We start from the raw sequence: 52099 nt of genomic DNA on the forward strand, positions 1-52099 counted from the left end.
TATTTACTCATAAATCACTTTAAAACTGCACATGCAGACCAAAGTGCTGTACAATCAGCAGCATTAAAAAAACACATCAAAACATAAAACACAATACAACTTACTATACAGATACTAGCCCAACCTCTCAAAGGCTAACAAGAACTTTAAAAACATTTAAAGATGTGATCTCTCTTAGCTCTGCAACAGCAAAGGCCTGATCGCCTTTTTGAGATAGAGGGACAGAAAGAAATGACTTATTATTTGAGACCTAGGTGCTTGATGAAGAGCAATAAGCTCAGATACATAAGCAGGAGACATCCCATGTGTAAGAGGGTTAAGAAAATGTTATAAATGTCTTTCACCAAAATTACTGGATCATCTGCCAGTAGACACTGCTTCAGACTTTTCTGATATTCAATTTTCTGAGAGCAAACCTGCACACCTCCAGCTTCTGTCGATATATGAGTGGAAACACAGAGTTGGTCGTCAAACACAAGCCCCAGGATCCTTGCTGTCCTGGTTGGTGTTAGTGTTGTGGACCTCAGTTACACAGTGAGGTTGTGGCCAACTGATGGGTCTGTAGGAGATACAAGGATCTCCACCTTTGCATGGCTGACCTGTAGATGATGCTCCTTCATCCAGGCAGGGCGGTTGTGTCCACTTTTGAAGCCAGACTGGATGTCATCAAATAGGTTTTTCTGTGACAAAAATGCAGAGGGTTGATTGAACACAACTCTTCCAAGAGTTTTTGACACAAAGGGAAGAAAAGAGACTGGTCTGTAGTTGAGGGTCGGCTTAGGGAAGGGACACACTAAACCCTTGCCAAAGAACTAGTGCTGATAAAGGCCGACTGTGTTGTTACAATATTTTTATTCGTACAGTTTTAACTAAATGTTACACTGGTTCAGTTCTATATAGAAGAGAACATGACATTTTTCACATTGGTCTGCAGAAAAACAGCGATGGGCCGAATGGAAATGTAATGGACTCTCTGACAGTAGATGGCGCTTCTGGATCAGCAGAAATAAAGCTGTTTCACTGGTAACCTCTGAACACAATGCAGCGTTGTGCTTATAAAAACAGTCCAGCTCAAAAGATTTCTTTAACTTCACTGTACACTGTAAAAACTAAAGGAGCCTCAAATATCCTGTCGGATACTCAAGGAACTTAAAAATGCAATTTAAGTGCCCCAAAGCTCTTTCTCCTATAGTAGGGTTACTGGAGGAGCATTGACAATATTTGAGGTTCTTGCTGGAACTTATGGGATCCTTTAAGCACTTTGTATTTAGTTCAGAGGTTCTGGAGTCACCTTTTCATTACTATGAGACCTCGAAGTGCTTTGGGGGAAAATAGAGGAACTTGAATGTGATAAAAGGGTTATTGGAAGATCTTTTAACATTTAAGTGGTTCCTGGAGGATCTCTTATGTTAAAGCCAGCATCTGGAGGAACCCAATGGTTCAGTGAGGCCAAAATGATATTATTACTATCCTATTATTACTTAAGTTTGATTCAGTATACCCAGGTGAAAAATACGTTGGCTACTATTAAAAATGTACTTGAGTGTGTTTTTGTCACGGTTGTGAATTCATTGTTTCCTCTGTGTCTCGTGTCATTGTTGTTTACATGTCTGTGAGTTTGCGTGAGTGGGCGTTGTCCCGCTCACGTGTTTGTTCAGTGCTCCAGCTGCTCGCAATCTTCTCATTCTCCACCTCAGCTGATTCACATTACCGTTCCCTATTTATACTCACTCACCTCTCCATTCCAGTGTCCATCCGTTGTTTGCCTGTTCCTGCTTGTATGTTCGTGTCGTCTTCCGGGTTGTCGTGTCTACAGTGGATCCCTGTTGTTTCACCGCACCCCAGCACAGACCACCGAGCACCTGCACTCAGCACCGAGCACTTGACCATCGAAGTCCCTGTGTGTCCGAGTCTGAGCGTCTTCCCCTGTGTGGACCGTCCGGAGCTGCTGTTTACTCGCGAGATCGCGACCACGCCTTGAGAGGAACCTTCTTTCCTGAATTGTCTTATTCTGTGTTGAAGTTCCAATAAATATATTGTTCACCCGCAATTGCTTCCAGTTTTGTATCATGACAGAACGGATGGACCAAACGATGGGAGCAGCGGGTGATTCATCGGCTTCCTTAGAGGATTTCATTCGAGTGTGCATCGGCCGGATGGATGCACAGGAGCGCAGCCAGGGGGAGACAGGACGCGCCATCCAGACTCTGGTCACACAGGTGTCCGAGCTCACCCAGCGATTCCATCAGCTACAACCCCCCACTGCGCCAGCACCTCCAGCAGCACTTGCAGTTCCCCCCACACCACCCGTGCCTCTCTCCCAGTCGGAACCCAGACTGCCCACGCCTGAATTATACTCTGGTGAGCCGAATTTCTGCCGTCCATTTCTGACACGTTGCAGTATGCATTTCTCATTACAGCCCAGAACTTTCGAAAAGGAGGAGGCGAAAGTAGCCTTCGTGCTGACGCTATTGACTGGGAGAGCGGCGCTTTGGGGAACTGCAGTGTGGGAGAATCGAGACCAGTGCTGCTCCTCGTTCCAAGCCCTCTCGGCGGAGATGAGACGGGTCTTCGATCGAGCCGTCGAGGGGAAGGAGGCTGCCAGGGTCTTGACTGACCTACGTCAAGGAGACCGATCGGTGTCAGATTATTCCATCGAGTTTAAGACCCTGGCGGCCGGGTGTCGCTGGAACGAGGAGGCGCAGTGGGACCATTTCCTGCATGGGCTGGCCGAACGTGTCCAGAGAGAAATCTACGCCCTGGACCTTCCTTCAACGCTCAATGGACTCATAGACCTGGCCCTGAGAGTGGACGCCCGTCTGTCCAGGATAGGGCAGAGAACAGCCACCAACCCAGTTCCGAGTAGGAGTGAGAACCAGCGGTCCAGCGGCCTGGACACGTTCGGCTCCCACGATCCCGAGCCCATGCAGGTGGGGCGAGCTCGGCTTTCCCGGGAGGAGAAAGAAAGGCGGAGATCCCAGGGCCTTTGTCTCTATTGTGGTGGCAACGGACATTATGCCTACAGCTGTCCAGTAAAAGGCCCAGCCCGATAGTAAGTTTGAGGCTACTATCGGGTGGGATCTCCGCAGGTAAGACCTCATCCACTTCCACCATCCTCCCGGTAAGACTGAGATGGTCAACTCTGGATCACCACTGCACTGCACTCATTGACTCTGGGGCAGAAGGTAACTTTTTGGATCATCAGTTTGCACTTCAATTACAGATTCCCCTTCATACACTTTCCCAGAAGATCACAGTCAACGCATTGAACGGACAGACTTTACCCCCCATCTCCTTGGTCACCGAGAAACTTACACTCATCACTTCTGGAAATCATGCTGAAACCATATCATTTTACATCACTGACTCTCAACTCACACCCATAGTTTTAGGACACCCTTGGCTCAGTTTACACAACCCCCGCATCGATTGGAAGAGACGTACCATCTCAGCTTGGAGCACTGAGTGTCACAGTTCGTGTCTTGTGTCTGCTTGTTCTGTTGTTTCTGTTCCTGTGTTACAGGAGGAAGCGGTGGATTTTTCAAACGTGCCCGAGGAGTACCGTGACCTGAGTGAAGTGTTCAGTAAGTCTAGAGCTGCTTCTCTCCCTCCGCATCGTCCCTATGACTGTGCTATAGATTTATTGCCAGGTAAGTCTCCGCCTAAGGGCAAGATTTATTCACTTTCAGTTCCTGAGAGAGAGGTTATGGAGAAATATATTTCTGATTCTCTAGCAACCGGGTTCATCCGCCCTTCCTCTTCTCCAGCGGGGGCGGGGTTCTTTTTTGTGGGGAAGAAGGACGGTTCTCTGCGACCTTGCATTGATTACCGAGGGCTGAATAACATCACGGTAAAGAATACTTATCCTTTGCCGTTGATGTCTTCAGCCTTCGAGAGGTTGCAGGGAGCGTCTCTCTTCACTAAATTGGACTTGCGTAATGCTTATCATTTGGTCCGCATCAGGGAGGGGGACGAATGGAAGACTGCTTTTAACACCCCCAGGGGGCATTTTGAATATTTGGTTATGCCTTTTGGGCTTTCCAATAGTCCCGCAGTCTTCCAGGCACTAGTCAATGATGTGTTGCGAGACATGATCGATCAGTTCATATATGTTTACCTGGATGACATATTGATTTTTTCTTCGTCTCTCCAGGAACATGTGCAACACGTACGACTAGTACTTCAGAGGTTGCTAGAGAATGGGCTTTTTGTCAAGGCGGAGAAATGCGTTTTCCATGCACAGTCAGTTCCTTTCCTGGGACACATCGTGTCGTCTGAAGGTATGCTTATGGACCCTGACAAGGTTAAGGCTGTGGTAGAGTGGCCAATCCCAGATTCCCGCAAGGCCCTGCAGCGGTTTCTGGGATTCGCCAACTTCTATCGGCGTTTTATTCGCAATTTCAGCCAACTAGCCGCACCTCTGACCGCCTTGACCTCTCCCAGAACTGCGTTCAGGTGGTCAGACGCAGCTGAGGCTGCGTTTGCCAAACTCAAGAGCCGCTTTGTTTCAGCTCCCATTCTCATAGCCCCTGATGCTTCACGTCAGTTCGTGGTAGAGGTCGATGCGTCGGAGGTGGGGGTAGGTGCAGTGCTTTCACAACGTTCACCTTCAGACGACAGAATGCATCCCTGCGCGTTTTTGTCACATCGATTATCTCCTGCCGAACGAAACTATGACATTGGTAACCGGGAGTTGTTGGCAGTCAAGTTAGCTTTGGAGGAATGGCGTCACTGGTTAGAGGGTTCAGGGGTACCCTTTACAGTCTGGACTGATCACAAGAATTTGGAGTACATTAGAACCGCTAAAAGATTGAACTCCAGGCAGGCTCGGTGGGCACTTTTTTTCGGTCGTTTCGATTTTACACTTTCCTATCGTCCGGGTTCCAAAAACGTCAAACCCGATTCTTTGTCGCGTATTTTTGATCGTCCCGAACACGAAGCTACTCCTGAGCGCATTTTTCCTGAGAACCTGATTATCTCTTCGCTCACATGGGAGGTCGAATCGAAGGTCAAGAGGGCCTTAGAAGGGGTAACGCCTCCGATCCGGTGCCCACCTAACCGCTTATTTGTGCCGGAGGAATTACGATCAGAAGTCGTCCAGTGGGGTCATAGTTCCAGTCTAGCTTGTCATCCAGGGGTGAGTCGTACCATATTTCTAGTTAAGCAGCGATTCTGGTGGCCCCTGATGGCTCGTGATGTTCACAATTTTGTTTTGGCTTGCTCTAGTTGTGCCATTGGTAAGTCGTCCAATCGACCCCCAGCTGGGTTACTTCAACCGCTGTCGGTGCCTTCGAGACCTTGGTCCCACATCGCTCTAGATTTTATCACCGCCCTCCCACCCTCCCAGGGTAACACGGTAGTTTTGACCGTGGTGGACCGATTCTCGAAGGCAGCCCACTTTATTCCCTTGCCCAAATTACCTTCAGCCAAGGAGACAGCGGTGGCAGTCGTTGATCACGTCTTTCGGTTACATGGCCTCCCGACAGACGTGGTTTCTGACAGGGGACCCCAGTTTGTGTCCAGATTTTGGCGAGAGTTTTGTAAGTTACTGGGGGCGACGGTCAGTCTGTCCTCTGGGTTTCATCCCCAGAGCAATGGCCAAACTGAGAGAGCCAACCAAGATTTGGAAAGATCATTACGATGTTTGGTCTCCAAGAATCCCTCCTCCTGGAGTCAACAACTTTCCATGGTGGAGTACGCCCACAATACGTTACCAGTGTCATCCACGGGCCTATCTCCGTTTAAGTGTAGTGTAGGGTACCAACCACCTGTTTTTCCTAGTGCTGAGTCCGAAGTCGCGGTCTCCTCCGCCCACGCCTTCATCCAGAGGTGTCACCGTACTTGGACGAGGGCCCGTGAGACTCTCCTCCAAGTGCGGGAACGCACCAAGGCCAAGGCCGATCGCCACCGGTCAAGGCCTCCCGTATACGTCGTCGGTTCCAAAGTGTGGCTTTCTACTAAGGACATTCCGCTCCGCTCCGTTTCCAATAAGTTGGCACCCAAATTCATTGGCCCGTTTTCTGTCACTAAGATCGTTAGTCCGGTGACAGTCCGCCTCAATCTTCCTCCAGTGTACAGGAGGATTCATCCCGTTTTCCATGTGTCCAAAATTAAGCCCGTCTTTTTTGCACGCATTAATCCGCCAGCCCCGGTTCCCCCCCCGCCGCGTCTCGTAGATGGGGAACCATCCTATTCGGTTCGTCGTATTCTGGATTCCAGGCGGAGGGGACGCGGATTTCAGTACTTGGTGGATTGGGAAGGTTACGGTCCGGAGGAGAGAAGTTGGGTTCCTGCTCGTGACATCCTGGATCACTCCCTTATCGATGATTACAATCGACAGGTAAGGAGTTCTGGGAATGCCGTGAGGCATTCCTAGGAGAGGGGGTACTGTCACGGTTGTGAATTCATTGTTTCCTCTGTGTCTCGTGTCATTGTTGTTTACATGTCTGTGAGTTTGCGTGAGTGGGCGTTGTCCCGCTCACGTGTTTGTTCAGTGCTCCAGCTGCTCGCAATCTTCTCATTCTCCACCTCAGCTGATTCACATTACCGTTCCCTATTTATACTCACTCACCTCTCCATTCCAGTGTCCATCCGTTGTTTGCCTGTTCCTGCTTGTATGTTCGTGTCGTCTTCCGGGTTGTCGTGTCTACAGTGGATCCCTGTTGTTTCACCGCACCCCAGCACAGACCACCGAGCACCTGCACTCAGCACCGAGCACTTGACCATCGAAGTCCCTGTGTGTCCGAGTCTGAGCGTCTTCCCCTGTGTGGACCGTCCGGAGCTGCTGTTTACTCGCGAGATCGCGACCACGCCTTGAGAGGAACCTTCTTTCCTGAATTGTCTTATTCTGTGTTGAAGTTCCAATAAATATATTGTTCACCCGCAATTGCTTCCAGTTTTGTATCATGACAGTTTTTAGTAGGCCTTCAATACAAATATAACCTACTTTAATGCATTTTAATACATTTAACAGTAGCCTAAGTCTTTTTCACCTGGGTAGCTTACATTTATTTAGTATAGGGCTATTTTATTTATTAATTTAAACCTTAAACAACAACACTAAATAATAATAATATTAATAAAAAAAAATCATTATTATTATTAATTCTTTATTTCAGACCCATGGGTCCATATAAATAACTTACAACATCCATAGACAAAAACAACATACATAGTTTAAAATACATACAAGCTTTCTCTCCAATGCTTCCAGAAACAAGAAAAATACCTTGATTATTATTATTGAATAAATAAAAGTAATAAAATAATATTTTTTACTTCTTCATAAATTATTATTTGAAGAAGAAGAACCAGGAAGATAAAGGTTTTATTCAGTCACGAAACTGCTGCTATTCCTCTGCTGTAGTCGCTTCAGTGATGCTCGCGCTGCTCGCGCGCAACAAAGCTCAGCTGATCGACGTCATCGACTTTGAAAGTAACGGCTCTCCTCATCAAAGCCTGCCGCATCTTCCGCCGTTTGTTCGGCTCTCCGTTACAAGGTTTGTAAACTCGCCGAAGAAATATAAATACTCACTAGGCCTATATATTCAAAAACACATATATATAAACTAAATTTATTATACATTACTACGTTTTTACCGTGTTTACCACTCGTTTATTGACATGTACAGTATGGTTTTAGCCGCGATGCTAACTATGTTGATCTAATGAACAAATGGAAATTATTGACTTATTGTCTTAGATTGATTTAAAGTTAGTCATTCAATTAAACATATTCTGTACAACTGTGTCTTCAAATTGCTGATATACAGCCTAACTAATTTAGCTGATTCCTGCTGTCGTCATTGGCGTTTGTTATGAATAACAAAAGCAGGTTAATATAGTTTGGTCTGTTTTTGTTTAGCCTAACTTTACTAACTACAGGGGCCCTCATTCTCTCAAATATCATTTTGAATCCATTTAGTGGTCAATAAATATTATGTTGTGAATAATCAGCTTTGTTATTTTGTTTCCCCAGAACAACCAGTACAATGTTTCAGTGGCAACATTGAATTACAGTATGTTACCTGCACCATATGCAAGTACTTTATTACTATGAACTTTCTCTGTGTGCAATTGTATTGTTTGACTGTGTACTTGTGTTTTTTAATCAGTTATTTTCTGAAAATCTTCTTCCCTCATGCTCTCAAATCTCATTCATGTTACAGTACATTCATGTAATATCACAGGTTTGGAGCCAATAATGCTATGCATTTTTTATAGGCTATACCTTAATCATATGCATTTGAATATAAGACATTTGAACCCTGAATTATAACTTCAAGTTGGGTCTTTTTTGACAAAAAAAAAGAAAAAAGCTATTAAATGGCTTCATAAGACTTACAACACAAACCACAACACATGAGTTGTGAATTCATTGATTATTTTTTGGATCTTTTCTGGGACATTTTTAGAGCTTAACCATATTTACATAAATTGTTGCATTGAATTGAACTAGACAAGTGTACATAAGAATGGTTTCATGAATGATTTACACATTTTTTTTCTGCTTGCGTTTCATGCAGTGAAATTGAACGGTGACTGGGGTTGCATTATGCCTGAGATCTGCTTTTGGGGTCCACAGACAGAGAGTCAAACAGGTTTGGAACATCACAAGGCTGAGGAAATTATTTAAATTTCACAACTATTACTTTAATAACCTTACTAACAGTAAATTTTGTACTTTGCAGGGATCTCGGTAAGCTGAAATACAAGTTTGAACAAGAATAAAAATCCTCCTGTAGACCTGAAAATCACTGAAGAGCCTGGACCATCCACCAGAAAAGAGGAAAAACACACGGAAAATGAAGCTGATGCACCTTTTCACTTTTCTAACTCGTTAAGTACCTCACATGTCCCTTGTGAAGATTTTATAATTGATTGCATTTTATGTTGCAGTGAGTAAAGGTGCGTCACATTTGTGAATTTCGTGAAATTAAACAGGCAAAAAGGTCCTAGATATTGAGAATACTCAACAACCATTTATGAACACTGTTGATTCAAGTCACACATTTAAGCTTTTCAAAAGCCATAGCTGTACATTACAGTCTCCAGTCTAACGGCATCCCAGACTTCAACATTTTATGATTCAAAATAGCTGAATAACTAAACCATCTGAGATTTTGGAATAGAGATAAAGGTTAGGATCATAATTTTCAGGAATATTACAGAACAATGAGTGCATATTAGCACTGTTTGTTGTTTGTTTTTGGCATCTGAGAGAGCTTTTGGACTTGGAAACAGTGGCGTCAGACTTAAGCGAACTGAAACACGTTTTAAAATTAAGTGAACATGGACATTTTTAATTAGTCGATTTAAATTTTTTACATTGATTTATTACATGGAACATGTGTTTTCTATGCATTTTGTTGAGATGTCTTTTCTTGTGTAGCCTATTGTATACACACATGGTTGATTATTCATGCTACTTATGTATTATACAAATTTTTTGTGTGTATTCATTGATATTAATCTATTACTAGCTTTTTTTCCCCAAGTGCATTGAAGTGTATGTATTAAAATGGATCAAAATATGTAAAAACAATTCTTATTTTTTATTTGGTTCAGTTTGTTTATTATAATAGAAGTTAATGGTAACCGTAGTAACAATATGAAATTCATTTAATCCAAATAAAAAAAATAAAAAATTTAATTAAATTTGGTTCCTGGAGGCACCCACGGTGGTTCCACACAGTGCTTCATATAAGAGTTCCTCAGGAAACCTGTGTGGTTCCTCAGAGAACCGGCCCTTTTTAAAGGGTGCCTAGAGGATCTACAGACGGTTCCGCCGGCGTGGCAAAGTGAAGAACCCCAAAAGGTTCCTCCAGGCACCTTTAATTTTTACAGTGTAGTTTGCCAACATACAAGCTATCTATAGTTGCAATGTGTTATTTAGCTAACTTCGAAACTTCTACGCTTTCATCTGAGGACGTTTCGCCCGATGCCATTTTGTCAATCATATGACTGAGATCTGAGGCTGTCCTAAAATGTACATCGTACTGTTAAATAGTGCCATATTTAAGGGAAAAGGGTTTCGGATTTCGGACACAGCCATGATCAAGACGATCTGCTGAAGTTCAAACTGAGCGTCAGAACGGGGAAGAATGGTGATTTAAGAGACTTTAAACGTGTCATGATTGTTGGTGCCAGATGGACTGGTCTGAGTATTTCAGAAACTGCTGATTTACTGGGATTTTCATACACAACCATCTCTAGGGTTTACAGAGAATGGTCAGAAAAAGAGAAAATATCCAGTGAGCAGTTTTTAGTTTGAGTTCACTCCTGGTATCATGTTTTGTTCAGTGTTTTGAATAAAATATTTCTCAGTGCAGTTTCAACATGTCTGGTTATTTTCTCTGAACACTTCAACATGTGGTTTTATTCTTCATTACTCGTTTCACAGTGTTCGTCACATAATACTGAACACAGCGCCATCTAGTGGCTTTCTTGAGTAACAGACACAATCACAGGATCTCATTACAGAGACTGAGTAAATAACTCCTGAAAACATGTGAGTTCAGGGTGAGCCACTAGATGGAGGAGTTGCTCCTCAGACGAGACCACAGAGACAAATCACACTCGAGATTTAAAGACTTTATCGTTCCCTGTTGGAGGAAATGGAGCATCGATATGTTGTGTTTATGTATTTCACTGTGATCTCAAAGTATATTATAATGTGTCCAAAATCAGCATTTTCTCAGGATAAAGGAGAAGCTGGGGAAGCTGTTTGTTTATTGTTGTGGATAGGACAAAAAGAAATTAATGAGCTAATAATGTAAACATTTAGAAATAATGTTTTAAATAATATTTTAACAATGTAAAGCTTTATATGTTCCACACTTCTGAAATCTTTAAACTATATAAAGTATGTATTCCTCCAGGACGCACTGGACATAATAAATGTAATAAAACATGGAGAGACTCTTGAACCTCAGAGTGAGAAACTATATTGATAAAGGCAAGAAAAAACACACAGCAAATACACAGCAGTAGAAAAGTGAGATATGTGTCTCTCTATTCACTTTTTTTTTCATTCACTTTCATTCACATCCGACAGAGAATAAAGACTTATTTTTTTAAATATTCCAAAATAATCAATCTCAAATATTCAGTATTAATTATGACAAAAAAAAAACACTAAAACAGAAAACTCTCGAAGAACCTTTAAATTTCAGCATTTTGCTTTAGATTACTTCCTGAAAAGATGAACATATTAAGGCATAAATATATCTGACATACATTAATATAATCAGCCTGTGAGAAATTACATCATCAATTATAATATGTACTGGATGTGTGAATATGTGCTTGATCTTTTTCAGCTCTTAAAACACAATGAAAGTAGCCACGCCCATCAGAGCAGAGAGGACCAATCAGATCACAGCTTCAGTAGGACCACAACAGTGGACAGAGTCTGAGGAATAAACACATCAAACTGAGATCAGAGGGCTGTTCCATAAAACAAGATTAGAATACAAGCCAGGCTTATTTTGGTTAGTCAGACTTATTGTCGGTGGATTCTGTTTCATAAAGCAAACTTAAAATAGTTCAAACTCAGTTACCCTGGCAACTTATGCTGGGAAACTGGCCTGGTCCAGGGCAGGCTAACTGTCAGGCTAAGCCTCAGCTGTTACACAGATGTCTTTCAATTCAAAAACATTTAACACAATTATACAAATGGACAGTTCCTTTAAAGGAGTCATAACCTAGTATTACCTTGGATACCTACTGCTGTATTATAGTCTTTCAGGCCCTTCTAAAAAAGAAAAGTGGAAAAAAATAAACACAGAGCTCCTCAGACCCTTATTTCTGAAGGCATTATTGTCTCGCGAGATCTGATGCGATATTTTGGCTGTCGTGGACGGTCATTTTAATAATGCAAATGTGGGGTGCGTTGATTGGTGGCAGGAAGGATGGGGGTTGATACGGCAGGTAACGCTTTAGCATATCATTCCAAAATGACATCATGGCGCCAAGTTATGAATGAACCCGACCTGGCCGCGACCGGCTTCCCGGCCAGTGGATAAGTATGAGGCGCCGTTTAGGGCTTAAATCAAACTTCATTCACGCACACATATATGAAACACGCTTGCATACATACTAAGTATAGTCACACATACATGTATATGAACTCTCCACGCACATACTCATATGAGACGCGAGCACACACACACACAAACTCGCGCACATACTCCTAAGACGCAAGCACACACACACACAAACTAGACGGCGCCTCATATAAGCGTTAGGCAATCAATATACAATAGCCGAATTCATGATGATCTCAGTCATTTGTTGTTTGCAAAGTAACGTTAGCAGCCATTCCTCATGTTTACCTCGAAGCTAATACTCCCGATAGCATACAATAGCCGCATTAGCAGTTTGCTGCTGTTTGTTAACGTTACACACAGTAGAGCAATAAAAACTCAGTCTTACTGTTTCAATTTCAGGCAAGTCTCTGATGGTTGGAATTGCACCTTTTTCCAAACAGAGCTTCGAGGCCAACTTCGCCTGATATTGCCCCAAATTTGTGTATGATTCCTGTGTGAAATGTTTAGCGCAGACTCCTAACGATAAGCCAGTTGAAAAGGTTGTTGGGACAGCGTCATTAAAAATGAATTTCATCCACTGGTCTAGAGCCCTGCACGGGCCTCAAATCTAGGCCCGAGCCCGGCCCTGGCCCGAGACGCTCAGGCCCTAGCCCGACCCGTGTCCGACAGCTCATCAGAATTATCAGCCCGAGTCCGACCCAAGCCCGTTTTTTTTTTTTTTTTTTTTCACAGCGGCAGCCTGCCCTATTTGCAGCCATTAAAATATGTCCGTTTTGTTAGTTGTGTTTCTTTTCTTTTCATTTCTTTATTAAGTTAATTTAGACAAATGTTTGGAGCATTAAAAAAAAAAAAAAAAAAAAAAAAAAAGACGACCAAGCAGCCGAGCCAACAGCGAGTAAAACATGTTTGATCAATTTAGCCTCTCAAATCAACGCTAATACTTTACTTGGCTACAATAAAATTCATAGATATAAAACTTCAAGCATATCACACAGACAGTTAGTTTAATATTTATTTATTAAACCACAGTGAGTAGCCTACATTTTTGAGGCAGTCTCAGGCTGCTCGCAACAGCGCTCGCAAACGAAATGAGCAATAGAGCAATTTAAATTAAATAGCTAAATCAAAAACAAACTGGCAGGTTATCTTACCTCAAAAATGCACCACAGAACATGTTCATTCTTTTTTCCAGTAGTTTCTAACAGTTAAACGAAAATAAAGTCCAATCAAACGAAAAACATCAGTAGCCTAGTTTCCAACAGTTAAACGAAAATAAAGTCCAATCAAACGAAAAGTTAGAACAGTCTCTTACAGATCATCGTGGAGAAAAGAATAGCATCCACAGTGGAAGATTTTAACCCAGTCCTCTCTTCTATCACTCTGCGATTTTTCTCTTAATATTCTCCATTATTTGCACATGAGGTGAATCGTTGGTTGCGCTGACGGGAAACCTTCTGTGTGTGTGCGCGCGTGCGTGCGTGCGTGAGACTGTCATGTCAGTCATATGTCAGTGTAATTATAAGATTATGAAAGTTATGAGGTTATTAAATGTCTTTCTATGTTTGTTCTTCTATCGTCTACGTCAACCTCTCATATTTTTTTAATTAATGTCTAAAAATATAAAAAGAAGGATAACCTAAAAGGCCCGAGGCCCGGCCCGCATGTGAACTATGACGTGAAAATTGTCCCGAAGCCCGGCCCTAGGGGCGTAAAAAAGTCGGGGCCGTCGGGCTCGGGCTGAAATGCAGGGCTCTACACTGGTCCCTGATAGTTTGGTCCGTTTTTGGTAGAGAAAACACATTTACATGTTGTTTGTGGCAGTCAACCACAGAGCAACTCAGGTGTGTACTCGTTTCTCCATCTTTCTCAACTGAACTGAATATGAGGGGGAGAGGGGCGGGCTTCCCGCGGCATAGGTTTGCGGTGTCCATATATGGTATCCTGCCCCGCCATGACGTCAAGACGGAGCTGAAATCAAAATCTCGTATTTGAGTGCGCGTGCGCTGGTTTATTTACCCGAGGTAAACAAACGCTTCACTTTTAAAAATCGGCTTCCCGGCCAGTGTATAATCGTTAGGCAATCCAGGGTCGGCGCCAGGACATACGGAACGAGGGGGCCTCTTGTGTCACTGGGGGGGCATACCTCTCCCACCCTCAATAATAATAATACACCCACTTTTAATTAAAACAACAACAACAACCTCTATAAATCCATGATTGCTTGAATGATCAAGCACGTTAGGTGTTTTAGACGAATACAGATTATTATGAATAAAGAGTAGAAGTTGGCTGAAAAAAAAATACATAACTTCATGACGTAGCCTACAGTCATATTTCAATCAATTACATACAAGCTGCTATCGCCTGTCGCGAGTGAAAATGCAAAGTTGCAAAACTGATTTTATTCTAGTAAAACTAAACTAATTTACAAATATATATTTTTAAATAGGCCTATCGTCGCTGTCGGGCGGAATCCTCGTATCTCTCAGGAAATAAAAAAAACGGCATATTTTTTGAGTTATTAAACATTGTATCGTTAAAGTTGGTATTATACCTTATATTGCTGTCCTATACTGTTGTGTACCAACAACATTAACACAACATTTCCCCAAAATCATGTTTAATCGGAGATACGAGATTTATGACTTGGGAGCAGGGAGATACGAGGTTAATTTACGCTGTCATTGTTGAACGGTACGGTCACAGACGTCGCTGCTGCCAGCAGTGTTCATCAAAGTCTGCGGTCGCGTTGAGCCTTTTGACAAGAGATAAGGCTTTAAGAGCCATTCAAATCTAATGATTGTGGTTACATACATCTTCCTAAACTTCACTTTAAATGTTTAAGAGATATGAGTGATGCATGCAATACCAAAATACTAGGCTGTCTAAAATAGGCAGAAATTAATCTGCACGCAAACAAAGTCAGCGGTCGCATTGAGCCTTTTGACAAGAGAAAAGGCTTCAGTAGTTAACCAAAGCTAACGATTGTGGTTACATACATCTTCCTTAACTCCATTTTAAAGGTTTAAGTACGGAAGCCCTGAACCGCAAGTTGAGAAAAAAAATAAAGAAAACTTATCTCGTTATTTCGACTTAATAAGTCGTTATTTCGACATAATATCTCGTTATTTCGACATAATATCTCGTTATTTCGACTTAATAAGTCGTTATTTCGACATAAATATCTCGTTATTACGACATAATAAGTCGTTATTTCGACATAATATCTCGTTATTTCGACATAATATCTCGTTATTTCGACATAATATCTCGTTATTTCAACATAATAAGTCGTTATTTCGACATAATATCTCGTTATTTCGACATAATAAGTCGTTATTTCGACATAATAAGTCGTTATTTCGACATAATAAGTCGTTATTTCGACATAATATCTCGTTATTTCGACATAAATATCTCGTTATTTCGACATAATAAGTCGTTATTTCGACATAAATCTCTTGTTATTTCGACATAATAAGGGGACATTCTAATATGCATTAAGCTACATTTAGCGTTCTTATAATGAGTTTCTATGGGAGGAAAATGCTTAACGTCAAATTAAACGCTTTGCGTTCATATTCTGGACTTATCTGATTTTTGTAGTAGCCTTTATTATGATTTTAGTATCATATTGATTAATAAATGCACGCACAATTATCCGTGAACTTGATAAATGTTGCAGATATGTTTTAGGCTATATCCACAAACAAATTGCTTTCAAATGTGTGTGCAAAATTCAGAATTCAACGAATGCAGTGCAACAACAACAATAATAGTTAAATTAATATTAGTATTATTAATAATAATAATAATAATAGTCGCAGTAGTGCTAAGGCAGTGCAAGCCAAGTCAAGTAAAACAGAGTTTCTTTGCGTTCATAGTCTGGACTTATCTGATTTTTTTTGTAGTATACTTTATTATGATTTTAGTATCATATTGATTAAGAAATGCACGCACAATTATCCTTGAACTTGATAAATGTTGCAGATATTTTAGGCTACACAAACAAATTGCTTTCAAATGTGCGAAATTCGGAATTCAACGAATGTGCAGCAATTTGTACAAATAGAGACATTTTTGTGTATAAAAGACATTTTTGTTTTATTTTGTATTAGTGATTATAATTTGCGCGTCCATTTATTGACGTCTGAGTCGATCTCATTTGAGTTTATTCGGCAATTTGCTTAACGTGGAATTAAACGCGTATATTCTGAGCTCATCAGATTTTGTTGTACATATACTTTATTAGTATGATTATTTACTGTGTTTGGTCTGTTAGTAAATATGTTAAGGTTTGTACTCATTTCGATATGCCACTAGAGGGCAGAATAAGACCGGGAATTATAGAATGCATTGTAGTTATGTTGACCTACTGTTTTCATAACACTGGATATTCTACTAATTTATACTTTTCTAAAACGTTGCATATTAATGGCAAATAACTTATTTGGCAATTACACTAATAATAATAAAAATGATAACAGCCGCAGTAGTGGTATTAGGCAGTGCAAGCCAAGTCAAGTAAAACATATTGGCCAATAATGACCAACCATGAAGCAAAATAGGCTATCTGCGATTCAGCGATTGAGTTGTGTAAAGTTAACAAATAAACCAAATCTAGATAAACTATAAAGCTGGCTGAAAGAGCAATACTGACACCAAAACTAGCACAAAACTATGTGTAATTGCCAAATGTTAAACAGTTTGAGAATTCATGAGTAGGCCTACGGTTTATAAACTGAGCGGACAGGATGGGTACTTTTCAATCAACATCTCTACTACATTCATAATCTGGACACCTGTTGGGTACGCACTGCGCAGTGTAACGAAATATTGTCTCTGCTAGTGTCTCAAGGACACTTCTCTTCACTTCAAAATCTTTTGTTTATTTGTGATAATCTTAGCACTTTATTATTATTGTCTAACCTGTATTATGACTGATATTTGACGAATTGCCTTGTTCCTTTTTTTGTAAGTTTTGGACAAAAGCGTCATCTAAATATGTAGCCTAAAATTTTATTATTAATATTTGAGTTTATAACTATAAATGAGTTAACTTAAGACAGTAATATGTTTATCATAAAATAGTTTATGAATGCTATATTTGTAAGCAAAAATTATGCAAAAAATGTAGGCCTATTTTATCCAAAACTGTAAAAGCGTTTATAAAAATAAAGCATTGATAAATCATGTTATTAAATTATATTATGACAAACAATATTACTCTATTACTAAGTGAACTCATTTATAGTTATAAACTCTAATAATAATAAGAATAATAATAATTATTATTATTATTACATTTTAGTCTACATATTTAGAAGACGCTTTCGTCCAAAACGTACAAAAAAGGAACAAAGCAATTCGTCAAATATCATAATACAGGTTAGACAATAATAATAAAGTCCTAAGATCATAACAAATAACCACAAGATTTTGACGCCCATCATTCATATTAAATCGTCTATTCCAACATATTCCACCATTATTGTGGAGCGCACACTGCATGATAAGTCCAGAATTCCACTGTTGATAGGAAGATGCAAGTGATCTCGCCAGCATGGAGGCGCCGGCGAGATCACTTGAATCTTCCTATCAACAGTGGAATTCTGGACTTATCTGATTTTTATAGTAGGCCTAGGCCTATTCTATTTTACGATTTTAGTATCATATTGATTAATAAATGCACGCACAATTATCCGTGAACTTGATAAATGTTGCAGATATGTTTTAGGCTACTATCCACAAACAAATTGCTTTCAATTATGTGTGCAAAATTCAGAATTAAACGAATGTGCAGCATTTTGTACAAATAGAGACATTTTTGTGAATTAAATACATTTTTGTTTTATTTTGTATTTATACACACACACACACACACACACACACACACACACACACACACACACAAACACACACACACACACACACACACACAAATACATTTAAAATTCAAAAGCATATGAATTTTTGTTTAATAAGGTTAGATGTTAAAAACATGGTTAATTTAATATTCGGTTTAAAATTTCGACCACACACTGCATTCTTACAATAGCCGTTCTTACAATATCACTATGTGTAATTGCCAAATAAGTTATTTGTCATTAATATGCAACGTTTTAGAAAAGTATAAATTAGTAGAATATCCAGTGTTATGAATACAGTAGGTCAACATAACTACAATGCATTCTATAATTCCCGGTCTTATTCTGCCCTCTAGTGGCATATCGAAATGAGTACAAACCTTAAAGGTGCCCTAGAATGTGAAATTGAATTTAACTTGCCATAGTTAAATAACAATAGTTTAGTACATGGACATGACATACAGTGAGTTTCAAACACCATTGTTTTCTCCTTCTTGTTTAAATCTCGTTTTTGAAAAACACCCCTGAAAAACGGGCGAATCTCCACATAACACCTACTGTGACGAAACCGATGGGATCATTAATATGTACGCCTCCAAAATTTGCATAAGCCAAGCCCTTTCAGAGCTACGGTGCTACACGGAACTGCGCTGCGCAGGTGAAGAATCAAGCGAGCATCGTAGGGCAAATGGCTGATCATGTTCAATACCAGGCGGAACTGCGCCCTCCCAGGATCTAACGTTGCCTTATTAGACATTCTCTGCCTAGGCTACTTTCACTTTTAAAAATTCATCATAACCGCGCGCGCGCGATCTGCTTGCAGTTGTCGAGATGGATGCATGTGTGTGGGAGAAATTAGGAGTTATCTTAAGGAAATATTGTGAAAGGCTTATTTGCTGCATGCATTTTCGTGTTGGATAGCCGCAAATGTGGAACTTCATCGCCGAGGAAGCACGCAGATAACTGTGGTAACAAAGCAGTTCTTCATGTACCGGCCTTTTTACAGCTTCGGCTGAAGTCCTTGTGTTAATTGTCGTGTAATAACTTCTGCATCACCTGGCAATAAACATTTTTGTAATTGTGTCTATAATTTGATTGGCTAAACTTATTTTATTTCGGGTGCGGGTCGGGTGTCGGTTCTATTTTAAGCGGGTCGGGTGCGGATTTTAGTTAGTGCTGCTGTCGGAAAACGGGTCGGATGCGGTTTGAAGCACTGCGGGTACGGGCGGGTGCGGATTTACAAAATCGGACCCGTGCAGGACTCTGATGTACGGTTGAACGGTTGAATGCCTAATCTCTCCATTGTCACGCTGGACATCAGGGACCTGTTTGCTGTCACTAGTCTGAGCTACTGTTATGAGCCCGCAGTGAAACAGCCAATCAAAGCAGAACTCCTCATTACTATTCATGACCCTTCCAAATAAGGTAAAAACAGACCATTTCATTCTAGGGCCAATTTCTAGGGTTGAAAATGGACCTGTAAAACCATATCTGGACATTTTAAATGCCCTTACATAAGCCATACCCTCTATGTAGATATCAGAGACAAAATTAAAATATTATTTCAACACATTCTAGGGCACCATTTACTAACAGACCAAACACAGTAAATAATCATACTAATAAAGTATATGTACAACAAAATCTGATGAGCTCAGAATATACGCGTTTAATTCCACGTTAAGCAAATTGCCGAATAAACTCAAATGAGATCGACTCAGACGTCAATAAATGGACGCGCAAATTATAATCACTAATACAAAATAAAACAAAAATGTATTTTATACACAAAAATGTCTCTATTTGTACAAATTGCTGCACATTCGTTGAATTCCGAATTTCGCACATTTGAAAGCAATTTGTTTGTGTAGCCTAAAATATCTGCAACATTTATCAAGTTCAAGGATAATTGTGCGTGCATTTCTTAATCAATATGATACTAAAATCATAATAAAGTATACTACAAAAAAAATCAGATAAGTCCAGACTATGAACGCAAAGAAACTCTGTTTTACTTGACTTGGCTTGCACTGCCTTAGCCTAGCACTACTGCGACTATTATTATTATTATTATTATTAATAATACTAATATTAATTTAACTATTATTGTTGTTGTTGCACTGCATTCGTTGAATTCTGAATTTTGCACACACATTTGAAAGCAATTTGTTTGTGGATATAGCCTAAAACATATCTGCAACATTTATCAAGTTCACGGATAATTGTGCGTGCATTTGTTAATCAATATGATACTAAAATCATAATAAAGGCTACTACAAAAATCAGATAAGTCCAGAATATGAACGCAAAGCGTTTAATTTGACGTTAAGCATTTTCCTCCCATAGAAACTCATTATAAGAACGCTAAATGTAGCTTAATGCATATTAGAATGTCCCCTTATTATGTCGAAATAACAAGAGATTTATGTCGAAATAACGACTTATTATGTCGAAATAACGAGATATTTATGTCGAAATAACGAGATATTATGTCGAAATAACGACTTATTATGTCGAAATAACGACTTATTATGTCGAAATAACGACTTATTATGTCGAAATAACGAGATATTATGTCGAAATAACGACTTATTATGTTGAAATAACGAGATATTATGTCGAAATAACGAGATATTATGTCGAAATAACGAGATATTATGTCGAAATAACGACTTATTATGTCGTAATAACGAGATATTTATGTCGAAATAACGACTTATTATGTCGAAATAACGACTTATTATGTCGAAATAACGACATATTAAGTCGAAATAACGAGATATTATGTCGAAATAACGAGATATTATGTCGAAATAACGACTTATTAAGTCGAAATAACGAGATAAGTTTTCTTTATTTTTTTTCTCAACTTGCGGTTCAGGGCTTCCGTATTTAAGAGCTATAAGTGAAGCAGAACAAAAAACGATGAGCTGACTAACGTTAGGCTGTCTAATAGGCGGAAATTAGACCAGTAGACCTTTTTTCTCCCATAAATAAAAACCTTGCTACTTGGGGTATTTTACATGGACAGTGCCAAGTTCGCGTCAGTAAAATAATAATTAAAAACAATAATTTAATGCTGGTATCCAAAACATTTAATTCAATTCAAGTATTATGTTAGATAGGCCTACATTTTAAAACTTCAATGCACACGTATAATAAGCCTAGTAATAAGTAGACGTTTAAAATACATCAATAACTGATATTTTAACACAGATAAAATCAGAGTTAAGGCTTGGTTTACGTGTTGCTCGACGAGGAGGACTTCTTAATCGTTGTGACTTTCAATCCTGAGGAGACAAAATGCCGCGAGCCTCGGCTCCCGCCCGCGGCGGAGTGAAGAAGAGGTGGAGTTACGAGGAATTTCAGACAGTTGAAGTGTCCAATGGAGTTAAGAGATTTGCTCTCAAGCTATTTTCAACACTTTAGATTGGTTAAGAATTTGTAAAAATAACAGTACCACGTGGGGACTGACCAGTAGCATCGATTTGTGAAAAAATATGAAATTGACCAAATTTGGACATACGAGGTTTCACCCGACAGGCGACAGCAACGACATGTAGTTAATGTCAGGAATACGAGAGCACAGTGGAACCGTCACCGTGCCTGTTGCTGAGTCTCAAAGGATGAAATCGCGCTCCGAGGCACTGTGGTGTGCTGACCAGAGGTGAGGGGGCACAGTAACCTAGGTGGCCGGGCCAGGCCCCCTGGGCCCCCCTCGTGGCGCCGACCCTGAGGCAATCATAACATACATTGATTCTCGTGGAAAAGTGAAAATTGCAGGTTATGACTCCTTTAAAGACACATATTTTCCCCCAATAAATATTCCTTCAACTTTTTTTCTTTTGTGATAATACCCACCAACACATAGCCTAAAAAACACATGAACAATGACCAAAAAGTAGTTAGACACTTTTTACATATGATTTAAGGGGAAAAGTCAAAAAACAATAAATCATTATTAATAAAAATTTAACATTCACACACACACACATATACATATATATATATATATATATATATATATATATATATATATATATATATATATATATTGATATATATATATATATATATATATCAAACTCTTATAATGACACATAATTCCTAATAGTTATTCAAGTAATATTATTTAAATATCAAATATTCAATATTAAACAAAAGTAAATAAATAAAATAACAAATAATTAGAAATAAAAGGGATGGAGGGTTATATAAAAATGTAGTTAATGTAGGCTAATATATGTTCCTTTATTTTATGGAATATTCTTTGATTTTTGAGTTGCACATATCTTTTCAAAATGTATACATTTGCTCTTAATTTCATGTTATCCTCTCCCTAGTGTACTTTAGAAACTAAATCTAACCACTCATTTAAAACTGGGGATTCTTGCTTTCTCCAAAAAAATATTGCATTAAAAGCTGTAATTCTCAGCATTCTAAAGAAGTATACTTCATCTTTATTAAGAAGTATAGGTCCTATACCCAAAACTATATTTTGTATCTTTATATATTTAGTTTCTTAAAAAAAAAAACCTTCCCTGAATTAGGCTACTTCTGTTCCATTTTTTTTATTAGAAGTATAAAATATATGAGTGTAATGAGCTAGAAGTTCACTGCAACTTATCCAACATCCTAAAGATCAATTATTATAATTAGAAGATATTTCTGGTGTTATAAAATATCGCATATTCATTTTCCAAGCAAAATGTATATTTTAGTCAGTTATTGCGCTCCTATTTGGCGCTTATGCGCGCAGCAGCACTCGTTCAATATGAAGATTAGCAGCAAAATGGATACATTTGCACGACTTTCTAACATTTACAGATGGAGAATATAACTGTAAAATGTAAGTTTTGCACTGAGGGGGAAAAAAAAAACATGTCACAAACGCATAAAACAGCACAAACTATACGCTGTTTGATGGTGGATCGATTTGATCCACGATCGACCTCTAGGGCTGCTTAAGAAACGCGTGCACACGTAATTATCTAGACTAGATAAACCTGGATCAAATTAGTGAGATTGCGTGAACTTCAATTATCTTTTATGGAACCACTTTAGCCCCAATTTATTTGTTAGGCTCACTCAAGTCTGGTTTTGGAGTTTAATCCCCGCTTTTCCAAGCGTCTTTTATGGAACAACCCTCAGATCAGTCAATAAACACTAATATCAGCGCTGACATCAACTAATATTTCTGAATACACAGAAATATCAAATCTAATCAACAATCTTATATTCGGTTCCAAGTGAGTTTTTATACGGTCTGTCATAAAAAAAAAGACCGTATAAAAACTCACTTGGAACCGAATATAAGAATATAACATTTTATACGGTCTGTCATCTCAAACTATAAAGTGATTAAACAATTCAATATGTAAATAGCCCCTCCTTGAACTGCCACCTTACCGTGGTGGAGGGGTTTGAGTACCCGAATGAACCTAGGAGCTATGTTGTCTGGGGCTATATGCCCCTGGTAGTGTCTCCCAAGGCAAACAGGTCCTAGGCGACGGGTCAGACTAAGAGCGGTTCAAAAACCCTTATGATGCCAAAAAAAACGAGGACCGTGACGTCGCCCGGTATGGCGCAGCCGGGGCCCCACCCTGGAGCCAGGCCCGGGGTTGGGGCTCGTATGCGAGCGCCTGGTGGTCGGGCCTCCCCCCATGGGGTCCGGCCGGGCTCAGCCCGAAGGAGCAACATGGGGACACCCTCCCGTGGACCCACCACCTGCAGGAGGGACCGTAAGGGGCCGGTGCTAAGTGGATCGGGCGGCAGTCGCCTAGACAACCCGATCCCTGGACGCGGAATCTAGCTCTAGGGACATGGAATGTCACCTCTCTGGCGGCGAAGGAGCCTGAGGTTGTGTGTGAGGTTCAGAGATTCCGACTAGAGATAGTTGGGATCACCTCTACGCACGGCTTGGGCTCTGGAACCACACTCCTCGAGAGAGGATGGACTCTTCACCACTCTGGAGTTGCCCATGGTGAGAGGCGGCGGGCTGGTGTGGGTTTGCTTATAGCCCCCCAGCTCAGCCGCCATGTGTTGGAGTTCACCCCGGTGAACGAGAGGGTCGCTTCCCTACGCCTTCGGGTCGGGGATAGGTCTCTCACTGTCGTTTGTGCTTACGGGCCGAACGGCAGTGTAGAGTACCCGGCCTTCTTGGAGTCTCTGGGAGGGGTGCTGGAAAGTGCTCCGACTGGGGACTCCGTCGTTCTACTGGGGGACTTCAACGCCCACGTGGGCAGCGACAGTGACACCTGGAGGGGTGTGATTGGGAGGAACGGCCCCCCTGATCTGAACCCGAGTGGTGTTCTGTTATTGGACTTCTGTGCTAGTTACAGCTTGTCCATAACGAACACCATGTTCAAGCATAAGGGTGTCCATCAGTGCACATGGCACCAGGACACCCTAGGCCGGAGGTCGATGATCGACTTTGTGGTCGTTTCATCCGACCTCTGGCCGTATGTCTTGGACACTCGGGTGAAGAGAGGGGCGGAGCTGTCAACTGATCACCACCTGGTAGTGAGTTGGATCCGATGGCGGGGGAGGAAGCTGGACAGACTCGGCAGACCCAAACGTACTGTGAGGGTCTGTTGGGAACGTTTGGCCGAATCTCCTGTCAGAGAGATCTTCAACTCCCACCTCCGGCAGAGCTTCGACCAGATCCCGAGGGAGTCTGGAGATATTGAGTCCGAGTGGACCATGTTCTCCACCTCCATTGTCAGCGCGGCCACTCGGAGCTGTGGCCGTAAGGTCTCTGGTGCCTGTCGAGGCGGCAATCCCCGAACCCGGTGGTGGACACCGGAAGTAAGGGATGCCGTCAAGCTGAAGAAGGAGTCCTATCGGGCCTGGCTGGCTTGTGGGACTCCTGAGGCAGCTGATGGGTACTGACGGGCCAAGCGGACTGCAGCCCGGGTGGTTGTGGAGGCAAAAACTCGGGCCTGGGAGGAGTTCGGTGAGGCCATGGAGAAGGACTATCGGTCGGCCTCGAAGAGATTCTGGCAAACCGTCCGGCGCCTCAGGAGGGGGAAGCAGTGCCCTACCAACGCTGTTTACAGTGGAGGTGGGCAGCTGTTGACCTCGACTGGGGATATCACCGGACGGTGGAAGGAATACTTCGAGGATCTCCTCAATCCCGCCGTCACGTCTTCCATTGAGGAAGCAGAGGCTGAGGGCTCGGAGGCGGACTCGTCCGTCACCCAAGCTGAAGTCACCGAGGTAGTCAAGAAACTCCTCGGTGGCAAGGCACCGGGGGTGGATGAGATCCGCCCTGAGTACCTCAAGTCTCTGGATGTTGTAGGGCTGTCTTGGCTGACACGCCTCTGCAACAACGCGTGGCAGTCGGGGACAGTACCTTTGGACTGGCAGACCGGGGTGGTGGTCCCTCTTTTCAAGAAGGGGGATCGGAGGGTGTGCTCCAACTATAGGGGGATCACACTTCTCAGCCTCACTGGGAAAGTCTATGCCAGGGTACTGGAGAGGAGAATCCGGCCGATAGTAGAACCTCGGATACAGGAGGAACAGTGTGGTTTTCGTCCCGGTCGTGGAACACTGGACCAGCTCTATACCCTCTACAGGGTGCTGGAGGGCTCATGGGAGTTTGCCCAACCAATCCACATGTGCTTTGTGGATTTGGAGAAGGCATTCGACTGTGTCCCTGTGGAGGGTGCTCCGGGAGTATGGGGTCCGGGGTCCTTTGCTAAGGGCTGTCCGGTCCCTGTACGACCGGAGCAGGAGCTTGGTTCGTATTGCCGGCAGTAAGTCAGACTTGTTCCCGGTGCGTGTTGGACTCCGGCAGGGCTGCCCTTTGTCGCCGGTTCTGTTCATAATTTTTATGGACAGAATTTCTAGGCGCAGCCAGGGGCCGGAGGGGGTCAGGTTTGGGGACCACACGATTTCATCTCTGCTCTTTGCGGATGATGTTGTCGTGTTGGCCTCATCAAACCAGGACCTTCAGCATGCACTGGGACGGTTTGCAGCCGAGTGTGAAGCAGCTGGGATGAAAATTAGCACCTCCAAATCCGAGGCCATGGTTCTCAGTCGGAAAAGGGTGGTTTGCCCGCTTCAGGTTGGTGGAGAGTTCCTGCCTCAAGTGGAGGAGTTCAAGTATGTTGGGGTCTTGTTCACGAGTGAGGGAAGGATGGAACGGGAGATTGACAGGCGGATCGGTGCAGCTTCTGCAGTAATGCGGTCGATGTACCGGTCTGTCGTGGTGAAGAAGGAGCTGAGCCGCAAGGCGAAGCTCTCGATTTACCAGTCAATCTACGTTCCTACTCTCACCTATGGTCATGAGCTGTGGGTCATGACCGAAAGGACAAGATCCCGGATACAAGCGGCCGAAATGAGCTTTCTCTGCAGGGTGGCTGGGCGATCCCTTAGAGATAGGGTGAGAAGCTCGGGTCACTCGGGAGGAGCTCAGAGTAGAGCCGCTGCTCCTCCACATCGAGAGGGGTCAGTTGAGGTGGCTCGGGCATCTTTTCCGGATGCCTCCTGGACGCCTTCCCGGGAAGGTGTTCCGGGCATGTCCCACCGGGAGGAGACCCCGGGGAAGACCTAGGACACGCTGGAGAGACTATGTCTCCCGGCTGGCCTGGGAACGCCTCGGTGTCCCCCCGGAAGAGCTGGAGGAAGTGTCTGGGAAGAGGGAAGTCTGGGCATCCCTGCTTAGACTGCTGCCCCCGAGACCCGGCCCCGGATAAGCGGTAGAAGATGGATGGATAGAATATGTAAATAGTAGATAAGAATATTTGGAGGAGAAGACAAATGATCTTTACTCACCATAGACAGAAACTCTGAATGCTTTTGATGAGAATCCTGCTGAATACATCAGTAGTTTATAATCTCCATCATGTTCAGTTGTGGTGTTTGTGATGGTCAGAGATCCAGTTTGTTTGTCCAGCTTCAGTCTGTCTCTGAATCTCCCATCAAGAACATCATCATATACAGTGATTCTGTTGAACTCTTTATTGATTTCTGCTATTACAGTGTTTTCACCTCCAAACCTCCACAGAATCACATCATCATAATCGTTCATGTCAGTAAGATCAGAATTTAGAGAGACTGAATCTCCCTCCATCACTGACACTGACTTCACTTCATCTGTCAAACACACAGAGAACAAACAGAAACAGGGTTTGCTAAGATTAATACTGTTAAATCACTTTATAATGGTTTACTAAATTTGAATAGTTAAAAATGTACATTAAAAATAAACAATATAAAATAACAAAAACAAAATTGTGTATGAATTAATAAATTTAAAAAAAGTAATTAAAAAACAGGTAAACTTTTTTGAACTCACCAAAGACAGAGATCCTGAAACTCTTTCTCTCACTGTTGATCTGTAGATAATAAAATCCAGTATGATCAGTTGTGGTGTTTGTGATGGTCAGAGATCCAGTTTGATTGTCCAGCTTAAGTCTGTCTCTGAATCTCCCATCAAGAACATCATCATATACAGTGATTCTGTCGGCCGTTACATTGATTTCTGCTATTAAAGTGATTTCATCTATTGTAGTGTCTTCAAACCTCCACTGAATCACATCATCATCCTTCATTTCAGTAAGATTAGAGTTTAGAGTGACTGAATCTCCCTCAATCACTGTCTCCAGTCCTGAATCATCAAACACACACACACAGTTAAGTAAGGGATAATGTAGAGCGAGGCGGTTGTTATAGCGAATACAACCCCGACAGGCTGATCAGGACCCCGACGCGAAGCGGAGCTTGAATCAGTTTGAAGGACTTGTATTCGCTATAACAACCGCCTCACTCTACATTATCCAGCTTATTACACGGCTGCCCACCAAATAAATCAATAATTTGACACAAAATATTGATTTAAAAAGGAGTTTATTGATTTAAAAACGATTGTATTGCTTCCGCTAAAGAAAATAGTCCACCGTCTCTACGGTTAGAATCCTGCGTCCATAGCAACGCTCTGTTTTTCATGGCAACGGTGTGTTATCAAGAAATAACACACCGCATTCTACATTAGAATTCAACCAAGCCATGTAATAATGATTTAGTAAAGTAAATAGTTTGAAATTTAAAATTTAAATTAATATCATCATTAAAAACCAAAAGCAAAATGAATGTTGCATTATTAATTGTATCTTTGTGCTGAATAAAATATAAAACAAGTGAAACTAATATTTAACTCACCATAGACAGAGAGACTGAACCTCTTGATCTCACTGTTGATCTGTAGTTTATAATCTCCAGCATGTTCAGTTGTGGGGTTTATGGTCAGAGATCCAGTTTGTTTGTCCAGCTTCAGTCTGTCTCTGAATCTCCCATCAAGAACATCATCATATACAGTGATTCTGTCGGCCCGTTTATTGATTTCAGCTATTAAAGTGTTTTCATCTCCAAACCTCCACTGAATCACATCATCATCCTTGATTTCAGTAAGATCAGAGTTTAGAAGGACTGAATCTCCCTCCCACACTGACTCACCAAACACTCCTGAAGAACAGAGTTTTTCACAGATTAAAGCTTTAAAATCACTTGTGTAAGGAACCTGTGCTTTGTCATGTCTTTTATTGTGAAAATTGTCAGTTCATGTTCTGTTCATGGTCTTTGTAGTTTTGTTCTTGGTAATTAGACCCAGGTGTCCAGTGTTATCTAGTTAGTCCTGTTATTTAACCATGGTGTTCTTTCTTACATGTACGGATTATTAGTTTGTTCTAATGTTTGTGTGAACGTGCCCTTCATGGTTCATTGCTATGGTGAAGCTCTACGCTCTATGTCATGTGTTCTACGCTCAAGCCATGAATTACTGTTTTGAGCCATTAAACATGGTTTTTATCTGCATCTAGATCCTGCAGGAAGCAGGAAAAGCTGTCTTAATAGGAACAATTATTTCATTCTCCATTTACAAAAAAGAAAGAAAGAAAGAAAAGGAACAAGAAATAGATCTGGAACAAAAAAGCAAACAACTAGAATACATTAACTTAAATAACCCAACAGAAGAAACACAGGATCAAGAAAATATAAATTTAAATTAAATGAATTAATCAATAAACACACCCAATTCCTGATACACAGGCTAAGGCAAGAAGACTTCCACCACTGTAACAAATCTGGTAAATATTTGGCAATTATTTCTATATGAGACAAAATGTAACATGTTTGCTCTGTTTAGGTTTAGTTTTCTCTCTGTTTCCATTTGCCTGTGTTCTCTATCATTAGTTCATTAATCCCAGACCTGTTTCTGTTCTTCTGATTATCTGTTATTTAAACCCTGAGTTCTGTTCAGTTCATCGTCCGGTATCGTCTACGTTACGTGGTTGTGTTTCTCCTCATGATTCTCCTGTGTATTGTGTGGATTATTAGATTATTATGAGCTTCACTAGCCACAGTTGCTGACACTAACAGTGAATGTTAATCTTCTCTAACTTTTTCACAGATTAAAGCTTTAAAATCACTTGATGTTGGTTTGATGAAGCTTCACTAAAATACTTTTAATCATGTAAATGTGAAGTGATTAATATTCTGCAACAGTTCAAAGACAAAAGATGAGGAATGAAAATGAGAAATAGTTGAACAGTTTTATATAAAAGAATGACTCAAATAAGAGTGTTTTCTCTCAGGAAAATCACACATTATATGTTTCTATACGAGAATAACAGTGAATGTTAATCCTTTCTGACTAATTTAACCAGTAATTTATCACATCAGAACAGAAACAACTGAAGCAGAAAAACACATTTAAAACTCACCATCCAGACGCCACAAACACAAACAGAGCAAAACTAATTTGAGAAACATTTTCTTCATCGGTTCACTGAAAAGCCCACGATAGTAACTCTTAATGTCTGAAACACTCAGATTGATCTGAAAGACTGAACTGAGATATTTATCAGGTTGTGTAAGCTCTCAAACAGTTTACACTCGCACGTCCACGTCGCTCTTTTACATCACGAAAATCAACAAGCTTTTGCTGATCTTACATTTTCAAATGAATTCTGGCCCTGAATGAAAACTCAAAACCAGGAAAAGACAAAGTTCAGGCGATCAGCAAACAGCTTCTCTGAATCAAGGCAAAACACACAAGCAGTGAACAAAGTTAAAGTCCAAACCAGTGTAAATCAAGCAGAAATAAACAGGCTTAATAATGTATCTCCATCCATACCAGCGTTTTCAAGTGTTTTCTAAAGGTCTGAAAATGCTTAAATCATTTTTGCATGTGTAAATTATAATACAAGCTCACTGACACTATCTGGTACCAAGGTCACACTCACTTGATCTGAAAGACTGAACTGTGATATTTATCTGGTTGTGTGTGAATCCTCCCCCAACCTCAGTTAGTTTCCACTCACACATCCGTCTCCTTTAACATCACGAAAATCAACAAGCTTTTGCTGATCTTACATTTTCAAATGAATTCTGGCCCTGAATGAAAACTAATAGCAGAAGAGTGAAATATTGGATTAGATATCTGTATCTACTGGTGTGTTATTTAGTGCTGTGAGCTGTCAATCATATTTGACCTCTGACCTGTGACTCTTATTTGACTGTTGATGGATTCACTTTATTTCAGTGTAAAGATGTTTTGTGTGGAGTGGAAGATTGTGAGCTTCTTATTATTTTTATTTATTTAATATTATTTCTTATCTTTTTTGTCACTTTATAGTCCTTCACATCCACTGCAGTCTCACAGTTCTGGCCAGTTGATAATAACTGGAATATCAAAATACTCTGGCGGCGGTAGATAATTTTTTAGCGCCAAACACTGGAATAGTCTTCCTAGCTTTGTTTGGGAGGCAGACACACTCTGTCAGTTTAAAACTAGAGTAAAAACACATCTCTTTAACCTGGCATACACATAACATATTATCACATTCCTATAATTCACATTCGTTAAAGGATTGTTAGGCTGCATAAATCAGCTCAACCGGAACAGGAACACTTTCCATAACATCCAATGTACTTGTAACATCTTAAGAGGAACAGCATCTACACTAATATTAGTCTGTCTGTCTCATTCTTATCCCGAGGTTACTGTAGTAAGCCGGATCTTGTCCGTATCCAGGCCAGATGGTGGATCTGCACATAGAGATGAACACAACAGCCCTGAATGTCAGCAGAGATCATGACAACTAGACGAGGCCTAGAGACAGACCGCCTGTGAAGACCTCGTCGACTAGACATCTTAAAATGGCAGATGTGCTGATGTGAAGCTGCTCTGTAGTAAATTCATGAGAAACTCTACAATCAGTCAAATCATCTTTAACAGTTTTGATGTGTTTTACTGATTATTTCACGTCATCTGAGCTTCACCACTTTGAGCTCCAGTCGGCCACTAGATCTGATAGATAGTGTTATTTTCTCAAGTGCCTCATAAAGTTCTCACGGACTAGAGAAGTTAAAAACATCTTAAAGCAACAGTTTGATATTGTCATGAGATACTGTGAGTGTTTCTCTCTAAACTTTCCTGTAGCTGACTGTATTCTGCAGGTGATTCAGACATATTATAAGAAATTAACAACGAACGACCTGAAGACAGTCACATATTAAAAGGCTTTAAAATCATTTGATGTTAATTTGCTGAATCCTTCAGCAGAACAAAGATACAGATCAAATAAAATATTTCTGTTAAGTGCTGTGAGCTGTCAATCATATTTGACCTGTGACTCTTATTTGACTGTTGATGGATTCACTTTATTTCAGTGTAAAGATGTTTTGTGTGGAGTGGAAGATTGTGAGCTTCTTCATATAAAAAAAAAAAACTGCTTCACACACAAACTGACACACAGAGCTCTCAAAAACATCCAGATGAAGCTGTTTATCCATCAACATAACGTATATGAGAACTCCTCTCATCCTTCACTTCCGCTGAAATCTTATAGGCTAACGCCAGCAGAGCTGGCCAATTGACGCAAAATATGCAAATACTGAAACCCCGTTGCAGTAATAATGCAAGTGCAGCGTCAATTCCCTTAGAAAGCTGATACTCCACTAACAACTAACTATAGGATTATTCGCCGTCGTCGAAGGTGCGCCGGAGATACTCACACTGTCTTCTGCATCCGATGGCGACTGTTTGCAACCTGTGCATGGGCCCCATCGTGCCCCCTGACACGCACCTGTTTTGTATCGCGTACATGGGGCTGGCCCATGCTGAGTCAGCCCTCAAGGATGGAGGGTCCTGCGAGCACTGCGCGGACATGTCCCTACGAGCTCTCAAGGCCAGGCGGGACGAAGCTCGCGCAGCAGCGGGGATCGGGCTCATTGCCGCCACCGAGCCGCTGGTAGGCCCCCCCAACCGCGGAGTCGAGGTTCAACCCCCGGTGAGTTTCCCCGACCCCACCTTTCACCCCCCTCGCGAGGTCGCTGACTTCGTGTCCTTTGGAGCGAGTGAAGAGGATGTCTCTGTCTGCCTCCGAGAACGACTGGGGTGCGGAGCAGGCCACACCGCTGGCGGCCGTGGAGCAAGAGGCCCCTGGCGGACCTGCAGGACGAGCTTTTTCGTATCCTCTGAAAGGCCGTAGAGGAACTGGACCTCTCTTGCAAAGCTCCCGATGAGCCATCCAAGAGCAAACTCGACACGGGGTCCTCCAATCGAGCCGCCGTCAGGCTGCTTCGAAAAGAGGAACCCCGTTTTTTCCTGATGTGCATGAGCACGTTGTGAAGTCGTGGGCGGCCCCGCAATCGGTGCACACCCTCACTTCCACCCAGGCCATGTTTGCCCCTGTGGACGAGGCGGGGGACCACAGCTACCTCCGCACCCCCTCCCCCCCCCCCGTCGAGGAGACCGTCGCCGCGCATCTCTGCTCGTCGGCTCCTTTCATTCAGAGCCTGCAGATTCACGGCCCACCAGGCTAACAAGGCCTACGGTGCGGCGGGGGAGGCGGTATCTGCGCTGCACGCCATGGCCGTTCTCCAAGTGCTGCAGGCTCCAAGCAGCTAAAGTCTCTGGATGGCGCCGCCTCTATCGACACTGACGCCATCCGGGATCTTTGTTCAGCCACGGATCTCGCGCTCCTGGCCATGAAGCGTTCGGCCTAGGCGATTGGCCATTCAATGGGTTTTTTGGTGGTCCTCCACAGACACCTGTGGCTCACCCTGTCGGATGTGCAAGAGGCTGACAGGAAGACGCTGCTAAATGCACCGATCTCCCCAGCAGGCCTGTTCAGAGACGCCATCGAGAAGGTCACCGAGCGTTACTCCGAGACCCAAAAGAAGGCGAAAGCTATGAGCCATGTTATTCCTCGGAGGGCGCCGCCGCCCCCACCGCAGCCTCGCTCTCGCTCGTCTTCCGCCTCGGGCCGCCAACCGCAAGCTGCGGCCAGACGACAGTCAGCGCCCTGCCCGGAGCCAGATGCTCGTAGAGGCCGAAGCGGCCAGTGGCAGGGAGCGAGTAAGAAGAGGACGGCTCAGAGGAGCCCACGCAGAAAAGCCGCTGCGTACCCGGCAAGGGCCAAGCAGTCATCCTGACCGCTCGGGCAAGAGGAGAAGAGAGCGCCATGTTGGCCCAGCGCCCAAGCATTTCGCCGTGGGTGTTAAATGTAATTCGACACGGGTATACACTTCAGTTCAAATGCAGACCACCCCGCTTTCACGGCATAATCCAGTCATTAACTTTGCCCCAAAACGCTTACATGCTGAGGCAGGAAGTGTGCAGCATGCTCGAGAAAAGGCGATAGAACCGGTTCCCCCGAGCGAACGAGAGAGCGGGTTCTACAGCTGCTACTTTGTAGTGCTGAAGAAGGGAGGGGGTCTCCACCCCATACTGGATCTGAGACCTGTCAACAGAGCGCTTCACAAGCGCTCCTTCAGGATGACTACTCTGAAGCAAATCCTGGCGCAAATCCGCCCCGGGGATTGGTTCGTTTCAGTGGATTTAAAGGACGCTTACTTTCATATCCAGATAGTAAAGTGTCACAGGCGATTCCTGAGGTTCGCGTTCTAGAATTCGGTGTACCAATACACGGTGCTTCCATTTGGACTAGCCCTCGCTCCCCGAACATTTTCTAAATGTGTAGACGCGGTACTTTCACCCCTCAGATCGAGCGGGATGCAAGTCTTGAACTATCTGGACGACTGGCTGGTTCTCGCTCAGTCGAGAGAGACGCTGGTCAGCCATGTGGAAGCCCTCCTTCGACACTTGGAGATGCTCGATTTGAGGGTGAACGTTCAGAAAAGTGTGCTCACACCGAGTATGCTCACACCGGTCTCTGCATATGAGACCGCTTCAACACTAGCTGAAAGCGCGTGTCCCCCCGAGTGCGTGGTATTCCGGCCACAAGCGCATTTTGGTCACTCACGGATGCGCCCGCGCCTTGGCCCCGTGGAAGAACCCGGATCTCTTCAGCTCAGGTGTCCCTATGGGCATAGTGACACGGTGCGTGGAGGTCCTAACGGACGCTTCGTCCACCGGATGGGGACCGGTCTGCTTGGGCAAGCCTGCCTCAGGTCGGTGGTCTGAGAAGCAGATGGAGTGGCACATAAATCACTTGGAACTAAAAGCGGTCTCTCTAGCTCTCAAAGCCTTCCGGTCTCAGTTGGAGCAGCATCCACCGGGCGCCTGTATGCTATGAAGTGGGGTGTTTTCTCTAAATGGTGTCAGGATGTCGACATAGACCCAGCGAGCTGCTCTGTGTAGGATATTCTGCGCTTCCTTCAGTACAGGATGGATGGAGGGAGCCTGCCATCCACTCTGAAGGTGTATGTGGCCGCTACTGCTGCGTTTCACCCCCCTGTTGACGGTCAGTCTATCGGTAGACATGCGTCTGTGACACGGTTCCTCAGGGGAGCTAGGAGTTGTACTCTTGTACTCACACCTTCTCTTTTTAATTAATGATGGCGTTGCCTCTCAGACAGTCTCTTTCTCGAATTTTTCGAATTGGAAAGCGCGCATCTAAAAGTTCCTTCCTTCCAAGTGTGTCTGGTATGCGTGTGCGTGCGCTGTCATGACAACAACGAAAAAGTTGACAACAACCTAGTCAGCAGTTCAACTGAGGGGTTTGTGTGGCAACAATAGCGTGCTGAAATGTCAAGTAATGTTCGTTTGTCTGCTTGGGGCTCGAGTATATAGAGCGACCAACTTTTTTTTTGAGCAAGCATAGCTTATGCGTGACACGGTCTCAATTTGCGTGACGCGTGAATTGGGCTTCAAACGCTGTGCGCGCACGCGCTACCCGGGACGGGTGGTCACCCTAATGTGGAGACCGGTGAGTCGAGGAAGGCGGTTTTGTCTGCATCCCTGATCTCAGTTAAATTGAGCCATAGATGGTGCTCCAACACAATCAGACTGGCCATGTTACGTCCGATGGCCTGAGCAGTGGTTTTAGTAGCCCGTAGCGCCAAGTCCGTCGCCCTTCAAAGGTCCTTGAAGCTGTCTGGGTCAGGTCCTGACTCATCCATAGCGCAGAGGAGTTTCGCCTGAAACACTTGAAGCGTTGCCATGGCGTGAAGTGCAGAGGCGGCTTGGCCGGCGGCGGCATAAGCGCGGCTTGCCATAGCCGAAGTGTTTCTGCATGGCTTAGACGGGTGAACCGCTTTTGACCTCCAACTTCCTGCAGTGGGAGGGCACAGATGGGTGGCGACCGCTTCTTCAAGAGGCGGGAGCGTCACATAGCCTTTTTCCTCCGCGCCGTCCACAGTGGAGAGCGTGGGGGAGGAAGTAGAGCGCATTCGCGCTGAAAAGGGCACGCACCAGCATTTAGTGAGCTCTTCGTGGACCTCGGGCAGAAATGGAGCGGTGCGTTGGCGAGGGGCCTGTTGGTGCCCCGGCAGGCACCACTCGTCGAGGTGGCTTCTAGTGGGTTCAGCTGGAGAAAGACAGTCGAGACCCAGCTCGTCAAAAGCGCAAGTCATGACGCGGAGAAGTTCGGTGTCGATGTTAGCTCTAGGGTCGGAGCGTTCAAACTGAGAGGGAGGGGCGGGGTCTGCGGAGCCCGACCAATCCTCGCCTTCAGATGCCGCCATGGAAACTGCGTCATCCAGCTCTTCAGCAGATCCGCCAAAAGAAACGAGTCCCGCCGCTTCGAGGGAGGGGCGTTGGTCGTTTCTAGCGAACAGAATTGGAGATGAAGGTGTCGGCGAGGCACGCGGGGAAGGACCCGGCATGCACACGCTTAAATCACTGCATTCAGGGATCCTCTGATCGCGCTGTTTCTTCCTACGGTTCTCACGAGGAGCCGAAGACGGAAGATGGGCGGGTTCACTCTCAGACGTAGCAAGGGTGAGTCTTGATTGGAGAACAGAGACAGGCATACTGTCACATAAATGACAGCTGCCTTTAGTGAGCACTGCCACAGCGTGCTCAGGACCGAGGCAGACAGCGCACTGGGTGTGTCGGTCTGGCACATGCTGGGGAACCACGCAGGATTCACAGATGGGGAGCGGCATTTGAAACAACGCGCTCCGCTGTTAAAACAGCGTTTTAGCTCTTTTAGGAATTTGCTAAAAGGATCCACACAGGATGCCACAGGGAAACGCTTGCAGGGCGGGATCGCTGAAGACGCGAAGCTGAGAGGCTTTTCAGCGGCGAGCGGCTTTCTATCCAGAGAATCAGCAAAGTGTGTCTCTGAGCTGAAGGAGAAAGATCTGTCATATGGCGAGTCTTTTCGCTATTTATACTCTCCTGACGCGTCCAAATTGGCACGCTCGAGTCTGGCAGGGCGCCAAGCGTTCCTATTAGGGGTGTAACGATACACCAATGCCACGGTTCGGTTCATATCACGGTTTTGGAGCCACGGTTCGGTTCGGTTCGGTTCTGTTTGCTGTGGGGGCAGGGTTCATGGCAGGGAACCAGCAATAATAACACTAGATTAACTTTTAACTTAATAAAAACAACAACAAAAATAATTTAACTTATTAACTTTAACTTTATTAACTTAACTTTATACAGTGGCTTCACGTTTTCTTTAGAGCAGTTACCACACCTGAGTTAACTAAAATGAAAGAAATGCCTCCACTGACTAGTCAGAAATAAATTGCACACCTAAGTAGGGTTGCCAACTTCAGAAAAGTAAAATGCAGGACAATCGTGGTTCTTTATAGGAAAACAAGGGACACTCAAAATATTTGTACTGTATCGCACAATGTACATCATTTCAGTGTCTGCAGACAGTTAAGTATGTTTAAAAGGTTATCAGACAAACACATTTGTATTGCTTAACCTATTTATGTAGGCTACAATTTAATTCTAAAAATAATTGTAATGTCATACAAACAAAATGTCACATTACAAACAAACCACCATTCAAAATAACAGCATTTATCTGAAATAGAAAGCTTTTTTAACATTATACATAGGCCTACAGTTCAAAAGTTTGAGGTTAGTAAGATTATTTTTTTGGGAAAGAAATTAAAGAAAGTAATTGACTACTTTTATTCAGCAAGGATGCATTACATTAATCAAAAGTGACAGTACATTTATAGTGTTACACAAGCTTTCTATTTCAAATAAATCTCTTAAGATCTTTATACATTCTTCAAAGAATCCTGGGGCAAAAAAACAAAACAGTTTTAAAAATTAATAATGATCAGAAATGTTTTGTGAGCATATTATTCCCTCAGGTAGATTACATGTTTTCTTGCATGGCTGGAATGTTGAACAATAATCACATTGTTTGCATTCGCCAAAATTGATTTGCCGAAATCAAAACGTGGACAGTGAAAAGGAATTACCGTTAGCGCGAGAGCGGCGAGACGAGTCCGGCTTGAAGCGGAAGCGACGAGACGGCAGAGGATTATGTTCGCAAAACAATGATTTGTCTCAAAACGATGATTAAAAAAAGCTGTGATATGTCATCATATTGGATGATGACAGGTGTCGGTGATCATTCTCAAGTGTCGTGATCAGCACTGCTGCTGTTGCTGTTGTATCAGTCAGGGGTTGAGACCGGAGGGTCTTCAATCTCAATATGCCGCGGAGTTGCCATCCTGAAGTGCGTATGTAAACTCCAGAGCGTGATCGATCACCCAAATCCACTTGACATGCACTTTATTTAGTAAATAATATTATAATAATATTTAGTAAAACTACTGCTCTTATTAGTTGTTAAAAGTGTACTCATTAATAACTATTTAATCAAATGTCAAGGAAGAAAAAATATTTTTGTGACAAAGTGATGTGAGAGTTGGGCCGGGGCAGCAGGGGGCGGGGCGCGTTCGGTTCGACATGAGAGTATCGCGGTTCGAACCGTGGCTGTTGTATCGCGGTTTTTCGGTTCGGTTTGAATATCGTTACACCCCTAGTTCCTATTGGATCGCACGCTCCTGCTCACTCGCCATAGGTTTATGCAGTTGCCGCAGCACAGCCAATCACCTCGCTTCATGGGCTATGATGCTCTCGCTGTGCAGCTGCAATGCGTTTTAAAATAAAGGCTTCAATATTCTCGAGAAATGGAGTTTTCCCACAGCGTTTGCAACGCAGTACGAGAGAACGTTCTCGTAAGGGAACGTAACAGCGTTCGTTTTTTGAGTTAACACAATTTAAAAACTAATAATATTATATTTTAACTGTACAAAATATATTGCAAAAAACAAACAAACTAATTGGCAATATTTTAATTTAAAAAATCGTTTTTTAACAGATAAGAAGCAGCCCCTGTGAAAAAAAGTATAAAGCTGTGTATGGTACACTGCTGAATTATTTAAAATATACACAAAGTTTGTATTCCTTGGAATAAATCACTTTGTTGATAAAGGCAAGCAAATACATGTGACAAATATAGTAGGCTATTCTCTTTATTTATTTATTTTTTGTATCAGAGAGAAATATAAACAATAAAGCCTTACAAAAAAGATTTTTTTTAAATCTGACACTGAAAGAGAGCAGAGGCTCAAATAATCATCAATATTATTTATTACAAAAACACTAGAGGAACAAAAGACACACTTGAAAAATCTTCACAGTTGAGCGTTCTGCTTTAGATTTCAATGCTTCCTGAAAAAGATGAACATATCAAGGCATAAATATATCTGACATACATTTATATATGCAAAATCAGTTTGTGAGAAATTACATCATCAATCATGTACCTGATGTGTGAATATGTGCTTGATCTCGTTCAGCTCTTCTGGATCTGATCTCATAAACCACAATAATGACAGTAGCCACGCCCACCAGAGCAGAGAGGACCAATCGGATCACAGCTTCAGTAGGACCACAGCAGTGGACAGAGTCTGAGGAATAAACACATCAAACTGAGATCAGATCAGTCAATAAACACTAATATCAGCGCTGACATCAACTAATAATTCTGAATACACAGAAATCAAATCAACAATATTATATTTTGGTTCTGTGTAAGTGAGATTTTTTAACGGTCTGTCATCTCAAACTATAAAATGATTCAACAATTCAACATGTAAATAGTAAATAAAATAAGTATATTTGATGGACAGGACAAATGATCTCAACTCACCATAGACAGAAACTCTGAATATTTTTGATGAGAATCTTCTTCTTGTAAACATCTGTAGTTTATAATATCCATCATGTTCAGCTCTGGTGTTTGTGATGGTCAGAGATCCAGTTTGTTTGCCCAGCTTCAGTCTGTCTCTGAATCTCCCATCAAGAACATCATCATATACAGTGATTCTGTCGACCAGTTTATCGATTTCAGCTATTACAGTGTTTTCATCTCTAAACTTCCACTGAATCACATCATAATCCTTCATTTCAGTAAGACTAGAGTTTAGAGAGACTAAATCTCCCTCCTTCACTGACACTGACTTCCCAAACACTCCTGAAGAACAGAGTTTTTCACAGATTAAAGCTTTAAAATCATTTGATGTTGGTTTGATGAAGCTTCACTAAAATACTTTAAATCATGTAAATGTTAAATTAATAATATTCTACAGCAGTTCAAAGACAAAAGATGAAGAATGAAAAGAGAAATAGATTTATGTATGGAACAATAACTAAAAAATACACTTTTACTGTAATCTTTAATGTCACACTAAAACTAATGCTGTTGATTATCTGAGCGTCTTATTTATATTATTTTATTTAATCCATCCATAATAACTGAGTTTAGAGCTGAATTCAAACTTGATCTGACAGTAAAATGAAATTTAATTTCTATATAACAGCAAATGTTGATCCTCTCTGACTAAATTAACAAGTCATTTATTACATGGTACCAGAACAGAAACAACTGAAGTCATTAAAACACATTTAAACTCACCATCCAGACTCCACAAACACAAACAGAGCAAAACAGGGAGAAACATCTTCATCCGTTTCAGTCCACAAATATGAAAAGACAAACTCTTCAAAAAATGGTTCAGTAATAAAATGGCAGATGTGCTGATGTGAAGCTGCTCTGTAGTAAAGTGAAGTGAAACTCTACAATCAGTCAAATCATCTTTAACAGTTTTGATGTGTTTTACTGATTATTTCACGTCATGAGCTTCACCACTTTGAGCTCCAGTCGGCCACAACGTCCACTAGATCTGATAGATAGTGTTATTTTCATAAACTTCATAAAGTTCTCACGGACTAGAGAAGTTAAAAACATCTTAAAGCAACAGTTTGATCTTGTCATGAGATCCTGTGAGCTCTCTCCTGTAACTCTCTTCAGGTCGTTCGTAGACAGTTAATTTCTTATGAAATGTCTGAAACACCTGAATACAGTCAGTCACATATTAAAAAGCTTTAAAATCACTTGATGAAAGTTTGTTTGATACTTATCTGAACTAAGATAAAAGATCATATTTGACCTCTGACTCTTATTTGACTGTTGATGGATCCACTTTATTTCAGTGTAAAGATGTTTTGTGTGGAGTGGAAGTGTTATGACTTTCAGGAACGAACCCAAGCGCAGACAGTCCTCAAAACACACAGTTTATTATAGACAGAAAAACAGGGAAAACAAAACCCACAAGGGGGCAAATAACATAGACTGGGGAAAAATACTAATCACAAAACTAGACTTAGACAATTAACAGACAGCAATCACTAGATGAATCTTCACAGAAAGATCACACGACAAGACTACTCACATGATAATACAAAACGAACCAGCACAGGACAGCAAACACAAGGGGCTTAAATAGGGAGAAACTAATGAAGACAACAGGTGACACAGGTAAAGCAATAATGACTGACGAGGAGAACAAGGGGGCGGGGTAAGGTAACGAGACAACACAAGCACATGACCCAAACAAATGGCCATGTGCTTGTACAAAAAACATGGGTCTGTCATGATCCTGCCTCAAGAATTAAATGACAAGGACTAGATGGCAGAATCATGACAGAACCCCTCCCTTAAGGAGCGGCTTCCAGACGCTCCTCAAGGGAACATCAAACACGGGACATGGCAGACTGTGATACAGACACAAACCAACAAAACATGACAAATAACAATAAAGGTAAACAAGAATACACAACAGCTGGGTTAGGATGACATAATAAAAATAACAAACAGGGAAGGGGAGGCTGAGGAACAACAGAGTTCATAGGGGGTGGTCCAGGGTGGATAGGTGGGATGGATGCCTTGGGTTTACGAGGAGCGGGCTGAGGGCGAGGAATCCGGGCAGGTCTGGATGGAGACACATGAGGAGAAGTCTTAGGAGAAACAGACCGGGGTTGAGCGGTGTCAGAGGTGGCCGGGAAAACACACAGAGGCTTAGCAGAGGTGGAAACCGCTGAAGCCGGTAAGGGAACAGTGACAGGGGGTGAGGCAGACGACAAAGGAGCAGACAGAGACAATGTTGCGGCTGACTGAGGAGCTGGGACAGGAACAGCGCTCTCCAAAGCAGACTCGGAACCAGCGCTCTTCATATCTGATTTGGTAACGGCATTCTCAGGAACGGACTCGGGCACAGCGCCCTCGGCAGCTGGCTCAGGAACAGCGCTTTCTGCAACAGACTCTGTAACAGCGCTCTCAGCAGCAGACTCAGGAGCAGCGCTCTCAGTTGTAGCGACGGGTTGGGGAGTCAACACAGACCCAGAGGAAGACTGAGACAGAGGACAGGGGGCTCCCTTCTTCCTCTTCTTTTTCCTGGGTCGCGGGGCACAGGCCGTAGCAGGACTTGTGACCGGTAAAGGAGCAGCGAGGACCGTTGCTGGAACAGGGGATACCACTGCAGGCAAGGTAGATTCTGTGGAGGACTCCGAAGCTGACTCCCACGACAACCGTCTACCTCGTTTTCCGCGGAGACTGATGGATATGGTAGGTGTCTCGGGAGTCGAGGTAGAGAGGGCTTGGTCCCCAAGCGTAGCAACGGCTAACACACGACCTTCCGGGATCACTGGCAGTGAGGCAGGTGGTGATGTCATGATGGGACCCTTCAGCTCCTCCCGACACAAACGGTCCACCACTTCACGGAAGGGGTGACGGATCAGCCCCTCCCGTTCAGTTAGAAGAGGGGGAACATTGAGACCCGCGATGAAGTAGGAATTGAGGAGGACCTCTGGCAAGAAACACCTCTTCTCCAGGACCTGGGCATATTTCCTCAGGGACATCTCTCCCTGGGGAGGAAAAGGAAGCTTTCCCCTCTTACAGTCGGCAGCAGTTGACAGCCACCATTGTTCTCGGTCATCTGATTGTCTCTTGGCAGGAAAGGACATAATGTCTGCTGGGTTCTTTGCTGGCTGGTTCGTTCTGTTATGACTTTCAGGAACGAACCCAAGCGCAGACAGTCCTCAAAACACACAGTTTATTATAGACAGAAAAACAGGGAAAACAAAACCCACAAGGGGGCAAATAACATAGACTGGGGAAAAATACTAATCACAAAACTAGACTTAGACAATTAACAGACAGCAATCACTAGATGAATCTTCACAGAAAGATCACACGACAAGACTACTCACATGATAATACAAAACGAACCAGCACAGGACAGCAAACACAAGGGGCTTAAATAGGGAGAAACTAATGAAGACAACAGGTGAAACAGGTAAAGCAATAATGACTGACGAGGAGAACAAGGGGGCGGGGTAAGGTAACGAGACAACACAAGCACATGACCCAAACAAATGGCCATGTGCTTGTACAAAAAACATGGGTCTGTCATGATCCTGCCTCAAGAATTAAATGACAAGGACTAGATGGCAGAATCATGACAGGAAGATTAAGGTTCTCCATAGAAAACACCCCGCTTCACACACAAACTGATACACACAGTACTCAAAAACGTCCAGATGAAGCTGTTTATTCACAGATCACACTAGACAGATTTCTGCACAGTTAAACCAGTGGAAAACCATGTCTGGTTTCAATTTCACTCACAAACTGAACTGATAACACTTTTTATTTTAGAATCAAAATTTCAAAAATTAAATAATTTATTTAATATGCATTATATGTCTTTTTTTAAATTAAAGATTTAATATAAAATGTAATTTTATGATAGCATTAAGCAAAATCAGGCAGTACATTAATATTTCTTTGGATGTTTCTTTTTAAAAATGTCTTTTCTCTTTTCCTTAAAGGAACACTCCACCGTTTTTTGAAATGGGGCTAATTCACCTTCTTTCCTACATAGATGGGCAAATGCATTTTTGTCTCAGTGCATGCATTGTTTTAGTTTGACAGGGTCGGCGCTAGCTTAGCTTAGCACAATGAATGGAATCCTTTGTTGCCAGCAAGCATGTCCTGAGTAAAAGTGATAAAAAAAAAAAAAACACCTAATTACTTCTTGTGGCCTGCGTATTCACAACGAGTACAAATAGTGATGCAGATTAACACTAGGCGATTTCCTAGGCAGATATTGACTTGGGACTATATTAGGGGGAAGCACAGGCGATCACTGCTACTTGGGCGCAGAGATATCACGCAACACATGCAGAGAATGTTTAAGGGGGACGTGCGCAATTATAGGCGATATATAAAAATTTATTGAATATAAAATTATTCATATTAAGATACAATTTATACCAAACGAAATTCACTTTACCCCTCTGGGGTCTAAGGTGTTTTTGGGGTCCTTGAGATGTTCTGACATTTGTGCTTTTTTCAGTTGCTTATAAACATATTAATGGCAAAGGTGTAATTACACTCTATTTAGCACAAACAGGGCTACCATAATATGTGAGCAACATGTATGTATGTGTTTGTATTTTTGAGAGAATAATGTTTATGCATGGTTATTGAAAAAACTAAAAATGAAAGTTTCTGAAATAAGTCCACAAAACACATTCTAAATATGTCAATAAGGCTTTTGACTAATGAATGTCATCGCCTAGGGTTTTTTCTTCAAAATGATGTGAAAATCATCCTGCCTAATCATTCACATAAAACAATACATTGATTTAAATCTTGTAAAACACTTTTTGTTTGGAAAGGCAATATGCAAGTGGGCGTGAACGATCCAATGACACCATAATGAATATAGAGTGGTTCACACCTGAGGAGACAATGGGGCCCGCATACTTAATGAGCTATTCATTCAGGTGTGTCACTGAGCCACAGGACAGAATGCAAGGACTATATATATATATAAAATTGGTTCACAGTTGGAAACACAGTTGTTGTTTTTTTTTCACAAATTGTGCTTGCCAATTGTATATTATATCCAAGGTAAACATTTCTAGTAATAGTACAGTTAATTCTCATACTGTATTTTCAGAAAGTTTTGGAAAATATTCTCTACCCAAATGTGTCACTATTAAAACACAATAAAAATTATTTAAAGAGAAGGTTTTAATTGATCTTTTAAGATTTTGTTTACATCTATCCTTGTATATATTTTTGCTGTTTTATTGAAAAGGTTCTACAATTACAACAATTAAAATTAACAATATTTCCAGTGTAATCTTTCTTTGTAAAAACTAAAGTATACATTTTATCATACGTATTTCAAAGTAAAAGATTAATTAGTTTGAATATAGCCTACACTGGAAGAAACAATATAACATCTTAGTTGATGACTTTATTTTTGACAAAACATATATATATATATAACATATGAGCAGAAATTGGCAACATTATAAGCTTATTTGATGTGGCAGTATTTTACAGTAAAAACTTTATAATCTATCAGATTTTTGTAGTCGATTTTTACTCATCTCAGTATAGCAATAGAGTTTGGTAAAAGCAGTTCAATCATTCACACTCAGAAACGCCATTCATATTTAAACAGTCTTTTTGCGTTTACAGACAAATATATAACTGACCTTCCTCAGCTGGATCTGTTGCTCCTCGAAATGAAACTTCCAGAACTTCTGAGGTAAATTTTCCAGGATTATTATTAAAGAAAGGCTTTCTACAAAACAAAAATTAATGAAGTGGTCAAAAGTGGTCTGACCCAGGTCATGTCTCTCGATATATTGCGCACCCTGTCTTACTCATGCTGTTCACTTTTCATAATCAACATAGATGGAAAAAAATAACTTTATAATATTTTAACAAATATGAAACTAAATGCGCTTATTTAATGGCTACAACAGTATAGAAGGCCTACAGACTCTCTATTTGTACAAATTGCTGCACATTCATTTAATTCTGAATTTTGCACACACAAATTGAAAGGCATTTGTTCAAATCAAGTTCACGGATAATTGTGCGTGCATTTAATAATCATTATGATACCAAAATCATAACAAAGTAGGCTATGCTATGTACAAAAAATCAGATGAGCCCAGAATATGATAACATTAAGCATTTTCCTCCCATAGAAAACCATTATAAGAACGCTTAATGTGGCTTAATGCAGATTAGAATGTCCCCTTATTATGTCGAAATAACAAGATATTATGCTGAAATAAGGCAAGGCAAGGCAAGGCAAGTTTATTTATATAGCACATTTCATACACAATGGCAATTCAAAGTGCTTAGAAGAAGTTAAAATAATAAAAAGAAATAAGAATAATTAAAACAGTTTAGAAAAAAAAAATACAGTACAGTCGGACGAACAGTGGCACAGTGCTCATTCATTAAATGCATAGCTAAACAAAAGTGTTTTGAGTCTGGATTTGAAAGTGACTACAGTAGGAGCACATCTGATCTCCTCTGGAAGCTGGTTCCAGCATAATAGCTAAAAGCGGACTCGCCATGCTTAGAGTGAACCCTTGGTATTTCTAGCTGATATGATCCTAGTGATCTGAGTGATCTGTTGGGTTTATATTCAGTGAGCATATCTGCAATGTATTGAGGTCCTAGGCCATTGAACGATTTATATACCAGTAATATTATTTTAAAATCAATCCTAAATTTAACTGGGAGCCAGTGTAAAGACCTGAGGACTGGTGTGATATGTTCATATGTTCTGGTTCTGCTCATAATCCTGGCAGCAGCGTTCTGTATGAGCTGCCACTGTCTTATGGTCTTTTTGGGAAGGCCAGTGAGGAGTCCATTACAATAATCCACCCTGCTGGTGATGAAAGCATGAACAAGTTTCTCTAAGTCTTGTCTGGAAACAAAGAATCTAATTCTTGCAATATTTTTCAGATGATAGTATGCTGATTTAGTTATTGCTTTGACATGACTACTGAAACTAAGGTCTGACTCTAGTGTCACACCAAGATTCCTGACTTGATGTTTAGTTGTTTGACCCCTAGAGTGAAGGTATGCGTTCACCTTGAGAACTTCATCTTTGTTTCCAAACGCAATGACTTCAGTTTTGTCTTTGTTAAACTGAAGAAAGTTTTGACACATCCAACTGTTGACTTCATCAATGCATTGGAACAGGGAGTCAATGGGGCTGTAATCGTTAGGCGATAGGGCTAAGTAGAGCTGTGTGTCATCTGCATAGCTGTGGTAAGAGATTTGGTTCTTTCTCATTATTTGGCTCATTGGGAGCATATACAGGTTGAACATGAGTGGCGCAAGAATTGAGCCTTGAGGGACTCCGCATGTCATGGATGTCCACTCAGACTTATGGTCTCCTATACTCACATAATAACCTCTCCCATCTAAGTATGACCTGAACCATTTTAGGACTATCCCAGAAATCCCCACCCAGTTTTCCAGCCTGTCCAGAAGTATGTTATGATCGACAGTGTCAAATGCAGCACTGAGGTCGAGTAGTACCAGCACTGATAATTTGCCTGAATCAGTATTTAAGCGAATATCGTTTATTATCTTTATGAGCGCTGTCTCTGTGCTGTGGTGTGGTCGGAAACCAGATTGAAAATTGTCAAAGTATCCATTCGAGCATAAGAATTTGTTCAGCTGATTGAAGACAACTTTTTCAATGATCTTGCCTATGAAAGGAAGATTTGAGATCGGCCTATAGTTGCTTAAGTTGGTTTGTCAGTCTCTCTACAGTAGCAAAAAGAGTGCGTGTGTTGTTTAAATTACTGTTTATAATATTTGAGAAGAAAGTCTGTCTAGCTTTGCCTAGTTCCATATTGAAAGCATGAAGGCTGTCTTTGTAGATGTTATAATGGACTACAAGTTTAGTCTTCCGCCACATGCGCTCTGCTTTTCTGCATTGTCTTTTCATAATTTGCACTGCTGTTGAGTTTCTCCAAGGTGCTTTTTGTCTGCCATTCTTCTTCAAGAAAACAAGAGATTTTCTGCATGAAAACTGTGCCAAAAGCAGAGAATTGTGTGTAGTGTTTTGAAAAAAGTGTGTTTTAGAACTGCAATTTGAGTGTAAAGCAGGAATTGTGCTTGTAGTTTAGTAGGATTGGTTCAGGTGGTTGGTGAATGAGTTACATGTTGTGGTCATTGTGTCTCAAGTACCAGAAAATGTGTGTAAACAATCGAGAAAAACTGTAAGTCATTTATCAATAATCCACTTTGAACAATTTTAAAAAACACATTGAAGTAGGCTTGACATTGAAGGCTTTCTTGAGTAACAGACACAATCACTGGATCTCATTACAGATTCTGAGTATAACTCCTTATAACATGTGAGTTCAGGGTGAGCCACTAGATGGAGGTGTTGCTCCTCAGAAGAGACCACAGAGACAAATCACACTAGAGATTTAAAGACTTTATCGTTGGAGGAAATGGAGCATCGATATGTTGTGTTTATGTATTTCACTGTGATCTCAAAGTATATTATTATGAGTCCAAAATCACTATTTTCTCGGGTTAAAGGAAAAGCTGGGGGAGATGTTTTTTTATTATTGTGGATAGAAGAACAGTATCAATATCAGTATAGTTAAATAATATTTTAATAATGTAAAGCTTTATATGTTCCACACTTCTGAAATATTTAAACTATATATAAAGTCTGTATCACCATAATAATTGTAATAAAACATGGAGAGACTCTTGAACCTCAGAGTGAGAAACTTTATTGATAAAGGCAAGAAAATACATACAGCAAATATACAGCAGTAAAGTGAGATCTGTGTGTCTCTCTATTCATTTTTTTTTGTATCTGAGAGAAATATAAACAATAAAATAAAATATAAACAATAAAGTGACACTGTTAAAATCTGACACTGAAAGAGAGCACAAACTCAAATAATCATCAGTATTTATTATGAAAAAAACACTAAAGAACAAAAACACACTTGAAGAACCTTTAAAGTTCAGCGTTTGCTTTAGATTTCGATACTTCCTGAAAAAGATGAATATAAAAAGCCATAAATTAATAAATCTCACAGATAATTATACATGCAGTATCAGTTTGTGAGAAATGCCATCATCAATCATGTACCTGATGTGTGAATATGTGCTTGATCTCGTTCAGCTCTTCTGGATCTGATCTCATAAACCACAATGATGACAGTAGCCACGCCCACCAGAGCAGAGAGGACCAATCGGATCACAGCTTCAGTAGGACCACAACAGTGGACAGAGTCTGAGGAATAAACACATCAAACTGAGATCAGATCAGTCAATAAACACTAATATCAGTGCTGACATCAACTAATATTTCTGAATACACAGAAATATGATCAACAATCTTTTATTTGGTTCTGTGTAAGTGAGTTTTTTTAACGGTCTGTCATCTCAAACTATAAAATGATTCAACAATTCAACATGTAAATAGTAAATAAAATAAGAATATTTGGTAGACAGGACAAATAGAGATCTACTCACCATAGACAGAAACTCTGAATACTTTTGATGAGAAAAATCTTCCTTCTGAATACATCATTAGTCTATAATCTCCAGCATGTTCAGTTGTGGTGTTTGTGATGGTCAGAGATATAGTTTGATTGTCCAGCTTCAGTCTGTCTCTGAATCTCCCATCAAGAACATCATCATATACAGTGATGCTGACAGCCTGGTTATAGATTTCAGCTATTAAAGTGTTTTTAATCCAAAACCTCCACTGAATCACATCATCCTCCTTCATTTTAGTAAGACCAGAGTTTATAGTGACTGAATCTCCCTCCTTCACTGATTCCAGGACTGAATCATCAAACACACACACACACACACACACACACACACACACACACACACACACACACACACACAGAGAGAGAGAGAGAGAGAGAGAGAGAGAGAGAGAGAGAGCGAGAGAGAGAGAGAGAGAGAGAGGGTTCGTTACGATTAAGACGGTCACTTGATGGATTAAAAAAAAGTAGGCTAAATAGTTCGAAATTTAAAACTGAAATGAATATCATCATTAAACACCAAAAGCAAAATGGAGTTTGAATTATTAATTGCATCTTTGTGTTGATTAAAACAAGTGAAACTGAAATTTAACTCACCAATGACAAAGAGAATGAAAACCTTGGTCTCCCAGGTTTGCTCTAGTTCATAAACTCCTTCATGTTCAGGTCTGGTGTCTGTGATGGTCAGAGATCCAGTTTGATTGTCCAGCTTCAGTCTGTCTCTGAATCTCCCATCAAGAACATCATCATATACAGTGATTCTGTCGGGCCGTTTATTGATTTCAGCGATTACAGTGTTTCTAATCTTCCACTTAAGATCCATTATTTCAGTAAGACCAGAGTTTAGAGTGACTGAATCTCCCTTCATCACTGACACTGACTTCTCTTTATGACGTACATGTTCATATGCTGACTGACCAATCACTCCTGAAGAACAGAGTTTTTCACAGATTAAAGCTTTAAAATCACTTGATGTTGGTTTACGGAGCCCCTAAAGGGACGTGGTGGTGGAAAAATTTTTAGGATGGGAGAAAAAATTATTTTTCAAATCTTTTGCGTTCCCTCGCAAAACTTTTGCGTTCCCCCGAGAAAGTTTGCGTTCCCACGCAAAACTTTTGCGTTCCCTCGCAAAGATATTTGCGTTACGCAAAACCTGTTTTGAGCTCGGACAGACACTTCCTGTTTAATGTCCCGCTGGCAGTGTTTCAGAGCTCCGTACGTTAATGGAGCGTTTCATTGACTTCAATGTTACAAACTGTAGTGCCACCCAATTCAGTTTACATATCAATGGTGACCCACTGGTCATACTACACTGCTTTTGCACATTTTATATTATGAAACATATTCAATAACTTCACTGTCACACACCAAATTTAGTTCACACATCACCGCTCTAATGTTGGTTATAGGCCTACAACACTTAGTTTGGGAAGTAATTGCACATAAAAAATAAGTAGGCCTTTTCTTTACACAAATTATATTGGTAGCTATACTGTACGCAGCTTTTGCATTATATTTGCTTACTGAATCTGATGGCATCACTGTATAACAGTGTGAAGTTATTTATAATATATTTTCTAAAAAGGGTGAAGTTATTGATTTTATTTCATAATAAATAATTATAAAAAATTATGCAGTTTTTTTTAAATCAAACTATGTAGTTTAACCAGCAGGAGAGCAGTGATGTGAACTGAATTTGGTGACAGTACAGTGTGATCAAGCTATTGAATATGTTCAATAATATTTATGTGCAGACGGTTTGGGGATTTGCACTTTACAGACGGCCCCTTATTTGGACTTGTCTCTCATTCGTCTGGTTAGAGACAAATTAATATTATAAAGCTCGTTTTGATGAGAATTGGGTTGTAGCTCGTTGTCTAGGTTACTGTGATTGTAAATAGGTGTCGTTTGTGCTTTAACAACGTTTAGCTCAAGAATAGGGACGTTCGAATAGCCTATGTGAATATTGCCAGCTTCACTGAACTCCTTTAGTTAAGCACTGACCGCATCTTTATATCTGAGTCCAAGTTCAAACACTATGAAACGCTCCATTAACGTACGGAGCTCTGAAACACTGCCAGCGGGACATTAAACAGGAAGTGTCTGTCCGAGCTCAAAACAGGTTTTGCGTAACGCAAATATCTTTGCGTGGGAACGCAAAAGTTTTGCGAGGAAACGCAAAGTATCTCGGGGGAACGCAAAAGTTTTGAGAGGGAACGCAAAAGATTTGAAAAAAAAAAAAAATGTCTCCCAACCTAAAAAAATTTCCACCACCACATCCCTTTAGGGGCTCCGTAGTACGATGAAGCTTCACTGAAATACTTTTTCATTTAAATGTGAAATTAATAATATTCTGCAGCAGTACAAAGACAAAAGATGAAGAATGAAAAGAGAAATAGATTTATATATGGAACAACTAAAAAATACACTTTTACTGTAATCTTTAATGTCACACTAAAACTAATGCTGTTGAGTATGACCTTCATATTTATATTATTTTATTTAATCAATCCATAATAACTGAGTTTAGAGCTGAATTCAAGCTTGATCTGACAGTAAAATCACAGTTTAATTATTTCTATAGGCCTATGAGAATAACAGTGAATGTTGATCCTCTCGAGCTAATTTAACCAGTAATTTATCACATCAGAACAGAAACAACTGAAGCCATAAAAACACATTTAAAACTCACCATCCAGACGGCAGAAACACAAACAGAGCAAAACAGGGAGAAACATCTTCATCGGTTTCAGTCCACAAATATGAAAAGACAAACTCTTCAAAACTGGTTCGGTAATAAAATGGCAGATGTGCTGATGTGAAGCTGCTCTGTAGTAAAGTGATGGGAAACTCTACAATCAGTTAAAATATCTTTAACAGTTTTGATGTGTTTTACTGATTATTTCACGTCATCTGAGCTTCACCACTTTGAGCTCCAGACGGCCACAACGTCCACTAGATCTGATAGATAGTGTTATTTACACAAGTGCCTCATAAAGTTCTCACGGACTAGAGAAGTTAAAAACATCTTAAAGCAACAGTTTGATCTTGTAGAAAAAGGCAGAAAAAAAAGAACTTCTTTACCTACAGGTGCTGGTCATAAAATTAGAACATCATCAAAAAGTTGATTTATTTCAAGAATTCAACTTAACAGCTGAAACTAATATATTATATAGACTCATTACATGCAAAGTGAGATATTTCCAGCCTTTATTTGTTATAATTTTGATGATTATGGCTTACAGCTT

General features: G+C 41.4%; 1 protein-coding gene and 1 long non-coding RNA gene across 2 annotated transcripts; one reads left to right on the top strand and one right to left on the bottom strand.

Moving 5' to 3' along the window:
* Nucleotides 1-7406: 7406 nt before the first annotated feature.
* LOC308701660 lies at nt 7407-10335 on the top strand. The gene is made up of 4 exons (XR_014031493.1): nt 7407-7499; nt 7979-8038; nt 8526-8600; nt 8691-10335. It is a non-coding gene; the product is annotated as an uncharacterized lncRNA (long non-coding RNA).
* Nucleotides 10336-10703: 368 nt separating this feature from the next.
* LOC308701897 (uncharacterized protein) lies at nt 10704-29824 on the bottom strand. The gene is made up of 5 exons (XM_081384371.1): nt 29641-29824; nt 28082-28384; nt 27219-27530; nt 26696-27016; nt 10704-11413 (listed from the first exon to the last, which is right to left on the bottom strand). The coding sequence occupies exons 1-5, from the start codon at nt 29696-29698 to the stop codon at nt 11373-11375; spliced, it is 1035 nt and encodes a 344-aa protein (XP_081240497.1). The 5' UTR covers nt 29699-29824; the 3' UTR covers nt 10704-11372.
* Between the last annotated feature and the right edge of the window lie 22275 nt (nt 29825-52099).

Source organism: Scardinius erythrophthalmus (assembly GCF_964197995.2).
Source record: "Scardinius erythrophthalmus genome assembly, chromosome: 14".
In the NCBI taxonomy this organism is placed as follows: domain Eukaryota; kingdom Metazoa; phylum Chordata; class Actinopteri; order Cypriniformes; family Leuciscidae; genus Scardinius; species Scardinius erythrophthalmus.

Bases quoted from the DNA above. Each gene is read 5' to 3' on its own strand.
- LOC308701897 (XM_081384371.1), bottom strand. From the start codon at position 29,698: ATGAAGAAAATGTTTCTCAAATTAGTTTTGCTCTGTTTGTGTTTGTGG. The intron at 27,017-27,218 runs GTGAGTTCAAAA...TGTGTTTGACAG, and splicing joins TTTCAGGATCTCTGTCTTTG to ATGAAGTGAAGTCAGTGTCA. The intron at 11,414-26,695 runs GTGAGTAAAGAT...TTTATTCCTCAG, and splicing joins ATTCAGAGTTTCTGTCTATG to ACTCTGTCCACTGTTGTGGT.